Source organism: Chrysochloris asiatica, unplaced genomic scaffold (assembly GCF_000296735.1).
Source record: "Chrysochloris asiatica unplaced genomic scaffold, ChrAsi1.0 scaffold00045, whole genome shotgun sequence".
NCBI classification, from domain to species: Eukaryota; Metazoa; Chordata; class Mammalia; order Afrosoricida; family Chrysochloridae; genus Chrysochloris; species Chrysochloris asiatica.
Window position 1 is genome coordinate 15,916,947 of NW_006408563.1, and position 72,089 is coordinate 15,989,035.

At 39.0% G+C, this 72,089-nt stretch overlaps 1 protein-coding gene across 1 annotated transcript; it reads left to right on the forward strand.

Annotated features, from left to right (window-relative positions):
- Positions 1 to 3,250: 3,250 nt before the first annotated feature.
- On the forward strand, positions 3,251 to 57,495 carry GTF3C3 (general transcription factor IIIC, polypeptide 3, 102kDa). The gene is made up of 18 exons (XM_006862014.1): positions 3,251 to 3,402; positions 4,819 to 4,927; positions 13,899 to 14,086; positions 15,374 to 15,497; positions 20,268 to 20,459; positions 20,951 to 21,116; positions 27,909 to 28,056; positions 28,738 to 28,810; positions 32,532 to 32,635; positions 35,696 to 35,867; positions 40,031 to 40,233; positions 40,561 to 40,662; positions 43,279 to 43,414; positions 46,145 to 46,382; positions 46,868 to 47,058; positions 52,654 to 52,778; positions 55,410 to 55,562; positions 57,266 to 57,495. The coding sequence occupies exons 1-18, from the start codon at positions 3,301 to 3,303 to the stop codon at positions 57,386 to 57,388; spliced, it is 2,649 nt and encodes an 882-aa protein (XP_006862076.1). The 5' UTR covers positions 3,251 to 3,300; the 3' UTR covers positions 57,389 to 57,495.
- The last annotated feature ends 14,594 nt before the right edge of the window (positions 57,496 to 72,089 follow it).

Sequence of the window (72,089 nt, forward strand, 5' to 3'; positions counted from 1 at the left end):
TTCTGGGCCTTTGAAAAGGGAGGCCATCCACATGGGCAGTTTAGATGGGGCTTCAAATAGTCTCAGAGCTAGGCGTGTACATTCTGCTGGAAAATTCCCCACAATTTGCAGGTAGATGTTGATGGCAGATCTACACTCCACACTTAACTGGTTTCTTAATGGTGCTGTTATTGGCAATTGGATGCAAACAAGTCTTCATTGTATATAACTAGTATACCTGGTCTCTAAACACTGTGTATTAATTAGTAGCTCTCCCATACTACACTATCATTTTTGACAGCCCAAACTCCTCTACAGACATTTCCAAAAGCCCATATGGAGACATGATTTTGCTTTGGACTAAGAACCATTGCTAGGAAACCAGCAGATGTATAATGTTACCTCCAATGGAAATAAATGTACTGCAAGTATTCTAAGTTCTCAAGGGATTCATGATACTTCTGGTACATGGGTCCTTGGCAGCCTGTCCTACCCTTGTTCAGTGAACACCTCCTTTTCCAGGACATGTCCTGCCTAGAGTGGTCAAGAACTCTTAAGGCTACGAGGTTTTGCCCTACTTGCAAGGTATCATGCTGACCAACACTGTAACTTAGGAGTCTGAGACAATAGATGTTATTACTCAAGGAGCATCTGGAAGCCTCTTCTTCACATTCCAATGGATTCCTTTATCTCCAAGTACCACAAAGATCATGCAGAAGTGATTCCAAGTTTATTCTGTATGTGCAGTGGGTCTTTGTCACAATTGAGGAACCTCAAATTTAGGGAACTGCCCCTGCCTCCCACCACTGCCTCCATAAGTGAACTACTATCAAGTGCCCAACCTTTGCCCTTTATTTGCTTGTTGTTAAGTGCTGTCAAGTTGGTTCCTACTCATAGCCACCCTGTATAGAGTTTCCAAGGAGCAGCTGGTGGGTTTGAACAACCTTGCGGTTGGCAGTCCAACGCTTATCCTATAGTGCTACACAAGGACCCCAACCTTTGTCCTAGAAGCATTATCTTCATTATGCCTGTCAGAAAACAAATCTACGATTTAGCTGAGGGAGATAGTTTCTCTTTCGAAGTTATTTGCTTTACAAACATTCTTGAAAAGGTAGTCCAGAATGAAAGTGAAAAGCCAGAGGTCCATAGAAAAAGTATTTTCCAACAAAGGTCATACCCTATACTTGTTTATCACCCACCAGAAGGGGAAAGGATGGAGTCCTGTCCTTCTTCATACTTTTAAAGTCTAGTGGCATGGCACGTGTTCTATGTTCTGCTTCCTTCAAACCTTCCACTTTGGTTCTCAAAAATCAGTGAGCAATTCTAAAAAATAGAATATTGGTCTCTTTTTCTTTTTACATTACTGTTAAAACACTTCAACTTTATTTCCAGATAATGTGGATGCCTCTGACTCATCAAGGGACAAATCACTCAAGGAAGTAGAGAAAAGAAGAACAGAAAGATTAAACTTTCAAAATTGTTTGCTACATTCTGACCTCGAAAAGAACATTCATGCCATCAAATTGTTCCATAGCAGAAAATCCACTCTCTCCTCCCTGCCCCACCCGCTGTTCTCCATAATTGAATAGAAATCTCCAGAATTGGTGTTTTCACATTCTGAGCAGTCAACAATTAAACAAGTGAGTTTAGGCAAGTCCCTTTTAGGAATCTTAGGAGAGCATTCTCCTTATCTCTGCCCTGTGGAATCACATTGGACTGTTAACCACAAGGTTGGCAGTTCAAACTCACCAGTTACTTGGAAGCCTTTTACTGGGTTGTTATGAATCAGAACTGACTCCACGGTGTTTAACAACAACAAAGGATGATCGTATAGAGACATAGATAGCCAAGTGATAGTCTTCCTGTAATCTGTCTCTAACTTTAGCTGTATATTTAGCTAATATTCCCTGTACCTCAACTCCTTTGCCCATTCCAAAAGCACTTTTAAATCCACGTAATTCACTTGTAAAATTTTAGCATTTTACAAATTACTAGGCTAAAAAAATTATTAGGTTACAGAATAGAGGGTAACAAAGGCATGTCATGCAGTGCAACCTTTAAATTGTTTAGTCTAATGTAGCTAGAAGAGGAAACGCAGAGGAATAATTATAACACAATGTAAAACAATCACAGCATCATGTGAGGAGAAAAAAATCATACCATTGAGGAGAGGCAGTACATTATAATAATTTCAAGCATGAGATTTGGAGTCAGATAGATCAGGGTTCAAATTCTGGCTTCAAATCTTTGATTATTAGATATGACTTTGGCATTAGGAATGACAGCATACACTTCTACGAATTGTTTTGAAACGCATATGCAATGTGCAGAAGGCAGTACCTGGTTTATAGGAAATGGGTAACAACGTACGGAAACCATATCAACTATGGTTATAAAGCTTGACTGTTGGAAAAGAATAGCTGAGTGGCAGGTTGAGGGTTGAATGTGAGGGTGGTTGTTGTTGGTAAGTGCTTTCAAGTCGGTTCCGACTCGTAGCGAGAGGAGCAGCTGGTGAGATTGAACCTTATGATTCAAACCGACCTGGCGGTCCAGGTCCAGCGCATTTAGTCACAGCGCCACACCAGGACTCCACTGAGAGGACAGATAAATTATTTACAAACTGGGAATGAGCCTAGGAAAGGAAGGGCTTGGGGATTTATGGAAGAAGAGAAAACTCACCTTACCATTGATTGAAGAGAATGGGATTTAGAGCCTTAATTGTGGAAAGGCTTCAGTTTTTTTTGAGGCAGAAGAAGCCTGGCACAAGACATGGAAGAGAAAATGATTAGTTTAAGAACTAATCACTACCGCATGTTGCTGTTAAACGCTATCGAATCAGTTCTGGTTCATCGCGACCCTCTGGATATAAGGGTTTCTGAAGAGCGGCTGGTGGGTGTAAGCAGTGTTTACTAGAGCGCTACAGCAGGACGCCGCATAGATCAAAGTAACTTAAAGAACAAACATTCAAAAAGGGTAATAGCTTGTGAATGAGAATGAAACAAACATTTTAATGGGGACTTGAAGGAAATTAACTAGATTAAGGCACAATCTCTTTAAAATAAATAACTGCCAAATAATTTAAAACACAGGCGAGGAGATCCCTGCGGGTCCTTTGTACTGAAGTTCCGGCGGGAAAGTCCCGCTAGCGCCAGTGTAAAAGAGGTTCGGGCCGGTGCGCTTGCGGAACCAGAGCACGGTGGTTGCGGCGCAGTCAGGACGGTGTTCTCGAAGGACGCCGGTCCCAGTGAAGGATAGTCTGGCCTATGATGTTCTTCCGGTTTTCTGAGCCGTTTCCTGGTACTGTTACCTGACGCGGTAGACATGTCGGGGTTCAGTCCGGAGCTTATCGAGTACCTGGAAGGGAAAATTTCCTTCGAGGAGTTCGAAGGACGAAGAGAAGAGAGAAAAACACGCGAGAAGAAAGTAAGGACATGCTAGACTTGAATGCTCCTTCTGACTTTGAAATACACTAATGTGACTCAGATGATCCATTTGCTGCGATAGGGCAGGCGGGGAACTCGAATTTCCATTGTCTGGATATAAATTCTTCTTTTGCCAAATAGGAAACTTTATTTGACGATAGTTTAGCGTTGGAAGGTTGAACAGCAACTAACAACATGTTAAATGACGAGTGAGGGAGATAAAGAGTGGCGTTTGGAGCAAGAGTATCTATCTGTTGTTTATAGCCACTGAGTCCCTTTGTGAGTTTGAATGGGCAAGTCGCTTCACTTCTTTGTTGTTGTTGTTAAGTGCCGTCGAGTCGGTTCCGACCCATAGCGACCCTAAACAAGGGTTTCCGAGGCTGTAAATCTTTACGGGAGTAGAAAGCCTCATCTTTCTCCCGCGGAGCGGCTGGTAGCTTCGAACTGTGGACCTTGCGGTTCGCAGCCCAATTCGTAGCCACTACGCTACCAGAGCTCTATTTCTAAATTAAGGAGAGTTGAGCTCTTCATTTTTAGAAATTTTCCAGTGGTAGATGTAACCTATAGCAACCAAAAGGGTGAACTTTATTGTCTGCTAACAAAAACATTCATACATTTCTTCATAAGTATTTAAAACACGTGAAAAATATTTGAACTTTCTATATCTTCTGAATTATTTGAAATTCAAGGGAAAATAAAAGTAGCACATTTTTTAATCTTCTGGCAGACATCTTTCCTAATCAATGCAACTGATAGGGCCCATCTCTTTTTAATTCAAGGGACTGACATACATTGTGCACAGTTATTTTTACAAATGACTTATTCAGCCTAAAAGATGAAGCCTAAGTATTTTGAAATGCTTTGAGTGTTACATTTTAGATTCCACATATGTGTACAAAGCTTTTGTGTATGTGTGTGTGTGTATATATATATACACACATATATATATGTATAGAGTCGTGGTGTGGCGCAGTGGTTTAATACACCAGACTGCAAAGCCGTTTGAACTGCAAGGTCGGTGGTTCAAGCTCACCACCTGCTCCTTGGAAACCCTATATAGGGTCGCTATGGGTCAGAACCGACTCGATGGCACTTAACAACAATAACATATGTACATATATACACACATGTATATGTATACATATAAGGAGCTCTGGTAGCATAGTGGTTATGAATTGGGATGTAAACTGCAAGGTCAGCAGTTTGAAACTACCAGCTGTTCCACGGGAAAAAGATGAGGTGTTCTGCTCCTATAAAGATTTACAGCCTCGGACACCCAGTGAAGGTTCACTATGAGTCGGAACTGACTCATAGCGACCCTGTACAGAGAAAGAAATAAAATGAAGCAAATGTTGTATTCTTAAATGGGAGGGCAAAATTCTCATTAGTTTCTGGAATCATTCATTTTCAATCACAGAGTCTTCAGGAAAAAAGAAAGTTAGCTGAAGAAAATGCAAATGACTTTGAAGTTCCATCATCATCAGGAATTGACTCTTCCAAATCTCAAAATAAAGATAGCAATGAAGGTATGTTACGAACATTTGTTAAGGTACCTAAGTAAAGTAATTTAATGAAAACATTTTTTTTAATTACACATGCTTGTTTTAGGGAGAAAAAGTCCCCATATATAAATATACTTTGTTGTTAGGTGCCATCGAGTTGGTATCAACTCATAGCGACCCTGTGCACAACAGAACGAAACACTGCCCGGTCCTGCACCAACCTCACAATCGTTGGTACATTTGAGCCTATCGCTACTGCCTCTGTGCCAGTCCATCTCATTGGGGGTCTTCCATTTTTTCTCCGACCCTCCGTTTTCCCAAACATGATATTCTTCTTCAGGGGCTGGTCCCTCCTGACAATATGTCTGAAGTATAAGGGACAAAGTCTGGCCATCCTGGCTTTCAGGGCGCTTTCTGACTGTGCATCTTCCTACACAGATTAGTTTGTTATTTTGGCAGTCCATGGTACTTTTAATATTCTCCTCCAACACCATAGCTCAAATGCATCAATTCTTTTACAGTCTTATTCACTGTTCAACTTTCACATGTATATAAGGTTATTGAAAATACCATGGTTTGGGTCAGGTGTACCTTAGACCTCAAACTATTATGTTTGCTCTTGAACACTTTAAAGAGATCTTGTACAGCAGATTTGCATAATGTAATACATCATTTGATTTTTTTTGACGGCTAATTTCATGAGTGTTGATGGTTGATCCGCGCAAAATGAAGTCTTTGGCAACTTTAATCTTTTCTCCATTTATATGGATATTATTTATTGGTCTAGTGGTGAGGATTTTTGTTTTCTTTACGTGGAGGTGCAACCCATATCGAAGGCTGTGGTCTTTGATCTTCATCAGTAAGTATTTTAAGTCATCTTAGATTTGAGCAAGCAAGGTTGTATCATTTGCATATCACAGGTTGCTAATGAGTCTTCCTCCAACCCTGATGCCACATATTTCTTCATATAATCCAGCTCCTCGGATTATTTTTTCAATATACAGATTGGATAAGTGTGGTGGAAGAATACAACCCTGGCACATACCTTTCTTAATTTTAAACCATTCGTTGTTTCCTTGTTCTTTTCTAACAACTATTTCTTGGTCTATAGGTTTCTCATGAGCACAGCTAAATGTTCTGGAATACACAGTCTCTGCAGTGTCCATTGCTTGTCATTATCCACACAACCGAAAGCCTTTGTGTGATCAATATAGCATAGAAAAACAGCTTTCTGGTATTCTCTACTTTCATCCAAGATTGATCTGATGTCAGTAATGACATCCTTTTTTCCATGTCCTCTTCTGAATCCAGCTAGAACCTCTGGAAATTCTGTCAATGTATAGTTGTGGCCATTTTTTAATCACCGCTAGCAAAATTTTGCTTGCAAGTGATATTAATGATATCTGCATTCCATTGGGTCACCTCTGTTTGGAATGGGCACAAATATAGATCTGTTCCAATCACTTTGCCAGATAGTTGCCTTCCAAATTTCTTGGCATGATGAGTGAGTGCCTCCAGTGCTGCATCAGTTTTTTTAAAGATTTCAGTTTGTATTCCATCAATTCCTGGAGCTTTGTTCTTTGCCAGTGCCTTCAATGCACCTTGGACTTCTTTCTTCAGTATCATTGGCTCTTGATCTTATGCTCCGTCTTCAAATGGTGGAACATTGACCATCTCTTTCTGGTACAGTAACTATGTGTATTCCTTCAATCTTCTTTTGATGCTTTCTGCATCATTTGGTAGTTTGCCCATTGTTGTTGTTGTTGTTAGGTGCCATCGAGTCTTTACCGTCCCATAGCGGCCTTATGCACAGCAGAATGAAAGACTGCCCAATCCTGGGCCAACCTCACTACTGTTGCCACACTTGAGTCCATCGATGCTGCCACTTGGCCAGTCCATCTCGTTGGGGTCTTCCTCTTTTTCTCTAACCCTCCACCATCTAAAAATCCAACTGGAGAAGGATTTTGCCCATAGAGTCCTTCAATATTTCAAATTGAGGCTTGGATTTTTTTCTTCAATTCCCTCAGCTTGAGTACTGCCGAGTGTGTTCTTCCTTTTGGTTTTCTAACTCCAGGACTTTGTACATTTCGTTATAATATTTGACTTTGTTGTCTTGAGTTGCCTTGTGAAATTTTCTATTCAGTCCTCTTACCTCCTCATTTCTTCTGTTTGCTTTAGCCTTTCTATGCTGGAGAGCAAGTTTCAGAGTCTCTTCTGACATCCATTTTGATCTTTTCCTTTGTTCTTGTATTTTTAATGGTCTCTTGCTGTCTTCCTGTATGATGTTCTTGATGTATCCCACAGCTCTTCTGGTTTTCGGTCTTTAATGTATCAAATCTCTTCTTCAGATGATCTCTAATTTCAGCTGGGATATGTTCAAGGTCATACATTGACTCTGTGGACTTGTTTTAGTTTTCTTCAGCTTCAGCATGAGCTTGTTATATGAGCAATTAATGGTCTGTTCCACAGTCTGCCTCAGGCCTTGTTTTAGCTGATGATATGGAACTTTTCCATCGTCTCTTTCCACAGATGTAGTCAATTAGATTTCTGTGTATTTCCTCAGGTGAGGTCCATGTGTTTAATCATCTTTTATGTTGTTTGAAAAAGGTATTTGCCATGAAGTCACTGGTCTTGCAGAATTCTATCATGTGATCTGCAGCATAATATGTATCACCAAGGCTATATTTTCCAACTACTGATCTTTCCTTTTTGTTTCCAACCTTTGCTGTTCAGCTCTTTTATCTCATCGTTTCTTCGTTTGCTTTAGCTTCTCTATGTTAAGAAGGAAATTTCTGTCTCTTACATGCATTTTGAACTTTTCTTTCTTGTATTTTTTAATGATTTTTTTGGTTTCTTCTTCTATAATGTTCTTGATGTCTTACCACAATTCCTCTGGTCTTTGGTCATTAGCGTATACTGCATCAAATATGTCTTTGACTTGTTTTCTAAATTCAGGTGAGATATTCTCAAGGTCGTCTTTTGTCTCTTGTGGATTTATTTGAGTTATTTTCGGCTTTAGCCTGAACTTGCATATAAGCAGTTCATGCTCTGCTCCGCAGTCAATGCCTGGCCTTGCTGTGGCTGATGATAATTGAGCTTATCCTTTGTCTCTTCCCACAGATGTGCTCAGTTTTATTTCTGTGTATTCCATCTTGTGAGGTCCACGTGTATGTTGTTAAGGATGCTGAGTTGGTTCTGACTCATTTCAATCCTGTATAGGGTTTCTGAGTAGGTTGATAGATTGGAACTATGACCTTATGGTTAGCAATCCAGTACTTATGCTTCAGCACCACACGCGTACTCCTTTGCCTTCTGTGTTGAAAATGTATTTGCAGCGAGTAAGTTATTGTTCTTGCAAAAATCTGTCATGCAGCCTTCAACATCATTTCTTTTACCAAGGTCATGTTTCCCATCTATGGATCCTTCTTTGTTTTCAGTTTTCACTTTCCAATCACCAGTAGTTATCATTGCATCTTGATTGCATGTTTGATCAATTTCAGACTGAAGAATTTTGTAGAATTCTTAAATTTCATCATCTTTACCTTAGTTGTTGGTGTGTAAATTTGTTCAATATTTTTATTAACTGGTCTTCTTGTAAACATGTGGCTATTCTTATCACAGACGACATCGTACTTAAAAGATAGCTCTTTCTAAGATACCTTTCTAATGATCACAGTGCTGATAACAATTTATTGTATCCGTTTATCTGTGTCAAATTCAAAGGATTTTTTTTATTAGGTCTGATACAGAGCTAAACTAAACTTTGTAGTCCTAGGGCATAAAAGTAGAGGTGGTTGATTCTTTTCCTGTAAACAAATAGACCTAGACGCACAGAGAGCATACATTCTTTCTGTAGGTAGAGAATAAATAAGGTGTATTCTTGCTGTCCTGGACCACGTTAGGAAGAAAGGTACATGATCCTTAGCTGAAAAAGAGAGAAAATTGAGGTTAAAAATCCTTATCCTGCCAGCCAAGTGAGGTCAGTAGGCTGATGCTCTAACAATCTATGGGTCCTTCTTTGTCTACCCAGAAGTGGAGCAACTCTTTCATCATCAGGTTTCTGAGGTGCCCCTCTGAGTACCTCTGGTCCTGCTCCTTGGAGCAGCCCCTGGAGGTGGTTATCAGGCCCTCCCTAAAAAAGGGGTCGGTTGGGTCCAGTTGTGACTCATCACCAGTGGCCAGTCACATAAATACTATGTAGTCTCTGCGCAAGTAATTTGTCGGTTCTTTTAAGATGCAGAGTCACCAGTTTCCCAAAATGGAATTATTCCAGAACTCCATCTAGGCCGTTGGTGAACGGAAGAAAGGATCAGTTGTGAACAGGCTTTTGACAAAGTCAACTAATTCGGATATATAGCCACTTAGATCATTGTCTTTAGTCTCCTGGACATTGCTGAAAACAACAACAACAACAAAAACTTATGCCAAAAATTGATTCCATCTCATGGGATCGCATGTTATTCCACATGTTATAGAGTAGAACTGAATGTTAGAGGTTTTCTTGATTTTAATATTTATAGAAGCAGACCACCATTCCTTTGTTCTATGAATTCACTGGATGGAGTTGAGTGCCAGCCTTTCCGTACTCACCAGTTTCCTACAGGTTGATTTTGACTTACAGTGACCCTATAGGACTGAGATAAGGAGCTCTGGTAGCATGGTGGTTACGAATCGGGCTGCGAACCTCAAGGTCAGCAGTTCGAAACTACCAGCTGTTCCACGGGAGAAAGATGAGGCTTTCTGCTCCCGTAAAGATTTACAGCCTCAGAAACCCTGTACAGGGTCTCTGAGTCAGCACCGACTCCACGGCACATCACCATGACCACAGTAGGTCTGAGATGAACTGCCCCATAGGGTTTCCAAGTCTGTAATCGTTATGCAAGCTGACTGCCACGTCTATTTACTGTAGAGCATGCTAGTGGACTTGAACTCTAATCTTTCCTTAGCAACTGAGTGCTTAACCATTGTGCCCCTAGCGTACCTTTTGTTCAGTTAGTATTTAACGTACACTTATGCTCCACTAAAGGGATCTTTGTTGCTGAATGTTGTTAAGTACCATTGAGTTTGTTCTAACGCACCCTGTATAGTGTTTCTGAGGAGCAGCTTGTGGGTTTGAACCTCTGACCTTGTGGTTAGTAGTCCTGTGCTTATCTTACAGCAGAATACCAGGACTCCTCCTTGTTGCTGAATATAACTGCTCAATTCATGCTCTTCTAGAGCCCCTTTCTCAGACATGTTTTCAGATAGAGACTTCTTTCAGCTTTTCTCTGTTATTGCTGACAAATAAAAATGTAACTAATTTTTGTATATTGTATCCAACATGGTTTTTAATTCTGACTTGTATATTGATTCTTTTGAATTTTCAACCACATAATCATGTCATCTGTGAATGGGAACACATATTTCGTCCTTGCTATCTTTATGACTTTTATTTCTTTTACCTTATTTCCTTGACTGGGCTCTACAGTAGAATGGTGAATGGAAGTGGTGATACTAGGCACCATTGTTTCAATCCTGGTAACTCAGTAATTTGTCAGTACATAATCCTGGTGTGGCACAGTTCATTCAACTTTTTGAATGGCTGTATTTTCGTCTTTCAGGATGTGAGGGCAGTCTACTTAGAACAGCTCTTGAACATTATGACACATGCTATTCTACTTGCCAGTGTCTCACGCAAATCATATGCTCTCTTTGGATATTTTTGTTCCTTTTTCTGATTGCTCCCTTAGCAGATGATTGTTGAGAGATTTTTCTTTCAGTTCAGTAATTTGGCTTTTTAAAGGTTCAGTTATGTTTCTTTGCAGTTTCAGTGTATTTTCTATTTCTGAAGTCTTAGCATTAATCTTCTGCCTGCTAATTGCTGATTTTGTATGTTTCCCATTTTTCCATAGTTTTGTCAGTTTGTTCTTTGATGTTTTCCTTGATTTCATCTGTAGCTTTCTCTATCTTTTCCTTAATCCATTGACATTGTCTAATTAGCATTCTTTTAAATTCACTATCAGGTAGTTGCAATACTATTTATGGTGTTAATATTTTCTCTCTGTTACTTGTTTGAGGCACTCTGTCTTGTTTCTTTGTGTAAAATGAAATTGTCTATTTTCTCTGAGACATTGTGATGTCATATTTATATTTAGTTGATTCTCAGGCACTCACCACCTGTCTCCTGATGGATGTGGTAGAGACCGAAAGTGTGTAGTTCTCTGTTCACTGTGTAATATAGTTCAGGGAGCATTCATGTGCCTCCAGAATCAGGGACACTGTGCCTAGCGCCCGATTCCAGGCAGACCAGAGGCTGTGCTGAAGAGGGTGACACTGGCTGCTGGGTTGGTGAGTGCAGGGACTGGTCCTCTGTACTAGGAGAGCACAGGAACAAGGGAGAACTGCACCCTCTTGTCGCTAAGCTCCAACCTTGCCCTGTACCCTCAGGCTGTATTATCAGCCTCTCACTCACCAGCCAGCCCTCCTACAAGCCTCCAGGTTTTCTTCTCTCTCAGTGCTCCTGCTGTTCAGCTTTCTCTTCCAGTTGGCACTCAAGTCCACTTCTCTGTTCCGTCCTCTGATGGTCAGGGTTCCAGGATGACCACCTGTATCTGTTTCACTCGTTCTTCCATGTCTTGGAGAGGTTTCACTCAGTGAATCAGACTGCCTTGATATTATTTTGAATGTTCAGAATTCTTGAGTATGGTCCTAGTGACTTTATAATAATGATAATTAACTTGTGAAGGAGCTCTGGTAGCGTAGTGGTTACGAGTCGGGCTGCTAACCTCAAGGTCAGCAGTTCAAAACTACCAGCCATTCCACAGGAGAAAGATGAGGCTTTTTGCTCCCATAAAGATCTACAGCCTCAGAAACCCTGTGCAGTCATTATGAGTCAGAACTGACTCCACAGCACACTACCACCACCATTTACTTGTTACTCAGAACATGTGAAATTTTTTTTTTTTTTTTTTTTTTTGTATTGTTTTCCTTAAATATACTGATGAAGATATTTTGGGGGGGGGGCGGGGTTGAAGGTGTTTGACTTAAGTGAATAAGTTTATTTTTTTGAAAATGTTACAGAAGTTGACCATGTTGTCAGGTGACTCATAGCAACCCTGTGCAATACGCAACAAAACACTGCTCAGTCCTGCACCATCCTCAAAACTGTTGTTATACTTGAGCCCATTGCTGCTGCCTCTGTGCCAATCCACCTTGTTGAGGATCTTCATTTTTTTTACAGAACCTCCCCTTTACCAAACATGATATCCTTCACCAGGAATAGGTCCCTGCTGGTGATATGTCCAAAGTATGAGAGACAAAGGGTCACCATACTAGCTTCTAAGGAATACTATGGCTGTACTTTTTCCAACACAGATTTATTTGTTCTTCTGACAGTCTATGGTACTTTCAGTATTCTCTAACACAGTAGCTCAAATGCATCAGTTGTTCTACTGTCCAGCTTTCACATGCATAGGAAACTGATGCAATACCATGGCTTGGATGAGGCACATCTTAATCCTCAAACTGCCATCTTTGCTCTTGAACACGTTAAAGAGGTCTTGGGCAGCAGATTTGCTTGTGTAATATGTCATTTATTTCTTGCCTGCTGCTTCCATGAGAGTTGATTGTGCATGTAAGCAAAATGAAGTCTTTGACTACTTTAATCTTTTCTCCATTTATCATGATGTTATTTATTGGTCCAATTGTGAGGATTTTTGTTTCGTTTACATTGAGGCGCAATCTCTACTGAAAACTAGTCTTTGATATTCTTTAATAAATATTTTAAGTTCTCTTTATTTACTTCTAGCAAGGAAAGTTGTATCATCTGCATATCACAGATTATTAAAGTCTTCCTCTAGTCCAGCTGCCATAAGAAATGAAGCTTTAGCACTTATTTTCCACATATAACAAAATTTGTTGATTTCAGTGTTATCCTAAGACTCAGATGAAATATGTCATTTTGTCCTGTAAGAATAATGATAACATTTTAATAATCTTCTTATTAGGTCTGCTTCGACTCCTGTTGACCCCATGTGATAGAGTAGAGCTACTCCATGAGGTTTTCTATGCTGTAATCTTTATAGGAGCAGGTCACCGGGGGTTTCTCTTGTGGAGCCAATGATTAAACTCCAACTGCCAACCTTTTGGTTTGTAGCTGAACAGTTAACCATTGCTTCATCAGCACTCCTTTCATACTAATTGTGACACTTACTGAGTGGTGACTATATGCTGGGCGTTCTTCTGAACACACACATACACACACACACACACACACACACACACACACACACTGAATTTATCCTCAAAGCAACCTTATAAGGAAAGCATTATCATTAACCCTGTGAGAAATTCTCAAGATGGTCCAGCTTCAGGAATAAAGTGTTCATGAGATTGCTAGATCAGCCAGACAGAGTTGTTAATTCACATGCAGGGATATGTAAACAGGATGAATTGGGGCAAGGGAAGAAAGAAACCTGTTCTAGGACTAGGAACTTTAAATAAGAATACAATCGTTAAGACCATTGCTGCCCATCCTGGCTGTAAAATCAATAAAGAAAACCTCACTCTCACTAAAATGAGTACAGATTGGGATTACTTGAGCATTGTAGACAATGTTTCTCACACAGCCCTGCTTTGAATGAGGAAACCAGTGTACAGAAAGCTGAAATAATTTGCCCAAGGTTACACATCTAGCAATGGATGGAGATGAAGTATGCACCCAGGCTGCCTGGCTCTAGAGCCCTCATGCTACACTAATATAAGTAATTTTACAGTTCTGTCTGATTCTGTGTCAGCAGCGTTTATTCAATTCTTGTGTCAGCCATTTCTATACATGACTCTGTGATAGTCTTCTTTCAGTTGATGAGGTGTGTACTTTTAAATATGCTGTTGCTGTGGGAGGAATTTATATTCCAGATAAATGGTAGATGTATAACTTTGAGTGCTGCTTTTGTCTTTTGAACGTTGTATGATTTTTTTTTTTTATTTTTCACAACTTCTTTGTCTCTTTCTTTAGGAGAAACATCAGATGGAGTCAGTAAGTCAGTTCACAAGGTCTTTGCTTCCATGCTTGGAGAGAATGAAGATGATGAAGAGGAAGAGGATGAAGAGGAAGATGAGGAAGAAACATCTGAACAGCCCACTGCAGGCGATGTGTTTGTATTGGAGATGGTTCTCAATCGAGAAAATAAGAAAATGATGAAGGTAAATTATTTCTTATTTTGGTTATTATAAACATGATATTAAAAATTGGCCTAGTAATTGAAAAAGAAATCTTTACATTATAATAGGGAAAAATTCAAACTATAAAAGGAAATACTGTGAAACAACCACTGTCAATGGTTTCTTATGTTTCCTTTTAGAGACTTTTTATGTAAAAGTGTAATTCTTGCTTATGTCAGAATGTATTTTAGATTTATTATTAAAACATGGATCAAGTTTATCTGAATGTACAAATTTTAAGGAAAGAGGATCTTTGGCAGATTGTATCACATTAAGTGTCCTAGCACTTAAATCCATTTTGCAGTATGCACTTCTGTGTTTGATACTATTTTAATTATCAATACACCTGCTGCTGCTACTGAGTCAGTTTCATTATAGAAACCCTGTGTAGGGCTTCAGAGGCTATAAATCTTTATGGGAGCAGAAAACTTCTTGTTTCTTCCATAGAGTGACTGCCAAATTCCAAATGTTGATCTTGTGATTAGCAACTCAGTACATTGCCACTGTGCTTCCAGGGACCCTTATTGATATATCAAACCCTCACTTACTGGCTATCTTGTTATTCAACATTTCACTTGTTTGACAGTTGTGAGAAAAATCTGCTCTCAGATTATTTTGCTCATTATACCTAGCTGTAATGCTAAGGTGTGATGGATAGCTTAAGTGTTGGTTTGACTGGATTGTGATTTGCAGTGGTATAGCAGTTAAATTAGCACATATGAGGAAGATTCAAAAAGGTCGTAAAAAAATTTCATTATTTTTTAATTCCATTTTTCCATGAAGAGTTTGAAGCCCCCTTGTCATTTTGCAGTTGTGTAACAATGTTGTCAGTTGTCAGTCCCTTTTGTGATCTGATGTGGCCATCCATTTTCACATAATGCCAATTTCTGTGTCAACAAGTGAGGAGTGGGTATGTTGCCTAACCAGGTTAATTTTTGCTTTTTAAATATATTTTGTTATGCTTTGACCTTTTTACTGTAGGAAGTTGTTGTTGTTTTTAAACTGCTGAGTTACTCCTCTAGAGATCATTAGAGTAATTTCTGTTCTTTCATACAATTGAGTTTTAAAAATTTTCCTGAAATATAGACTTAAATGTTAGTGAGTCAGTTAGAATTGTAACCATTTAGTCTTCAGTTCTGAATTCAGAATATTGAAAAACTCTAAAGGAAAATTTCTATTTCGTAATGTTCTATGTTTGCTAATGTAGTTGAAATGAAAATCTAAAAATTAATTGTGTTTTAATCTAAATGTAATTTTTCTTCCACACAGGAGAAAAGACCTCGGAGTAAACTTCCCAGAGCCCTGAGAGGTCTCATGGGTGAAGCCAACATTCGTTTTGCTAGAGGAGAGCGGGAAGAAGCGATATTGATGTGCATGGAAATCATAAGACAAGGTGTGTTCTGTGAGAACTTTATAGATAGCAACTTAATAGTCTGACTGTTAAACAAATGGAATACTTCACTGTACTGTTTGGAAAGTCTATTGAGGATCTTAAAGTGATTGTGATGTCACAGTGACTTAACCACTTTTCACTTGAATGGGTGTCATTACCCAACCAAGAAAATGAAAGTCAGAATATGATTTAATGAAACATTGATATTTATTGAACTAGTATGAGTCCTGGATAAGCACTCCATCTCAAGGTCGGTTTCATTTAGAAGGTTGGTGGCTCAAACTTACCAGTTATTCCTTGGAAACCCTATACAGGGTTGCTGTGAGTCGGAATCAACTCGACAGCACTTAACAACAACAATTGAACTACTTACTAAAAGCTTTTAGGATTTTTGCTTTGTTTTTAATGTGTTTCATTTGAGGAGTTTTAGAATTTTGTCTTTCATATGTGCGAACTTTAAAACTACTTGAAGAGCATTCTTTTTTTCTTTCATTTCTCAGATCGGGCAATAATAGATTACTTTAACCTTTAAACCATGGTATTCTCTTGGTAAAAGATATTATTTAAACTTGTCATCATTTCTCTCTGTTAAGCTACAAGCTTTGGGATACTTAAAGAGCAGCTTCAGATTGTCTGTGTAACATTCGACTAATCCCATACTATGTTGCTTTTCCAGATGTATTGCCTAATGAGTCTTGAAGCTTGTTGGCTTCAAGAGTCATAATGTAGTTTACTTTGAATTTATTGCTGTTGTTTGGGGCCCTTACGTTGGTTCTCATAGCGACCTTATGCACAACGGAACGAAACACTGCCCAGTCCTGTGCCATCCTCACAGTGGTTCTTAGGCTTGACCCCATTGCTGCTGCCACTTTGCCAATCCATCTCTTTGGGGGCTGGTTTAGGACTTTCTTCTTATTCTTATTCATTGTTCAACTTTTACGGGCATATGAGGCTATTGAAATGCCATTGTTTGGGTCAGGCCTTATTTTAGTCTTCAGACTGACCTCTTTGGTCTTTAACACTTGAAAGAACTCTTTTGCAGCATATTTATACGTCCTTTGATTTCTTGACTGCTGCTTTGCTGAGAATTGTTTGTGGATCCAAGCAAAATGAAGTCTTTGACAACTTCAGTCTTTACCCCATTTATCATGATGTTTTTCATTGGTTCAGTTGTGAGGATTTTTGTTTTCTTTACATTGAGGTACAATCCATACTGAAGGAATAATATAATAGTTAAGGATATGTATGTATGTATGTATGTGTATAATTTAATAAAATATTAGTTAATAAAAGAAATAACCAAACTTTTTCCTTCATTGTAATGCATTCCTTTTGAGTACATATACAATTTTCATTGACGTTTGAGTCCTAGTAATCTTGAATTTGGAGTTCTTTTGTTGCGCTGTAGGATGGCAGTTCTGACTGGCTGGCACTTAACTTCAACAACAATCTTGAATTTTGTTTCAGAAGCATTTTTTGTTTCAGAAATGAAAATGAACTTAAGTAGTTGTAATCTATAAGCATGGCATTACATCATTTTAAGCCTCTTCTGGAGGCCTGCTGTGGTGCTGCAGCCTAATGTGCTGCACAGCAAGATCAGTTTGAATCTCAAGGTTGGCGGTTCAAACTCATCAGTCACTTTTTGGAAACCCTAAACAGGGCCGTTGTGAGTCAGAACCAACTCGACGGCACTTAACAACAACAAGAAGGCTCTTTTGGGAACCTCATTACTACCAGGAAAGAAGAACACGGAGTGAAACACATCCTTTGGACTCAGGGTCCTTGTTCTTTTCAAAGCTTGAAGACCCAGGGAAAGATTGATGCCAAGACACCCGACAAATTGAATAGTCATATTCATTATTAGAAAAGAAGATTCCAAGATCTATCCAGATGGCCAACATTGTTAATAATAGGATAATATCTACATGCTAACAAGAAAGAGCAATTCAGAATATTCAAGTTTACCCACTAACCCACTAATGCCAGAGATCATGAAATTGAAATTTTTTACCAACTTCTGTGCAGTTTGAAGTTGATCAAACAAACATGCAGTAAAGATGCATTGGAATACAGAAGTTGGAAACGAAGAAAGAGTGATAGCTGGAAAATACAGCATTGTTGATAGACATGCTGGAGATCACATGGTTTCAATTTTATGAATCATGACAAGCTGTGGACAACATTGCAGAGAATGGGTATTCTGAGCACTTAATTGTGCTCATGAGAAACCTGTGCATAGACCAAGAAATAATTGTTCGAACAGAACAGGGGGCGCTGAGTGGTTTAAAATCAGGAAAGGTATGTGTCAATGTTGTATTGTTTCACTATACTTACTCAACCTGTATGCTGAACAAATATTCTGAGAAGCTGGATTATATGAAGAAAAACGTGGTATCATGATTGGAAAATGACTCATTATCAACCTGCAATACGCAGATGATGCAGTCTAGTTTGTTGGAAATGAAGAGGACTCAAACTATTTACTGATGAATTCAGTGACTACAGCCCTCAGGATAGATTGCACCTCAAGATAAAACAAAAATCCTCACAACTGGACCAATAAATAACATCATGATAAATGAAGAAAAGATTGAAATTGTCAAAAGACTTCATTTTTCTTGGATTCAGCATTCCTGGAAACTGCACAAGACTGCTCTAAAGTGCTCAAGAGTAAAGATGTTAGTGTGAGGACTAAGGTTCACCTTACCTAAGCCATAGTATTTTCAGTAGCCTTATATGCATGTTAAATTGAACAATGAGTAAGGAAGACTGTGGAAAAATTGATGCATTTGAGTTTTATTGTCAGAGAAGAATATTAAAAGTACCATGGACAGGTAGATAAACTAATCTGTATTGGAAGACGTATAGTCAGAATGCTCCTTAGAAGCCAGAATGGTGAGACTTCATCTCATACTCATACATATCAGAAGGGATAAATTCCTGGGGAAGAAGAACATCATGCTTAGTAAAGTGGAAGGTCAGTGAGAAGGAGGAAGATGCCCAGCGAGATTTATTGGCACAGTGGCAGCAGCAATGGGCTCAAGCGTAGCAACAATTGTGAGGCTGGCACAGGACCAGGCAGTGTTTTCTGTTGTGCATAGGTCGCAATCAGTCAGAACCAACTTGATGGCACCTAACAACAACAACTTTAGCAACCTGATGAGAATCCTGGTATGGTGGTGCAAGATAATGTGCTGGACCACAAGGTCAGTTTGAGCCACAAGGTCAGCAGGTCAAACCCAGTAGCCACTCCTTGGAAACCCTTTATAGGGACACTATGAATTGGAACCAACTTGATCCCACTTAACAACAATATGCTGATTACAACCTTCCTTGTTGGAAGTGAAGGGAACTTGAAGTGAAGATCAAAGAATACAACCTTTAATATGGATTGCTCTGCAACGTAAAGAAAATAGAAATCCTCACAAATGGACCAATAAACAACATGATAAACGGAGAAAAGATTAAAGTGGTCAAGGGTTTCATTTTAATTGAATTTACAATCCACACCCATGGAAATAGCAGTAAAGAAATCATATGATGTATTGGGCAAATCTGCAAAAGACCCCTTTTAATGTGTTCAGAAGCAAAGATGTCACTTTGAGGACTAAAAAGTGCCTGACCCAAGCCATGGTATTTTCAGTCTCCTCATGTGTTATGTGAAATCTGGATAGTGAATAAGGAAGACTGTGGGAGAATTGATGCCTCTGAATTATGGGTTTAACAAAGAATGTTGAATATACAAGGATGAGCCCAAAATTATCCATGCTGGGGCTGTAGAATTTATTTTAATCTACTTTTAGAAAAGACAAATACATCATTTTTTAGCATAATCTGTTTTTGAGATTGCCTAGGAATTATGGTGGTGGTGGTTATGTACCATGGAGTCAGTTCCGACTCATAGTGACCCTGTATAGTTTCCGAGGCTGTGAATCTTTACAGGAACAGAAAGCCTCATCTTTCTCCTGCAGAACAGCTGGTAGTTCCAAACTGCTGACCTTGAGGTTCACAGCCCGATTCGTAACCATTATGCTACCAGAATGCCTTTTAGGAACTATAGAGATGAATAAATATATAAGGATGGGTTGTGAGGATAATTACAAGCTAATTGAGCGAGTAACAGTGGATTATGTGGAAAATCATTTGCAAATCAGCTATGGCTCTGCCTATGAAATAATCCACTACAGATTTGGATTTCAAAAAGTTTGTGCCAAGGAAGAGCATAAACAGAAGCGTTTGGATATCTGCAAACAAAATTTGAACCGATATTCAAGGTGTAGCCAAAGGTTCTTAGAAGCAAGGATTGTGAAACTTTGTCTATACACTTTGTACATGTCATCATCAAGAGAGACCAGACCCTGGCGAGACATCATACTTGGTTAAGTAGAGCGTTAGTGAAATCCTCAACAAGATGGATTGACACAGTGGCTGCAACAGTGAGCTCAAACATAACAACTATTGCGAGACTGGATCAGGACCAAGCAGTGTTTTGTTCTGTTTTACATAGAGTCAGTGTAAGTTGAAACCAATTCAATGGCATGGCACTTAGTAAACCTGTTTTCTAAGGCAATAGAATTTGTGTAGTTTGTTTGTTTTTAATGAATTTTTGTTACCCAGCAGAACATCAGAGCGTATACCGTTTCAGTAATTCCCATATGTATAATGATTTGACTGTGTTTAAGTGGTGCAACCATTTGCACCCCCCTTTTCTAAATTTTCTCTCTCCCATTAACGTAATCTCTGCATTAAAAAATTTTTAATTCATTATAGCTCCTCTGGCTTATGAGCCATTCTCTACTCTTGCCATGATATATGAGGACCAAGGTGACATGGAAAAATCCTTGCAGTTTGAATTGATTGCTGCACATTTAAATCCCAGTGACACAGAAGAATGGGTTAGACTGGCAGAAATGTCTCTGGAACAAGATAATATTAAGCAGGCTATTTTTTGCTACTCAAAAGGTAATTATATTTTTGAATTTTAAAAAATATAAAATGTTATAAAACAGACCTGTTGATTACTGAACTTACTATACTGAGTATAATGTTGGGTGGAATATGCATTCCTTAAGTCTGTTATGTCAGAGTTAATATTGGTGCTGCTCTGTCGTCATGTTTATAAACAGCTTTATTATGTTCTGAGTTAATGCAACAGAGAAGTTGGTAGGTAGTACCTTTGATTTCCTACCACTGAGATCATTGTTGATTCTAAATATTCTTCAGAAGTAAGTCAGACAAGAGTCCAAATGAAAAGGCTAACAGAGATTCTGGATCTGTTTGGTTTCAAGTCAAACTTAGTATAGAACTCTTTTGAAGGTAGATTTCTTACAGTTAATCCCTTGTTTCCATTGGAGAATTAATTTAAAAATAAATGTTTTCTGAAAAGATGCTTGATCACACACACACAACCTCTTTTGTGTTGAATGCTAACTTAGATTTCTTTTGATTTTCAGCCCTTAAATATGAACCTACTAATGTTCGTTATCTATGGGAGCGATCGAGCCTTTATGAGCAGATGGGAGATCATAAAATGGCAATGGATGGTTACAGGCGTATCTTAAACTATTTGTCTCCATCTGATGGAGAACGTTTTATGCAGTTGGCTCGAGATATGGCAAAGTAAGTTGGGAGTGAAATGTGTGTGTGTGTATATATACATATATATATGTATATATACATATATATACATATATATATGTATATATACACACACACACACACACATGCTTTTTTTTTTCTTAAGTGTTTTATTGTGAATTATGTGATAGTTTACATGGGAGAACATTAGTTTTAAATTCATTCTATCGTATATCGTCTCATTGCCATGGTTACAATCCCCTCCATGCAATCCTTCCCCCGTACCCTCCAGGTCTTCAGCACACAGTCACTCTCCCTCTCTGGATCTAAAGTCTCTAGCTGCTCCATCGCTCCACATCATCATCTCTGGCTCCATTTCAGGCATCACTGTACACACATATGCTTTTATTAGTCTTTTTTTTTTTAATCAAAGAATATGTTTAAAATAGAATATACTTTCATTCAAGTTAAGAAAGATAGAAAATCACTTGTCTGCCTTATGTTATTTAAATTGTGCCTGAATGCAGAGCTGATTTTTCAGTTCTCCCCTTTCCGAAGTCTGTTTGTGAGATTGCTTAGGAAACTATATTGTTGTTGTTAAGTGCTGTCGAGTTGGTTCCTACCCATAATGACCCTGAACAGGGTTTCCGAGGCTGTATATCTTTACGGGAGCAGAAAGCCTCATCTTTTTCCCGCGGAGCAGGTGGTAGTTTCGAACTGCTGACCTTGCAGTTCACAGCCCGATTCGTATAGATGAGTAAATATATAAGGATGAGATGTAAGGGTGGATAATGGTTTAAATATATTTGCATTCACCATCATTCATTCCTCTGTCATACTGTGGTTGCTTGTGTGTTGCTGTGATGCTGGAAGGTATGCCATTGGTATTTTCAATACCGATAGAGTCACCCATGGTGGACAGGTTTCAGTGGAGCTTCCAGAGTAAGACAGACTAGGAAGAAGAACAGGTGGATCACTTCTGTATGCTTAGCCACTGAAAACCATATGAATAACAGTTGAACATTATCAGAAACAGTTCTGGAAAATGAGCTCCTCAAGTTGGAAGGCATGCAAAATACAACTGAGGAAGAGTTGACCTTAATGATGGAGATGGAGTAAAAATTCTCTGTTGGGACACTACTCAAAACAAGGAGAAACAGCTGCAAACATCTACTAATAATTGGAATGTGGCATGTACAAAGTGTGAATCTAGGAAAATTGGAAGTTGTCAAATGTGAAATGAAATGCATAAAGATTGATATCTGAGGCATTAGTGAACCGAAATAAACAGGGATTGGCCATTTTGAATCAGACTATCATGCATTACTATGCCTGTTCATTATTAGAAAGAGCATTTTAAGGTCTATCTTGAAATACAATGTGATAGGATAGTATTCATATAAGTACAAGGAAGGTCAGTTCATACCACTATTATTGTTACACTTCAGCCAGTAAAGCCATCATGGTGAAATTCTCCTCGGAAACCCTATACAGAGTTGCTATGAGTCGGAACTGACTTGATAGTACTTAACAACAACCAACTTCTTAAGTCTGAAATTGATCAAGCATGCCATCAGTCAAGATGAATTGATAATAACTGTGGTGATTTGAATGCATAACTTGGAAACAAAGGATCAGTTGCTGTAAAATATGGCCTTCGTGATAGAAATGATACCAGAGATTGCATGATAGAATTTTGCAAGACTTACTCATTGAAATACCTTTTTTCAATATCATGAAAGGACCTCACCAGATGGACTACATAGTAATCAAATTACCTACTGTGGGAAGAGATGATGGTGAAACTCATTATCAGCCAAAACAAGTCCTGGGGCAGACTAGGGAACAGACCATCAGCTGCTCAGACTCATGTTTAGGCTGAGGCTGAAGAAAATCCATGAGAGCCAAAATAGACTTTTAAGGTATCTCATCTGAATTTAGAGATCATCTCAGGAACAGATAAGACATATTAAACACCAAAGACCTGAGGAATTTGGGGATGACATCAAGAACGTCATACATGAAGAAAATGAAAGGTCATTAAAAAAAAAAACAACTGGAAAGAGCAGCTTCAGAAAACGAAGAATTGTAATGTGCATATACCTGTAGGTGGAAAACCAAAAAGGAAGAACACACTCAGCATTTCTCACGCAGAAAGAACTAAAGAAGAAAATTGAAGCCTCGGGTTACTATACTAAAGGATTCTATTGACAAAATGGGAGCTCAGTGGCTCTGTAGGATTGTAGGATAAGTACCAGACTTGGAAACACTAAGTTGGCGATTTGAGCCACGATTGCTCTACAGAAAGAAGATGAGACTCTCTGCTCCCTCCAAGGTTTTCTTCCTTGGAAACCTCGTGGGGGCCATGGGCACTTAACGACAACAACAACATGGGCAAAGTATTGAATGAAAGGAAGCATCAAAAGAAGATGAAAGGCAGCCCATCAGGGAAACCCCCCTTCTAGGACCAAAACTCAAAGGGAACCCATGAAAAGTATAATATGCTTGCTGGTGATCACCTGGGTCATTTGTGAGTGGAAGTGGGGGAAATGCAGCAGTGAAGACATAGGCTGAGTTTGACCATGATCCATTGGCACTTGAGATGAGAGAGAGCAGAGGAAGGGCTGGTTGATCTGAAGTTTAGGAAGATGTGTGAACTCCTGAGCCCATGAGCACTGACCTAACCCCTAAGGGCTAGGGCCGAAAGTGAAGCTGCCAGCTAGTCTGACATGCAGGGAGGTGTTTATGAACCCCCAAACTTTCAGCTAGTAACCATTTGACCTAGCTTGGATAGCTAGTTAACCAGAACCTGAACCAAGGAAGATAAAAATGTTTGATACTGAGAACAAGTATAAATTGCTACGATTAGATGGACTGGACTTTTGCTTATGAATGCAGTGACTCACAATTCCAACTGGAATGGAAGGATTCTTCATATCAGGAACAATATGTTTCCTTAGGATACTGGGTTGATAGGTACAAGAAATTTAGACATTCACTATCAAAAATTGGGGCATAAAGTGCTAGCATACAAGCTTTCATGAGTGTGCTTAGTTACAGAATGAGGGGGAAACGAGACATAGAGAACAGAATGGATAAGAAAATAGGATCCTTCAATATGCTGTCTATCAGAGACATATCAAAAAGATAGAGAGAGCCTAAATACCCATCAGCAGAATGGCTAAACAAACTCTGGTACATATACCCAATGAAATACTGCAAAATGCTGAAGTATACTGATTATCTATGAAACCTTACAACATGGTTGGATCTAGAGGACATGCTGAGTGAAATTAGTCAAACACAAAAGGACAAGTATTTGAGATCAGTGTTGTAAAATGTTTTTTAAAAAAACGTTTTCTTGATAAAGGAAACAATCAATGATGGTTACAGGGGCAAGGGAAGAGTATTCACAGGCTAGAGAGCAGACATATGTTAACATGAGTGACAATGCAGGCAATATACTACAAGAGGGAGGTTAGCAGAGGAAATATGAAGGTATCCGGAGACACAGGGAGGAATGCAATAGATAAGTGAATCGAGGTAAATACTGTTAACTCTTGGTACATGGAGGGGATTGCAACAGTAATGAAGCAAAGTGTATTATTTGTTGAATGTAAAACTGATGATTTGGTCTGTAAACCTTCACTCAATTCACAATAAAAAGTTGAGGGTGGGCAGGGAGAGGTGGAAGGAATATAAAGAGTCATTGTACCAAAAACAATTGGCTGGTGTTTCTGCCATTTCAAGAGGTACCATATGATAAGAACCAATGTTAATGAGGGAATAGGTCCAGACTTCACTGAAGGCACTGGTGAAAAACAAGGCTCCACAAATTGATAGTATACGAATTCAAATGTTCCAGCAAACTAATGGAATGTTGGAGACACTCACTAGTTTATTCCTAGAAATTTGGAAGATAGCCACCTGGCCAACCGACTGGAAGAGATCCATATTTGTCCTCATTCCAAAGAAAGGCAACCCAACGGAATGTGAAAACCATCTAATAGTATATCAATCATTACTTGCAAGTAAAATTTTGCTGAAGATAATTTAAGAAAACACAAACATGGCTCTGCCAGATAGTCAAGAGGAATTCAGAAGAGTACAATGTCAAGTGGATCTTGGCTGAAAGCAGAGAATACCAGAAAGAGGTTTACTTGTGCTTTATTGACTATGCAAAGGTCTTTGACTGTGTGGATCGTGGATCGTGACAAACTATGAATAAAATTGTGAAGAATGTGTATTCTGTAACACTTCATTTTGCTCATTAGGAACCTTTACATGGAGCAAGAGACAGTCGTTCCTGCAGAACTAAGGGATACTGAATGGTTTAAATCAGGCTTACATGGCTAGAAATCAGGAAAGATGTACATGTAGGTTGTATCCTTTCACCGTATTTATTCAGTCTCTATGTTGAGCAAATAAGCTGAGAAGCTGGATTGTATGAAGAAGAATGTGACGTCAGGCTTGGAGGAAGACTCATTAACAACCTCCGATATACAGTTGACAAAACCTTTCTTACTGGAAGCTAAGAGGACTTGAAATACTGATGAAAATCAGACTACAGCCTTCAGTAGGGATTGCACCTCAATGTAAAGAAAACAAAAATCCTCACAACTGAACTAATGACATCATGATAAATGGAAAAAGGATTAAACAAAGGAAAGATTGAAGTTGTCAAAGACTTAATTTTGCTTAACTCCTCAATTAACATGTAAACAACTTCTTAAAAATGTTAAAGACCAAAGATGTCAGTTTGAGGAGTAATGTGTGCCTGACCCAAGTCATAGTATTTTCTGTCACCTCATAGACATGTGAAAGTTGGACAGTGAATAAGGACAACTGGAGAAGAACTGATGCTTTTGAATTTTGGTGTTTCAGAAGAATATTGAAAGTAACTTGGACTGCCAGAAGAATAAACAAATCTATGTTGGAAGAAGTATAGCCAGAATGCTTCTTAGATACGACAATGGCGAGATGTCTCTCATACTTTGCACATGTTGTTGGGAGGGACCATTCCCTGGAGAAGGACATCATTCTTGGTAGAGAGTCAGTAGAAAAGAAGAAGACCCCCAATGGAATGGATTGACGTGATGGCAGTAACACTGTGCTCAAACATAACAATTGTGAGGATGGTATAGGACCAGGCAGTGTTTCATTCTCTTGTGCATGGGGTCACTGTATATAATAACTGACTGAATAACAATAAGAATTATATTTAGATCACAGCAATAATTGTATTCAGATGGGAATATTCCAAAATTGTGGGACATACTGAAGATTTATTTGTAGGAGAATGACAATAGCTTGAACAAAGTACCCTTCAGTGTTAGATGGGATGGGTTTTAGTTGTTTGTCCTTATGTGTACTAGCCATCCATCCCTGATAAAGCAGGAAGGCAGAAGGTGTGGACACAGGTACATAGGTAGATGTGGTGAGAGTATGTGGGGTGTCTCCTGATTTGATTCTTTTTTTTTTTGGTAAAGGATGAAAATGGAAGTTTTGGAGGGTTGAATGCCAAACCTAAAGTGAAATCTGCCATTGAGTTAATTCCCACTTATGTTGTTGTTAAGTGTCGTTGAGTCGGTTCTAACTGATAGTGACCCTGTATTGGGTTTCCGAGAAGCAGCTGGTGGATTTGAACTGCTGACCTTGTGGTTCAAACTGACCTTGTGGTCCAGTGCATTAATCCATAGCATTATACCAGGGCTCCCGCTTAGAGTGTGCCTATATGGAGCTTCTGATACTGCAAATTTTATGGAAACAGACAACTTCATCTTTTCCCCAAGGAGTGGCTGCTGGTTTTGAATTGCTGACCTGCTGTTAGCAGTCCAACAACTAAATTGCAATACCACCAGAGCTAGTAGGCTTGATTAGAGAGGAGAAAACATGAATTAGTAGTGTAGGACCTTGCTACCTCACAGACTCATATCATTCATATAATCTAAGAGCTTATCAGAAACACAGGCTCTGAGCCTTACTGAATCAGAATTTGTCTATTTTTTGTAACTCCCGTTAATTTGTATACATATTAAAATTTGAGAACCACTGAATTAGGCAATTAGATTAGATAATAAGATTGCTAATCAGCACCATGGAGGCTAAAAAAAAAGTAGTGTAATTTAGAGTGAGAACAGTTAATATGGTTGGGTATTTTTCTCTACCTGTGGTCAGCTGAGAAGCCCTGGTGGTACCTAGGGGGTTAGCTGTTGAATTGCTAGCCACTCTAAGGGAGAACAATGAGGTAGTCTGTTCCCGGAAAGATTTACGGCCTCAGAAACCCTGCGTAAGAGTCAGTATGAGTTGGAGCCAACTCAGTGGCAGTGGGTTTGGATTTTTTGGGTTATGATGTACTTAGCAGGTGGTGGTAAAGAATAGTTACAATTGAACTTAACCAGAGTTGAGATTTGTCAGATGAGTTTGGTAAGGGAGCAAAGGTCAAGAGAATCAAGTGTCTGCGGGAGTGATTATAATGTTGGATCGTGCAGAAAGAAGTTGTGAGGGTCAGTAAAAAAGTGGTAGGATCAGTGTTTGTAAATCATGTTGAAGTAGAAGAGTTGTTGGTATTGCGTTACAGAAGGAATGAGGTGAGGTAGAAGTGTAGGGAGGGGCTAGTGTTCGGAGAATGAGAGGCTTAAAATTATGACCTTATTATACTGACATTGTACATTTTTCTCTGTATCAGATCAAATTTGGGTATAAAGAAAGCTATTTCTCTCAAATTTTAGGAAAACGAAAATCACAGTTAATTATTAGAGGGCCTAAGGAAAGAAATGAGTTTTATAATCTGAATTTAATAACTATTCTTTCATTTGGTGCTTTGACTTTTAGGAGTTACTATGAAGCCAATGATGTTACTTCAGCTATTAATATTATCGAAGAAGCTTTCTCAAAACACCAAGGCCTAGTGTCCATGGAAGATGTTAACATTGCAGCTGAACTCTTCATTTCTAACAAACAGTATGACAGAGCTTTGGAGGTAGGGACATTTGCATGTTTCTGTTAGATATTGAGTGCATTTCTGTGTTCTAGACATAGGTAGACAGATACTTAGTTATATACATTCAATTATATGCTGACATGTACATGTAATATGTATATAGAGAGACAGTCTTAAACTAATAGTTTTCTAGGTTCCATGTAAAATACAAAATGTAGTTATATGTGATAAAAGATACTGGTATTGTCACAGGTGCCAAGTATGTCTATGAGGGAGCTTCAGAAAGATCGTGGAAAAATAGAATAAAAAGATAGGAATTTTCTACAAACATTTTGAAACACACTTTATACTTCAGGGTAGCAGTTTAATTGCTCTGAGGCCATTTTCTTAAACTGCTGAAAAGGAAAAGTTGATTGGTTTGCTACTCGGAATACCTTTTTAGGTAACCCTAATAAACAAAATAGTTTCTTATTTGAAAAAGATATACTATTCCTTTTTACTGTTGTTGTTAAGTGCCATCAAGGTGGTACCGACTCATAGAGCCTCTCTGTAGCATTTCCAAGGAGGGTGGGTTTGAACCATGAGCCTTGAGACTAGCAGTCCAGTGGTTATCCTGAAGCTCCACTTTATATGTTGCAGGGGTTATGTGAATTAACTATAAATCTTTGTATTGTAAAAAGGATTTTCATAATGTTATTTCCTTTTTCCTCATTGTTTCAGATAATTACAGATTTTTCTGGAATTACTCTGGAAAAAAGAATTACAGAAGAAGGCATCATAGAAGACAATAAAGGTTGTAGTTTTTTTTTTGCATAGGAAAGTATATAATCCTCTGTTGCTCATAAGTATTTTGAATTGATAATGTTCATGCAGTACATTTTCCTAAGCAGCATTTTTATTTCTCAGATTTTATTATATATTTTTTATCAGTATTGGATCACAAGTAATTTTCTTTAAAATATTTTACTCTCTTAATATTTTAATACACCCATTTGAATATGGCATTTCTCATTGACTTAGGGCCGGTTTAAGTGTTACATGAAAAAGAATGCATTACTGAACACATTATCAATACTCTAGATTCAAAGCAATTTATTGTTAAAAGCAAAAACAATTTTAATTCAAATTTAAGCACACACATAAAAGTTAAAGACTAGTATGACTACCCCACATTGTTTGAAAACTCAAATTGTGAAAGTAGAGTCTCTTTAGAAAGTCCTGTCTGACTGTTAGCTTTCAGGGTCTGTTTCTTTCTCTTATCCTGGCTCTTCCCTGTGTTCCATTCCCATTAGTCTGTTCTATGAAAATACTGACATATAGGACCCTATCTGAGGCTATAACAAAACTAGTCTCATGTGTAGTCAGTCAGGGCAGACATCCTCTGTGCTTATGTAGTACCTTCCACACATTCCCATGAGGTTATGGGAATTAATCCTGAGAACTGTCTTTTTAAAAATAACTCTCTCCTTGGCCTGCCCTGATGTCTAAAAATTCCATCATTATATAATCCTTGGGGTTAAAGTATGATTACTCAAAAATAAAGAATGCTTTTATTTAAAAGATCCATCCAAATGGTAAATAGTAATTAATTTACACAAATCAACTTCTGTTAATTCACAAGGTAGGGTACAGAACAGAAAATGTTGGAGCGGAAAGTTTTTGAGGAAGTCAAAGTGCAGTTCTGTAAAACTGTCTTGTAAAGTGCTGTGCTAGATATGTGCTGAGTCCACAGTGTGACATTTCCTGTGAAGAAGGGAAGGGAGGAGGGGCTTAAAAGAAATGTGTGTAATTATAGGAGGAGTCATGTAACAGTTTCTGTAGTAAAACCAGTGTTATGGAAAAATAGATGCAGACAATATGCTAAGGTTCTGAGAAAGTTTATAGAAGAACAATTTAAGCAGATCTCAGGCATTCCAGACTTCGATCATAGAGTCACAGAGCACTGCCTACTCTGGCAGGATCAGTGGGGATACTTTGGTTGGAGATCCTTAGTGAGCAGGTGGTATAAAGTCAGTAGACTGGATTTGGGCTGGCATCTGAAAGACTCTGCCAGTTTTAACAATGAAATATGCAAAGACTTGGAGGTAGAAAACCAAAAGGAAAGAACATGCTCAGAATTTCTCAAGCTGACAGAACTGAAGGGAAAATACAAGCCTTGAGTTGCAATATTGAAGGATTCTATGGGCAAAATGGAGTCCTGGGTAGTGCTGTGGATTAATGCACGGAGCTGCAAAGTCGATTTGAACTGCAAGGTCAGCGGTTCAAACTCACCAGCCGCTCCTCAGAAACCTTGTGCAGGGTCACTATGGGTTGGAACCGACTCCACAGCACTCAACAATAACAACAACATGGGTAAAATATTGAATGATATAGAAAACATTGAAAGAAGATGGAAGGAATACAGAGTCACTGTACCAAAAAGAAATGGATGATGTTCAACCATTTCAAGAAATACATGATCAAGAGCCAATGGTACTGAAGGAAGAAGTCCATCCTGCACTGAAGGCATTGGCAAAGAATAAGGCTTTTCTTTGATGGACTACATATTGAACTATTTCAACAAACTGATGTAGCACTGGAGGTACTTACTCATTTAGGCTAAGAAATTTGGAAGACAGCTACCTGGCCAGTTGATTGTAAGGGATCCATATTTGTGCCCATTCTGTTCTAAAGAGAGATGACCTAACGGAATGCGGAAATCATTGGACAATATCATTAATATCACATGCAAGTAAAATTTTGCTAAAGAAAATTTTCAAATGGCTGCAACAGTACATTGATAGGGAACTTTTGGAGGTTCAGGCCAGATTTAGACGAGGATATTGAATGAGGTATATCATTGCTGCGTTGAGGTGGATCTTTACTGAAAGGTGAGAATAAAGGAACTGACTGATGGCACTTAGCAACAACAATATTTCATTGATTCCCTTTTTTTTATTCATTGTAATCTTACCTTTCATTCTGAAAGTTAAAATACAGTGGTATAATTTACTAAACATAAAACCAAATGATTCTGGAGGGCGTGGAGGGAGGTGGAAAAAAGACAACAAAATCAAATGGTAAGAGTTTGAGAAGATTGACCCCATATGTAGTAAGCTAGAATTCCAGTTGTTTGTAAAGTTAAAAGGACGTATTCAGATGTGTGGCTGGCTGTAAACTGTGTGCAGAAGGAATATACTGGACCTGTAGGTTTGAGTCAGTTTGATCCCTGCCCTAAGGAGGTTTATGATTTAGTGTCAGTTCATTTACATAGTAGTACTCTTGATTCCTGGTGTGGCACTTAGGATCAGAACTTCCCTGTTGACCTCAAGGTGGTGGCTCAGACTCACCAGTCACTCCTTGGAAATTATACAGGATCGGTATGAGTCTGAACCGATTTAACAGCACTTAACAACAACATCTCTCTCATTGAGCAGGTTAAATATCAAGGCTAGATTCCTGATATCAATTATTGTCCTGGAGTTCTGTGATTAAAAATAGTATCTTACTTAAACTTGTCTAAAATTATCCACAACTTGGTCATTTTAGGCAGCATTATAATTTATATGATACATCCTATGTTATAAAACAGATTAAATTATTTGACTTTGAGTTTAAAATTTTATTGTACCACTTAAGACACATCTCTGATGTCTCTATGCTTCAAGTTTCTCTGAAATGGAATCATACAAGTTTATATGGAATTTATTAAACTTTACATAATAAGTTATAAATGTGGATTAAATATTAATTTCCTATGGCTTTAAAAATTGTTTTATAGTAATGAAGCTTTAAAAAAACAACAACAACGTTAATATTTCAACTTTTCTTGCTACTTTGGGTATAAAGATAAAAAGAGGTGTTTGAATTCAGGAAGCAAAAAAGAGATAATTCATACATACCCACTAGCATTTTTATCTCTTAAATTCTTTCCTTTTTATGGAAGTTGTGGGAGATTAAGTAGGTTTGGATAAGTATATAAGGTATTAAGAAAAGAGTAGGAAGGAAAATTATTACCAAAAGACAGGCTAAAGGGCATGTTAAAACCTAGTAATAGGGTTGGGCCAGCTCGGAAGGATTATTGAATTGTTTGGTTTATGTGAAGTTAATGAGATCTTGGAGTCCTGGTGTGGTGCTGTGGGTTAATGTGCTGGACTGCCAAAGTCAGTTTGAACTGCAGGGTCAGTGGTTCAAGCTCAAATCTGCTCCTCAGAAGTTGTTGCTTAGTGCCTTTGTGTCAGTTTCAACTCATTGCAACCGTATAAAAGGTTTCTGAGGAGTGGCTGGTGGATTTGAATCTCCAGCCTTGCAGTTCAAAGTGACCTTGTGGTCCACTGCTTATCCTACAGCGCCACACCTAGCACATTGTTGTTGTTAAGTGCCATTGAGTTGGTTTTGACCCATAGGAGCAGCTAGTGAGCTTTAACCACTGACCTTGCAGTTCAGATTGACAGTCCAGCGGCGTTAGCCCACAGCACCACACCAGGACTCCACACGTGGCACATAGAACAACTTTTTGTCTGTTTGTTCCATAGCTGATGGGAGCGTTTCCTGTACTATTCCTGATGGTGTGCCAATAGATATCACAGTGAAATTGATGGTCTGCCTAGTACATCTCAATATCCTGGAACCGCTTAATGTAAGTAACATTAAGATCAGTGCTTGAGATACGTCAGATAAAGTAGATGTACAGAAATTGTAACTTGACCCTAGATTTTCACATTTCGTAAAACAATCAGGGAGATAATGATGAGCATAAAATGATTTTAGTATAAATGCCTCTTTAAAGTTAAATGTGTTTATGTATCTTGATTTGTTTTTATTTTAAAATCAGAAAAAAACAGAGGTCAGAATGTGAGATTGACAATTGGTGAAAAACCTGACTGCTGTTCTTTTTTGCTAAGTCTTGGTGTCGTGCTGTGGGTTAATACGTTGGACTGCAAGGTCCATTAGAACCTCAAGGTAGGTGGTTCAGGCTCACCGGTTGTTCCTCAGAAACCCTATACAGAGTCGCTATGGGTCAGAACCAACTCAGTGACACTAACAACAACAACAAACTCTCTTTGGCAGACTTTAGACCAAGAATGTAATGTAGTGAAAGTTTATTGAGCATCCAGTTTTTAGACCTTAGGATAAGATATTGTATAAAATATACAAATCCCTGCCCTTGTGGATGTTTCATTCTAATGAGATTAGATAAATAATAAATAAATACGTGAACTCTGTAGTTGAACCCTGAGCTACGTGGGGAACAGTTAGGAGTGCCCACCTTCTGTGTAGTCCAAAATCTTGAGTATTACTTATAAGGGGTCTTGAACAGTGTCATGGAAAAATGGAATTAAAAGACAGTAGAATTTTCCCACGAACCCTTAAGCTGCCTTGTACATTTGATCCATGAGCAGTATGGGTCTGAACTGTGTGGGCCCACTTACACAGAGAGATTTGTTTTCCTGTTGCTATTGAAGTGCGCTCAAGTGCTGCAAGTGTCTGCTTAAAATTGCTGTGTGCTGCTAATCCTCTCCATGGGAGCAGTTTGTCTTTCTACTCATGGGGACGGAAGGGTACAGGACTAGCAGTTCCTTGAGAAGATTGTGTCACAGCGTTTTCAAGTGGATACTTGAGCTCACCGCAATAGCACAGGAAAAAATCCCTATATATAAGTGGGCTGGTGCAGTTCAAACCCAAATTATTTAACTGTGTATGATGGTTCTGACTCATGGCGACCCTGTATAGGGTTTCCTAGGCTGTATATATTTGTGAGCAAAAAAAATCTCAGCTTTATCTAGCAGAGTGGCTGGTGAACTTGAACTCCCAGCTCTATGGTTGGCAGTCCAGTACTTATGATCTGGAGCCACTGTGCTCCCTTCTGTGTATGAGAAGGGGGTGATAAGTGCTGTGGAGATAGGTAACAAAGAGGACTAGGAGTGTTGGGAATGGGGAGATTGGGTTTTAAACAGGTTAACCAAGAAAGTCCTCTCTGAAAAATAACATAAATAACAGCCTGAAGGAAGTGAGGGAGTGAGCCATGCAGGTATGTGAGGGTACAGCTTTACTAAAAGAACACAGGGTATATATGCTGTGCTGAGGCAGGGGTATGCCTGGTTTTTTAGAGGAAGAACATGGCAGATCAGTGTCGTCTTAGTTTCTGCAGTGTCTGTTTTATAACAGGCATCAGAAGTCATGTGTCCAGTGAGTGCATAATAAAGAATGAGTTCTTTTTAATCCTACCACCAGCCACTGCTGTTGAGTTGATTTGATTCTAATTCAGAGCAACCCTGTAGGACAGAGTATAATTGCCCGTAAGATTTCCAAGACTGTAAACCTTTATGGGAGTCGACAGCCTGTCTTTCTCCTGTGGAGCAGCTAGTGGATTTGAACTGCTAGCCTTTGGTTAGCATATCCAATGCTTAACCAACTGTGCTGACAGGCCTCCTTTCTTTTTAATTAAGAAACAAATTTTAAATTATTTAAAGTTATTTATTTTTTATTTTTTTAATGTTTTATTGTGAGTTATGTGATAGTTTACATGGGAGAACATTAGTTTTACATTCATTCTATCGTATATCATTTCATTGCCATGGTTACAGTCCCCTCCATGCATCATCAACCAACCAAAGTGTATACCCTGCAAGCCTGCCCCCCACACCCTTCACCCCGGTCTTCAGCACACAGTCCCTCTCCCTGTCTGGATCTAAAGTCCCTAGCTGCTTCATCTTTCCACGTCATCATCTCTGCCTCCATCTCAGGCATCAACTGCTTCTCTGGGTAGGGTCCCGCACTCTGCTCTTCTCCGTTAATGGTCCTAGGGACCTCTGCTCCTAGACTGGAAAGTTAATCACTCCCTTCCTTGCTATAAAACATCTACCTTTACATTTCCAATCCTCACAATCAGTCCTGATAACAATTATTCACTATTGTATCACAAGAGACCCATCTGCATTTCATTTCATCAGCCCCGCCTAGACAGATTGGATACTACTCACTAGAGATTCTGCCTTCCTCCTGGCCCTATGGCTCTAGGTTCCCTCTTGAAAGCTTGTAAGCCAGTCACTTCTTGCCTTTGTAGCCTCCCCCGTTGGGTAGCCAGTGTCCAAGTTGCCCATCCCTGTCTACCCTGTGTGGAGAGGGTGGGAATGATTCTTGCTATAAGGATTTGTTCCCTCTTTTGAGCTACTGCATCCATAGGTATAGGTCAAGTTCATCAAATTGTATCAGATTACTCTTTTTTTCCTCTTCTTTCTTCTTCTGGTTGAGCTCTGATCATATCCAGTCATTGAAGCCAGGTCAAGTGGATATTAACTGCAAATGTGGGTGTTCTTGTGCATATGCCCTCTCTTTTTATCAGCTGAACGCTTCACTCTCCGCATTGTAGGGCTTAACTCACCTTAAAGTTATTTTTATGGAACTTTTTTCCTTTAAACTTGCTTCATATAACTGATATATAAATATATATGTTATAAAGTGAAATATATTATTTATATCTGAATATGTTGTTAAGTACTGTCGAGTCGGTTCTGACCCATAGCAACCTTGTGTGTGGCTTCCAAGGAACATCTGGTGAGGTTGAACCGCCAACCTTGCAGTTCAAACAACTTTACAGTCTGGTACATTAATCCACAGCACCATACCAGCACTCCATATATGAGTATAAATGTGCCTTTTTACAATGAATGTTTAACTTTAGGATTTTATTTAATAGCCTCTCCTGACAACACTAGTGGAACAGAATCCTGAAGATATGGGAGACCTCTATCTTGATGTGGCGGAAGCTTTTCTGGATGTTGGTGAATACAATTCTGCACTCCCCCTCCTCAGCGCGTTAGTCTGCTCTGAACGATACAACCTTGCAGTAGTTTGGCTTCGGCATGCAGGTAATCTTTTTTGTTGTTGTTGAGGAGAGATCAGTTTTAATGATTAGGCAAGAACTTTTATTAATGTGGTGGATAGTGCCATCGTATCAGTTCCCACTCACAGTACAGGGTTTCCGAGGCTATAAACCTTCACAGTAGCAGAAAGCCTCATCTTTTTCCTGCACAGGAGCTGGTGGACTTAAACCACTGACATTGTGGTTCACAGTCTCGTACGTATCCTATAGAGCCACCATGCTCCTATCAATATGGTAATAACTACATAAAATGTTAATATTTTAGTAAAAATGTTTTGGGGTTTGAGGCAGTTTTTTGTAAGTGTTTTAAGTTGAATTGGTATGCCACTAAGTGACTGCTCCCTCATTAACAGTGGGGAAACAATTATCATCAGAATGTTGTTGTTGTTATTGTTTAGTGCTGTCAAGTCAGTTCTGACCCATAGCAACCCTGTATAGGGTTTCCAAGGAGTGTCTGGTTAGCTTGAACCGCCAACCTTGTGGTTCAAATGGACCTTGCAGTCAGTGCATTTACCCACAGCGCCACACCAGGCCTCCCATCAGAAAGTTGTTGTTAGGTGCCATCGAGTCGGTACTGACTCACAACAGATGACGCATAGCAGAACGAAACACTGCCTGGTCCTGGGCCAACCGCACAGTTGTTGCCACGCTTGAGCCCATTGATGGTGCACCTCTGCCAATCCATCTCACCTGGGGTCTTCCTCTTTTTCTTTGACACTCCACTTAACCAAACATAATTTCCTTCTCCAGTGAGTGGTCCCTCCTGACAATATGTCTGAAGTATGAGAGACAAAGTTTATCCATCCTGACCTCCAAGGAGCACTCTGGCTGCACTTCTTCCAACACAGATCTGTTGGTTCTTTTGGCAGCCCATGGCACTTTCATTATTCTCCTTCAACACCATAACTCAAAAGCATCAATTCTTCTACGGTCTTCCTTATTCACTGTCCAGCTTTCGCATGCATATGAGGTTATTGAAAACACCATGACTTGGGTCAGGCGCACCTTAGTCTTAAAGCTGACATCTTTGCTCTTCAACCTTTAAAAAGGTCTTGTGCAGCAGATTTGCCTAATGGAACTGACTTGATTTCTTGACTGCTGCTTCCATGAGTGTTGATAGTTGATCCAAGAAGAATAAAGTCCTTGAATGAATCTTTTCTCCATTGATAAGAATGTTGTTTATTGGTCCAGTGGTGATGATTTTTGTTTTCTTTACATTGAGATGTAATCCATACCAAAGGCTGTGGTCTTTGATCTTCATCAGTAAGTATTTACAGTCCTCTTCACTTTTCAGCAGCAAGGTTGTATCCTCTGCATCTCGCAGGTTGTTAATGAGTCTTCCTCCAATCCTGACTACCTGTTTTTCTTCGTATAACCCAGCTTCTTGGATGATTTGCTCAGCATACAGGTTAAATAAGTATGGTAAAAGAATATAGCCTTGTGTCACACCTTTCTTAATATTAAACCATTCAGTCAGTAGAGGGCTATAATGCCCCTCAAATGCCTGTCTTTTACTTGTGGCAGTTTAGCCACAGGCTCTGATTTCTAGTATTGGCATACCTCACTTTATTGTGCTTGGCTTTGTTGCACCTCACAGATGCTGTGTATTTAATAAGTCAAAGCTTGGTGACAATCCTACATCCAGTCTTGTTGGTGCCAAATTTCCAGTAATGTGTGCTCACTTTGTGTCTCTGTCATATTTTTGTAATTCTCACAGTATTTTAAACTTTTTCATAGTACTTTTGCACACTTAGTAGAGTACAGTATAATGTAAACATAACTTTCATATGAGCTGGGACCTGCTTTATTTTTGTATATGCTTTATTGCATGTTCTGGAACCTAGCCTGTAATATCTGAAGTGTGCCTACAATAGATGTGTCAGACTTGAGTGAAATCTAGTATTTGAAACATTTTTACAGATTTATGTTTAATATATTGTTTTAAGAAAAGATATTTATTGTGTTTTTCAATGCTCTTTAAACCATGGGTAGACTCAAAATGGAGTCCTGGTGTGGTGGTGTTGGTTAAGCATTCAACTGCTGACTACAAGGTCAGCAGTTCAAACCTACCAGTCACTCCTTGCAAACCCTATATAGAGTTGTTAAGAGGAGGAACTGACTTGACAACACTTAACAACAACAATGTTCAAAATTGGATTTTATTAATTATTGTATCTCAGGGTATCTTAAGTTAAGGACACAGTAATTAAAATAAATCATTTGGAGTGGAAACAGTAGCTTAAGAAACACAATTGAATCTTTAGATAAATATATGAAAGCAAAAAATATTCAAGTAGGGTTTCATATTGAGTCAGTATAAAAAACATTTTAAGATTTGTGTATTCTTTGTTTTAAAAAGCTACATGAGGACTAAAAGTGAGACCTGTTGTAGACATGAGCAAGAGTGTTGGTATTTTCCAAGCTATGATAATAAAGCTGTACCTGTACTACCTGCAGCTGATTCTTGGAAGTCCTTTTCCATTGTGATCATGATACAAATAAATCCTGTTCTCACTATGAACCCCTGAAGCCTGAAATCACTGGAAAGTAAAACTACAGGGTAATCTAAAAATCATTAAGGAATTTGGAATCAGTATATCTGAAAAATCATTTGCAGAATTTAATGCTTATAACAAACTAACAAAATTTAAAAAGGACAAACTGCAAGAAATGTTATTGTGATGATCCATCACATTAGTCTTCTTCCCTTATTTATCAAAAATTAACATGAAGGTAATATTTAGAAGAGATTTAAAATGTGAGAAAATAATTGGAGGCAAAATTACCACTTTAGGAGAAAATTGCAGTGAAAAAGAAAACAGGAACGGGCCTAATTAGGGGTATAGCTGTTAGAGCCAAAAATAAGAAATGCTTACAAGGACTCCTTTTCAGGTCTAAATTCTATGACTTTTTGATTACTTGGACATAAGGTTTGAAAGATAGGGCCTAATAACCTTATTTCTGAGACCTTATCATAAGTGCACAAATAAGTGGGTTATAGAAAGTAGTTGTATGTTGGGATCACAAAGTTCAGGGTCCTAACTAGTTAGAAACAAACAGAGTGAAGTGGACAAGTGAGAGGAGCGGTACTTGGTGAGAGCCAGAGAGCCCTGTCCAGGGTGCTGCTCTTCCAAATACACATCTTTCAAAATACTCCACTACTCTGGATTTTATAAAAATCCTTATTTTTAAAATGTTGGCCATTCATAAATAGTTTTAAAAAACACCCTGACTTAGCACAACACACCTGTGGGCTGAATTGCTCTGTCAGTTTGTGAACTCTGGCTTATATATTGTGGTTTTGTTTATTATAGCAATCAGGAACATCCTAATGCCAAGTAATATGATTAAATTAAAAGTCAATTTGATTTCTCATTTTGTAGCCATTGAAGATGGCACCGAAGTTGGGGGTAATGTTTATAGTGTTAGTGAATAAAGTAGATCCCAAAACTGAATGTATACAATGATTACGTCCTTGTAGCAACTAGATTTCGATAGAGAGATGGATAGAGCCATAAATCATTGGTATTGTTGTTAAGTGCCGTCGACTCAGTTTTGACTCACAATGACCCTGTATACCGTTTCTGAGGAGCGACTGGTGAGTTTGAACTGCCTACCTTGAAGTTCAAACCGATCTTGTAGTCCAGTGCTTATCCCACAGTGCCACACAAGGGCTCCATCATTCAGTGTTCTTGTTGTTGTTAAGTGTCGTCGAGTAGCTTCCGATCCATAGTGACCTTGTATAGGGTTTCCTAGGAGCAGCTGCTGAGCTTGAACCACTGACCTTGCAGTTCAGACTGACTTTTCAGACCAGCTCATTAACTCACAGGGATTATTGTTTTTAAAGTATTTGAAATATGGATAAGCACTGGACTGTGTTACGTCAGTTGCAAGGCAGTTCAAACTCCACAGCAGCTCTGTTGAAGAAAGAGGAGGCTTTATGCTCCTATAAAGAAGTACAGCCTCAGAAACTAGGAGTCACACTCAACTCAGTGGCACTGGAGTTTAGAAATATGCATGCATTGTTTCCCCTAGTTATTATCCTATGATGTTGGTGCAATACAACTTTAAAAATAGAGAAATAACTATTTTGACCAGTTTACAAAATAGTAATTCATGTTTATGTTTCTCATTTTAACACCGATATAGAATGTTTAAAGGCTTTAGGCTATATGGAGCGTGCTGCCGAAAGCTACGGCAAAGTGGTAGATCTGGCTCCCCTCCACCTGGATGCACGGATTTCACTTTCCACCCTTCAACAGCAGCTGGGCCGTCCTGAGAAAGCACTAGAAGCTCTGGAACCCATGTATGACCCAGATACTTTGGCACAGGATGCAAACGCTGCACAGCAGGTAGACTATATAAGAGAGAAGAATGTTTTTCTTACTAGATTATAGTTTAGACTTTCTCTTCAGTTATGGATGTCTCTATAGCTTGTAATCAAAAGTTTGACTGTATTATATTGTGTTTTTTTAAAAGTGATTTTGAGCCTTACGTTTCAGCTACTTATTAGATATTACAAATTATAATTTCTAAAGTGCTGGCTCTTAATTATTTTTAAATATTATAAAGCAAATGCTTAAAGAGTTAGGTTTCTAAAGCAATACTTATATGTATAAAGAAGTTCTTATGGCAAAGGAATCTTTGGCATACTCACTATTATGTGCTTATTTCTTTAGGAACTGAAGTTACTGCTTCACCGTTCTACTCTGTTGTTTTCTCAAGGCAAAATGTATGGTTACGTGGATACCTTACTTACCATGTTAGCAATGCTTTTAAAGGTGGGTGATGACCTTTCCGTGTATTAGCCTGCTAACCGTTTAAATGTTGACAATTAAGCATAAGTTATGCTTATTTTAAGGAGCTCTGGTAGCGTAGTGATTACGAATCGGGCTGCCAACCTCAACGTCAGCAGTTCGAAACTACCACTGGTTCCGCAGGATAAAGATGAAGCATTCTGCTCCCGTAAAGATTTACAGCCTTGGAAACCCTGTGCAGGGTCACTATGAGTCAGAACTGACTCCACGGTACTTAACAACAACAACAACAACAACAACATAGTATTTGGCTGGAAGGTGACTTCAGGGAGAGGCAGTGGCTTCAGTTTTAGGTTAAAAGGGAATCTTAGAGTTAGGGTCTTGTGTCTTACTAAGTCTAATCATTTTTATTAATTTGAGTTTTGTTCTATAATTTTTACCCTTTCTAATAAGGGCTTTCTACTGTGATCCTATTCAGAAGAAACAATAAATTTCAAGCATGTGGTTATTTGTTCTGGCAGCCACAGACTAATACAGCTTCTCTGGTGGTATAGTGCTTATGAGTCGGGCTGCTAACCTCAAGTCAGGAGTTAGAAACAACCAGCTGTTCCATGAGAGAAAGATGAGGCTTTCTGCTCCCTTAAAAGATTTACAGCCTCGGAAACCCTGTGTAGGGTCACTTTGAGTTGGAACCGGCTCCACGGTACTTAACAGCAACAACAACATACCTATTTTAAAGCCGTGTGTTTTGTTTAATTTACTCTCATGCAGACAGTTAGTGTGGGTTTCTGATTCTGTATGCTTAGGTTTTTGTGATCCAGAGACAATCTGGAAAGAGTGCTGTTTTGGCATTTTATGGGGGTAATTCTGCTTCTAAGGAGCCCTGGGTCATTGTGAGCTTATGTGCACATTGGTGAGGGTGCTACAGGAAATCTCAGTCTTTTAACCAAAATTCTGAGAAACCGAATGTACCATTTCACCCATGCCATCTGAATTTTTGTGTGCACACTTTAGGTGGAATCATCAGATCCTAACAAAAATTTCCAGTGGTAATAGGCCTATTATGAAACACATGATACTCGTTGGTAAGAGGGGAATGCCACTTCCAAAGGTCAGATTGGACCTCAACTATGAGTCACTATGTTCAGTCACTGTTGTTAAGTGCCATTGTATAGATATTGACACGCAGTTGTCAAGAATTCTTTAGAAAATTAGTGACCACCATTGAGGGAAGTCTTTTGGGACTAGATCCAAGAGAGATGTATAGTATTTCTAAGATGGAGTAATCTAGCTGAAACTGCTCGAAAATTCCATAACTACGTGTGCATGTGTGACTGGTGTAACAAGTCTTTCTAAAGCAAAAGCATTTATGAAAATGAAATTTTTATCTCTGTGTGGTATTATTAAATTAGATAATATTCTTTCAAAGAACTCTGTTGTGATTTTATGACAGCTGTGTTCTTAGGAATTTAATTAATTGTTTTGATATCATAAAGAAAAAATAAAGTCGTGCTTTAACCTGTGAAACTCATCAAGCTTTTAAAAGTGAAAGTCTGATGAAAACTAAAGACTTAGAAGTTTGTGATATATATTGAAAGGTCTACATGAAACGATAAACTTGACAATTCTTGTTAGGTGTTATCAAGTTGGTTCTGATTCAGTGACCGTACACACAGCAGAACAAAACTGCCCTGTCCTGAGCCATCCTCACGATTTTTGTTACGTTTCATCCAATTGCTACTGCCATTGTGTCAATCCATCTCATGAGGGTTTTTCTTCTTTTTCACTTGCCCTCCACTTTACCAACATATCTGAAATATGAGGTGAAGTCTCGCCATCCTTGCTTTTAAGAAGCAGCTTTGTTTGTTCTTTTGGCAGTCCATGCTACTTTTAATAGTTCAACACCATCCAGTCTGCTTTCATATGTAGGTGTGGTAATTGAAAACACCAGGGCTTGGGTTAGGTACACCTTATTCCTCACACTGACATCTTTGCTCTTGAACACTTCGGAGAGGTCTTTTGCAGCAGATTATTTAAATACAGTACATCATTTGATTTCTTGGTTTCTCAGCTCCATGAGTGTTGAGCAGAATGAAAATTTTAACAACTTCCATCTTTTCTCCATTCATTATGGCATTACTTACTGGTCCAGATGTGAGGACTTTTTGTTTTTTTACATTGAAGGCTATAAACTTGACAGTAGATTCAGTGAAATAAAGTCTTTGCTAGTACATATTTAGAAAGGCTGAATTGTAGTATTATCAGTCATTGGCCCTGTAGGCAGTGCTATGTGCCAAAATTGTCCACCCTGCAAGTGTTTTCCAGGCTTGTTTGTTTGTTCCAGTCCTTTCTGAGTGTGGCTTCTTTGTGGGGAGGTGGCTTTGTGTGTCTATTGAATTGATTTGTTTTTATCTTAAGGAATTTTGCATCATAGTACTCATCTTTGTAAGGTATAAATTTCCTTTTCCTTACTAAGGTGAGAAGCATGACCCAGTGGTAAGAAGAAAATAAGGCAATTGATTCTTCTTCCTAAGGGAGCTTTTAAGCATGCTTGTGGTGCTTTAGGCCATAGTTTTTTGTTGTTGTTTTTTGAAAGTATGATATGATTTTTGAAAATCTGAAATTGTCTTCTTAATTCAGGTAGCAATGAATAGAGCTCAAGTCTGTTTGATATCCAGCTCTAAATCTGGAGAGAGGCACCTCTACCTTATTAAAGTTTCAAGAGACAAAATATCAGACAACAATGACCAAGAGACTGCAAATTGTGACACAAAAGGTAATTATTTTCATTGCTTTATTATACAACGCTTGGCTGAGTTGAAAAAGATCATAAAGTAACAACAGACAATAATCTTTTTGAAAATATTAAATTTTCTTAAAATACGTCATGTACAATGAAAATCATTTGGTATTACTTTAAAAAAGAAAAAGCTACATACAAAATATTTTTTTTTTTTTTTTTAAAAAAAGGAAAACATTTGCTTGGCTTTTACTGTGAAAAGTTTTGACTTTTTAAGAAATGACTCCCTGTTTTAAGAATTTGTGGCAATTAGATGATGGTATAGATTACTTGTCCAATCACTTCAATTATATATATTCTATTCTCTGTTAAATCCATTTTTATAAATATAGCGATAGTCATGGGTGCTCAAAAATAAAGTTGCTTTGACCTAGTCTCAAGTAATAAAAGACATCTAATTTTAGTTGGAAAAGCATCAGGTATTTTTAGGTGAGGTTCTTACTCAGAGAGGCTACTTTGGAAAAAAGCCTAGCCTATGAATTGGAGGTGTTGATCTGGTAGAAAATAATTCCACTGTTAATTAATTCATTGGACAGACATTTAGTAAGTCAGTTCCACAGCTATGGCAGTGTGCTCTGATGAAGGGTTTTCAAATCCAGAAATGACAACTAGCTATAGTTACAATAAAGGGCACAAGATGCACAGGATAGGGAGACGGGATGGAGGGAGAGCCAAAAAAAGGGGGGTGACTGTGTCACAGGCCTGGGAGTTAGAGTGGAGGGAAGGTGAAGCTGCTCAAATTCTATCTGTAAATGCCTCAGAGCTCCTACTTCTCCTGTCCATTGATTTTGTGCTTGGCACTTATCCCAACAGTTTCTACCTTTGCAGTTTGTATTTTGGCCTAAGTTTCCTTCAGTTATGTTTTTTTTTTTCATATCTGAGCCTACCTATTTTCTCTTTTAGTAAATCCTCATTTCAGGTCCATTATTGATTTTTCTTGATTTTCACAAGGTATTTGTTGTGTTGTTGATTAATTTCATCATGCTGGGACTCACATTACCCCATGTTGCAGAATAGTATCTACCATATCTGCAGCTTTGTGCTCTGTTAGTGTCCCTTAGCATTCATTTTACCTTAAAAATTCTCTCATGCTACTCAATTCTATTTAGAGCTGTTACATTTAAGAATAGTATAATACATTGGGTGGTGGTGGTGGTGGCTGTGTGCCGTGAAGTCGGTGCCAACTCACAGCGACCCTATGTAGGGTTTCTGAGGCTGTACATCTTTACAGGAGCAGAAAGCCTCATGTTTCTCCCATGGAACAGCTGGTAGTTTCAAACTGCTGACATTGATGTTAGCAGCCCAACTTATAATCACTACACTACCAGAGCTCCTTAACACAGTGGGTAGAGTAATTCTGTAATTTAACCATTCTTTATGATTGCTTGGTATGTGTTTGTTTTCAGTAATTTTCTTTTATAGATAATATTGCAGTATAATTAGTGCATATAGATTTATCCACATTTTACATTATTCAGGATGAATACCCAGAAGGAGAATTCCTGGGCCACAGAGAGTAGAATATTTATGTCTTGTGATCATTCTCAAGAGGTCATAATGAGCAGGAGCCACCTGGGTGGCAGTGGGTTTGGTTTGGCTTGGTTTATACAACAGAGAAGGAACCTTGGAGGTGCAGTAGTTATAATACTTGACCGCTAGCTGAAGGCTTGGCAGCTTGAAACCAGCGGCCACTCCAGAGGGGAAGATGTGGCAGTCGGCTTCCGTAAAGATTACAGTCCTGGAAACTGTAGGCAGTTCTGTTCTGTGACGTGCAGTCACTCTTTGTACGGTCACTATGAATCAAAATTGACTTGACAGCAGTGAGTTTGGTTTGGTTTGATTTATACAAAGGAGGATTCTTAACAGAGAATAAGAAAGAGGATAGCTGAAATTTTGAAGCAGAGAAAAAGAAAGCAACATTAGAAAAAGAGCAAGAATAGCCTGAATCTCAAAGTGAATTGAGATCATTTTGCTGAGCAGACGTTTGAGTTCCTTGTATGTGCAGAATCCTGTGTTTGACCAGTCATGGGAAATACATTCATTTTATCCTTGTTGTTAAGCGCCATCAAGGTGGTTTCAACTCATAGTGACCCTGTGTAGGGTTTCTGAGGAGCAACTGGTGAGTTTGAACTGCCGACCTTGTGGTTCAGTGCTTATTCTACAGCGTCACACCAGGACTCCAGTTTTACCCTTGCTGTTGTGGTTAAGTGCCATTGAGTTGATTCTAACTCATAGCAGACTTGTATAGGTTTCCAAGGAGCGACTGGTGAGTTTAAACTACTATCCTTGTGGTTCAAATCAACCTTTCAGCCCAGTGCTTATCCTACAGTGCCTCACCAGGACCCTAGAAGAGTATATATTCTAACTAGTGCTGAGAAACACAAATTGAGTTAACTTTATAGTGAACTTAGTCAATTCTGCTAGACTAGGAAAATCTGGCTGTTTTGGAAGGAAGAGAACAAATCAGAAGTGAGAAGTTAGTAGGATTGCAGATTGTTAAGGCAGGCAGAGCAGAGCTGCTAGTGTTGAACGAGTGCAAAGAAGCAACCAACCCATCACATCATTTTAGAATAGTGTTGGCAAGAATTCAGCTCCTTAAGACCATGGTTATAAAGTTTCCATTAAAGTTGATCCTGTGTAGTTTTTCTTCTGATATTGCTGTTTGTATAAATAACAATAACCTATTTTTCACTTGCCTCCTTTTAGCAATTTTTGCTGTACTCACAAGTGTCTTAACAAAAGATGACTGGTGGAGCCTTCTGTTGAAGGCGATATATTCCTTATGTGACTTATCCCGACATGAAGAGGCAGAGTTACTTGTGGATTCTTCGTTGGAATATTATTCATTTTATGATGACAGGCAGAAGCGTAAGGAACTAGAATACTTTGGTCTCTCTGCTGCAATTTTGGATAAAAATTTCAGAAAGGCATACAACTATATCAGGTGGTTACCAATAATTTATTCTAATTAGATTCTTGTACTTTCCTTTAGTGTCAGAAATTAAGTTGTTTTAGTTTTACCTCTCACACCTTATTTCTCATCTAAAATTCATATTTTATGATACTTTAGTTCAAGCATTATTGTATAGGTTGATCAATGTCTTTAACACATCATTATTAATTATTATTCAGTACTTTTTATGCTGAATCTGAAGTGGAAAGAGAAGAAAAGCTGAAACTTAAACCACTTAATCCTGTATTTTGGTTTGAAAGTTTTGTTGGGAAGCCTTTTTTTTTACAGCATTTTCTGGGGGGAAAAAAATCTTCCCATGGTACAAGAGGTTTAACTGAAATAGAATGAAACTGTCTGCTTTTCCCATTGTAGGATGCTGTGTTTCAGTGTTGGTACTGAATGAGTTTTATTTGTAGACATTGGGAAGATTTTGTTTTTGCATTATTTTCCTATTTATCTATTTTCTGTAATTTTAGGATAATGGTAATGGACAATGTCAACAGACCTCACCTCTGGAACATTTTCAATCAAGTTACCATGCACTCCCAAGATGTACGGCATCATCGCTTCTGTCTCCGTTTAATGTTGAAAAACCCAGAAAATCATGCCCTTTGTGTTTTAAATGGGCACAATGCATTCGTATCTGGGAGTTTTAAACATGCACTTGGTAAGTTAGTCCTGGCACATGGCTGAAGCTGTTAGTGGTGGGTAAGAGGCTAGACTCTGGAGTGAAACAGCCTGGGTTTTAAATAGTAGCTGCACCATGGCAGGCTATTCGGTCTCTCTCTGTCTCCATTTCTCTATCTTTAAAGTTGTTTTGTTGTTGTTAAGTGCTGTCGAGTTGGTTCCAACTTATAGTGTGCCTGTATAGGGTTTCCAAGGAACAGCTGGTGGGTTTGAACTGTCGACTTTGTGGTTCAAACTGACCTTGCTATCCAGTGCATATTCTACAGTGCCACACCATTCCTTTAGCTGTCTCAGGCTCAAGGTTAACTTGCTTACTAATTCTGATTAAACTCTGGGAAAGTTCACTTATCTTTTCTAATAGGAACTTTCTTAGTACATATCAGAAGTGAGCAAACAGAAAAATATTTAATAAAATGTTTAGACTTCAGCTTGATCACTTATCAGCTGTTATGTAAAGGGTAGTGACTAAAACACATACAGCTGAAAACGCACTGCCCCCATCTACATCTTATATTTCACAAATGAAGAAAGCAGAAATACCTGATGCATACATAGACACAAAACAAAATGAATTTATATTCATTTAAATGTCCGAAGAACACATTCTGCAAGCCAGCCTCCTGCCCTAATCACACAGCCGTACTCGTTGCCTGGGCCTAGAGTCTGAAGTTGCTCTGTCTCCATACCACCCCCTGTGCTGCTGTCTCTGCAGTTGTTGCTTTTCCAGTCAGGGATCCCACTAAGGATCTTGCTCTTCTTTAGTGATGGTTCTGGGATTGATTGTCCCTGATATGAAAGCTGCTTCTCTAACTCCTCTAACTACTCTATAATTACATTTTTGATAATCACAATCCTAAAGATTACTAAAATTTGAAATCATAAAATCCTATTGGCTTCATCCCCCACCCTCATTCACCATAGCCATCTGGAAAGAGGAAACTGCCAGTGTGGATTCCACTGTACCCCTTTCATTCTAAAACTAAGCACACCCCTGAGGCTGGTAAGCAAGCCCCTCATGCCTTTATAGCCCCCCATTTTTGATAGCCAATATCTAAATTGCACGTCCCTATCAACCCAGTGGAATCCTGGTGTGGCATTGTGGGAGAGTACACTAGACTAAAAGGTCGATTTGAATTGAAAAATCAAAGGGTGAAATTCACCAGCCCACTCCTTAGAAACTCTATACAGAGTCACGATGAGTCGGAATCAACTCAAAGGCACTTAACAACAACCAGCCTTGTACATCAAGGAGACAAGCATGCTTCTTGATCTGAAAAGTCGTCCATTCTGGTTGGAATTTTGAACAGCTGCATCCATAAGCAAAAGTCCAGTTGATCAAATTATAGCAATGGACACTTGTTCACAGTATCAAACATCATTATTTTCATTTGGTCAGGTTATTGTCAGCTCGGTCCTGGGTATCCAAACTAGGTCAAATGCGTACCAGCTGCAAGTTTGGGGGTTCACACACCTCACTGAACTTCAAAACAACTGGCTGCCTTCACACTCATCCCTAGCCCCCATGGGCTAGATCAATGCCCTTGGCTCAGGAATTCATATAACTCCCTGAATGTCAGACTAGCCAGTCTTCCCTCTTCTTTTACATGGCGAGCATATGGCTCCCTGGTTCCCTTTAACTGAAAACCCCCTTTCAGTCCTGTTATTGTTAAGTGCCTTTGAGTTGGTTTTAACTCATAGCTACCCTGTATAGGGTTTCTGAGGAGCAGCTGGTGAGCTTGAACTGCCATCCTTGCGGTTCAAACTGACTTTGCAGTCCAGTGTATTAACCCATAGTGCCACACCAGGACTCCCTTTCAGTCCTGTTGTTGTTGTTGTTAGGTACCATCGAGTTGGCACCGACCCATAGCGACCTTATGCACAGCAGAATGAAACACTGCCCAATCATGGGCCAACCTCACTACGGCTGCCACGCTTGAGTCCATCGATGCTGCCACTTGGCCAGTCCATCTCGTTGGGGGTCTTCGTCTTTTTCTCTGACCCTCCACCTTACTAAACTTGATATCCTTCTCCAGTGACTGGTCCCTCCTGACATTATGTCCAAATATGAGAAACGAAGTTTAGCCATCTTAGCCTCCAAGGAGCACTCTGGCTGCACTTCTTCCAAAATGGATCTGTTTGTTCTTTTGTCACTTTCAGTATTTTCCTCCAGCACCATAACTCAAAAGCATCAATTCTATGGTCTTCCTTATTCACTGTCCAGCTTTCACATGTATATGAGGTTATTGAAAATACCATAGCTTGTGTCAGGTGCACCTTAGTACTCAAGCTGACATCTTTGCTTTTCAACACTTTAAAAAGGTCTTGTGCAGGCTATTTGCCTAGTGTAATGCATCGTTTGATTTCTTGACTGTTGCTTCTTTGAGTGTTGATAGTTGATCCAAGAAGAATGAAGTCCTTGACAACTTCAAACTTTTCTCCGTTGATAAGAATGTTGTTTATTGGTCCAGTGGTAAGGATTTTTGTTTTCTGTACATTGAGATGTAACCCATACCAAAGGCTGTGCTCTTTGGTCTTCATCAGTAAATGTTTTAAGTCCTCTTCGCTTTCAGCAAGCAAGGTTGTGTTATCTGCATATCGCAGGTTGTTAATGAGTCTTCCTCCAATCCTGATGCCACGTTTTTTTCATATAACCCAGCTTTTCGGATTATTTGCTCAGCATACTGGTTGAATAAGTATGGTGAAAGAATACAACCTTGTCGCACACATTTCTTAATTTTAAAACATTCAGTGTTCCCGTGTTCTGTTCTAACAGCTACCTCTTGCTTTAGGTACAGATTCCTCATCAGCACAATTAAGTGTTCTGGAATACTCATACTTCGCAATGTTGTCCATAGCTTTTCATGATCCACACAATTGAAAGCCTTTGCATAGTCAATAAAGCACAGGTAAACATCTGTCTGATATTCTCTGCTTTCAGCCAAGATCTATCAGACATCGTCAGTGATATCCCTCATTCCACGGCCTCTTAATCCAGCTTGAACCTCTGAAAGTTCTCTGTCAATGTATACTTGCAGCGATTTTGTATTACCTTTAGTAAAACTTTACTCGCATGGGATACCAAAGAGATTGTCTGATGATATCCATATTCCATTGGGTTACCTCTCTTGGGAATGGGCACAAATATGGATCTCTTCCAATCTCTCTGATGTGCCTATTTTCCTTGCATTAATACTTCTGAAATGCACACCTTTCCACTTACTTCTCTGCTTTCTTTAATCATGATTCTCCTGTTCCCCAGCAGTCCTGGGTTGGTCTGCATGTCTTTTCAAATAGAGATGTCCCAACTCTGAAAGTTCTGGATGGGTCTCAGGATTCCACCTAAGGCCCCATACTCTACAAAGGCTTAATTGTTGTTGTTGTTATGTGCCATGGAGTCGATACTGACTCATAGCGACCCTGTACAGAGTTTCCAACGCTGTAAATCTTTACGGGAGCAGAAAGCCTCATCTTTCTGCCGCGGAAAGCTGGTAGTTTCAAATTGTTGACCTTGCGGTTTGCAGCCCAATTTGTAACCACTACACTACCAGAGCTCCAAGCCTATTTTTCTAGGGCAAATTCTAACTCCGCTTTTAGTAAACCCAGTCAAGTATAGGCTGAAGACTGGTTTACAAGCTCTCTGTAATCATAATTGCAATATTCTTATCACATATGTGTGTCTATTTTACAAGTAATGTTAAGTGCCATTGAGTCGGTTCCAACCCATAGCAACCCTGTAGGGGGGCTTCCAAGGAACGACTGGTGAGCTTGAACCACCAACCTTGCCATTCTAACTGACTTTGCAGTCTATCACATTAATCCACAGCACCACGAAGAAACTTATACCCCAAAGACAGTCATACATATAAACCAAGTTTAATCTTCTCCCTTGAACTAACCCTTTCATATGCATATGGCTTTGGGTGGGCCTCTGGCAGAGTAGATTCCAGCAGGCCCAGGCCCCTGATTAACTGTCCAGTTTAACTAGTATGACATTTACTGCAGGCAGCTGCAGAAGCTGACCCTCTCTCTCCCCTGAAATATTTAGTTCCACGCCCCTTGTTTCTCATATAAAACCTCAATTTCATAGGTCTGGAGCCATTGCACTGAATTCTGCTCACAGTGCCAACTGCTTAAACCAACCACATGTCTTTGGCTGGATTATTGAGATAAGCAAAACTAGTGAAGCGCGCGCGTGTGTGTGTGTGTGTGTGTGTGTATACACTGATTCATAGCGACCCTGTACAGGGTTTCTGAGGCTGTAAATACACACACACACACACACACACTCTCTCTCTCTCTCTCTCTCTCTCTCTCTCTCTCTCTCTCTCTCTCTCTGTCTGCTGACCTTGTGGTTAGCAATCCAGTACTTAGCTTACAGATCCATACTACCAGGACTCCAGCTTAATAGTAAGAAAATATAAAATAAACTTGCCTTGTTTATTTTCCTGTATTTAGGAGCTTTTACAGAGGTTAAGCACAAATCTAAAAGTCCACATGTCAGGTTACCATCTTTGCTGCTGTAAAACAGATCAGTGTGTTTCATACAAGAATGCTCCAGAAGCTGATTCCCTGATTGCTTTTAAAATAAAATAAACTTAAGATCATAATTTGCCATAAATTCAGTTTTGGAGGAACCTGTTTGTTGAATACCATTACTTTACCAGTACTTTTTGATAAATTGTTTATTTTGGAAGTATTACTCTTATGTGGACATACATATCTAGCTTTTCCAAAAAGAAAGTGACCATTAGTTACCTGTATTTAATCCTCATGGTCAGGATATATTCATGAGTAAGTTCTATTTATGTTGTTTGTTATACACTATTTTAAAAATCAGATGAATGTGTACCCTTAGTGACTTTTTCAGGTGATAGAACGTGTTAACCCTTTGTTGGCATGGAGTCGGTTCCGATCATAGAAAACTTGTATAGGGTTTCCAAGGAGTGGATTTCCAAGCTGGTGGATTTGAATCACCGACCTTGTGGTTAGCAGTCCGGAGCTTAACCAACAGTACCACTCTGTTGTTATTGTTACGTACCGTGGAGTTGTTGGTTCCAACTCATAGCGACCCTGTGCAGGGTTTCCAAGGCTGTAAATCTTTATGGGAGCAGAACGCCTCATCTTTCTCCCACGGAACCACTGGTAGTTTCAAACTGCTGACCTTGACGTTGGCAGACCGACTTGTAACTATGCTACCAGAGCTCCTTAACAGCACCACTCTGTTGTTGTTGTTGTTAAGTGCCATCGAGTCGGTTCCGACCCATAGCGACCCTGTACAGGGTGTCCGAGGGTGTAAATCTTTACGGGAGTAGAAAGCCTCATCTTTCTCCCGCGGAGCGGCTGGTAGTTTCGAACCGCTGGCCTTAAGGTTCGCAGCCCGATTCGTAACCACTACGCTACCAGAGCACCACTCTAGGGCTCCAAAATATACAAGGGGGCTTCTAAGAGTTGGTGGAAATACTGAATTGAAAGATAATGGGATTTTTCTGAAACCTCCTTGCATTTGAGTAAATGTTGAAGAAATAAATGTGTTTTTATCATGTCATGCCCCCTGTAATGACTGTTCATTTTTCAGGACAGTATGTTCAAGCCTTCCGCACCCATCCGCATGAGCCTCTCTATAGCCTCTGTATAGGCTTGACCTTTATTCACATGGCTTCTCAGAAGTATGTATTGAGGAGGCACGCTCTTGTTGTTCAGGTAATTGGGATTTCTTGCTACTTGATTTTTATGTGCCTTTAAAGTGAGTATACTTAATGCTCTTTTTATTCTGCTCCAGTACCTACTTACACATGTGTCAGAGGTCTCTAAGAGCCATCCATGTGTTCAGCACTCAAGGTACTCAGCATATGTTTGTACTCGTGGCTAAAATTTATTACGGAACTGTAGTACTGATCTTTCGCCAATTCAGAAAGGAAAAAGACACAGGCAGAGTCTGGGGGAAACCATATACAGATTTCCTTATACTTTGGAGCTCCTGAGGTCTCCAGCCAGTCTAGGTTCCAAATTTAAACCCTATTTTAAATTAGGTTATTTTCAGAATAATAATACTACAAACATATGGCAACATGTGATGAATTAGCTGCTTCCTCACAGCATTCAATTTTCTTGTTGAATCTTATAATAATTTGATTTTTTTTTCACTTTTTTATAAAAAGCTATTCTCCTCTTATCCTTGAGATCAAATCTCCTATCTCTTTTGTCCACTACTGTTGTCTTCAACACCTGGGGTAAATAAGACTTTATTGTTGTTGTGTGCCATTAACTCAGTTCTGACTCATATTGACCCTGTAGAGGGTCTCCAAGACCAGCTGGTGGGTTTAAACTGCCAGTCTTGCTATTAGTAGTCCAGTGCTTAACCTATAACACCACACCAGGACTCAGATAAAGATGTGTTGTATATTGTTGAGTCCGTTCCAACTTATAGCTACAATGTATGAGGTTTCTGAGCCTGTAAATACGGGAGCAGAGAGCTTTGTCTTTCTCTTGAGGAGGATTAGCTGGTGGATTCGCTGACCTTGTGGTTTATAGCAGCCCAGCCTGTAACCTCCTAGGCCACCGGACCTCCTGAGTAAGACTTAGCTTTTAGTAAGTGTTTGTTGAATGATGAATGAACACTGGTTAAGGTTAAGAAAAGGTTAATGTTTCAATCTTTTCTGATCTAGGAGGCGAAAACACCCTTTTTGTTTTCATTAATTTTATTATTTGTAAATGAGTTTGAACATCTTTTAATGTGTTGGGACCTTTTGTATCTTTTCGTATTATTTACAGTGTATATTTAAAGGTCTGTTCATGTACCTTTTTTTTTTTGGTAGGCATTTTTAATGTTTTGTCTTCATTTCTAAGACGTCTTTGTAAAATAGCATTAAAACGTAGACCAAATGATAAACAAATATTTAGATTGACACTGATCTTCTGACTTTTGTATTTTGGTTTTTCTCTGTACTATGTCCAAATTTTCTTGATTACCTCTAGTTAGAAGGATTTTTCTAACTATAATATAAAATAATTCTCTCATGTTTTCTTCCTTTTATGATGTAATTTTCTAATGTTCGTAGCTACATCCAGACAATACGTTAGATAGAGATAACTTTTTTAAAAATACCGGAAAGAAAACAATGGCTTGAATGGTGTAGCAGGGTCTAGTAAAGGTTTTGTTTTTGTTATTTAAGTAAAAAGATTAAAAGAAAGACTAAATTAAAATATTTTTGGAAATTAAGTCATAGGGGTTCATTTAAGTATTTTGTATATTTTTAAATTTCCATAATAACAAGTAAAAAGTAAGAACATTAAAAGAATAAATAATAATAATAAATTTTTTAAACCCTCCTGAATTTTTAAGTACTTGTACTATTTTGACTTCCCCTTCCTCCAAGTTTCTTCTTTTCATCAGTAGGTAACTTTGTTGCATTAACTAATGTAGAATTGTTCATAAAGTAAACAAGTTCACATTGAGCACCCACTGTGTACTGCAAGCTGAGGACATAGCATTGAGGATACAGGCAGAAGACTGATAAAGACAAGATTTATGTACTTCAAAGTGATTTGGAAGCTAAATTTCAAAAAAAAAAAAGTTTTTTTAAAATTTAAGTGGCAGGTTTCACTGGGGTGGTAAAGAGATCAGACAGCAGCTGATGGGTATGTGGGAGAGCTTTGTATTACTCTCTCTGCTTTTGTATAAGGTTAGCACTTTCCCAGCATTTCTTAAAAGTAGGTTTTATTGTAAATGATATGTTTTCTGAAATTACTTTAATGTCTTACATTTTTCTTTATGCTTCAGGACAAAATTAATTTTAATATTTTTATTTTGGCAATACTTAAAAAAACAACTAATTTCAAATGTGTTATTTTCTGTTTATCATACTATAAAAGTAAGATCTTTATGGTTCCTAATTTCTGTCTTTATGTAATATTATGTTGGCAGTATGCTCAGGTGCGTTTCCTCTAGGGTAATCTTTGCTAGCCTGTCATTATAAGTGCGCTGCTTTTATATTTTGCTCAAACTTCTAGACACAAATCTCAAACCAAAATGTTTACTTGCCTGTAATGACACAAAAGCCAGTATTTCTTGTGATTTTTATGGAATATGATGGGTTATTGGTAAGTGGTTGGAACACTTGCCTTTATTTTTTGTGATCATTTTTGTCCTTTGCTTAAAAAATATATTTTATAACATCAGAAGATTACTTAGCCACACTGTGATAATGGCACCACATTACAGTAATTTCTTCTTTGGGGGCAAGCCTGTGATGTTTTAAACATTTCTGTTCTGGTGTCTGGCGTATATTTGTTGACTGAATCAAATATTATCCTTTTACTTTTTTTTGGTAGGGCTTTTCCTTTCTCAATCGATACCTAAGCCTACGAGGGTCTTGCCAGGAATCATTGTACAATTTGGGCCGTGGCCTTCACCAGCTGGGGCTAATTCATCTTTCAATCCACTATTACCAGAAGGCTCTGGAACTCCCTCCGCTTGTGGTAGAGGTATTGTATGATTTACTTTGAAAACTGAAGCCGCTTCATTCCATTTGTAAATGACTGTGCTGTTGACCCTTGAACAACGCTGAGTTATGTGCTCCAACCCCATTTTCTCCAGTCAAAAGTCTGCATTTCATTTTTGTGTTCCTAAAACCTTTACTAATAGCATGCAGCCCAGAAGCCTTTTCATTTACGTAGTGAATTAACACATACTTGGCTTATTTATGTGTATTAACTGCCCACAGAAAAGCTGCATTTTTAATATGAGATAAAAATGCTTTTTGATTAATATCACACAACATTGTTGCTTTTCAAACCTTCATCTTAGTGAACCCATGCAGTTCATACCTATATTCAAGGATCAACTTGTGGTTCAGCCAGTGAAGTAATAAAATATAGCTTGTATGTTAAAATAGGTTTTTCTTACTCAGTCCTCTTTTGTAATTATCTTCAGCAACAAGTAGACCCATCACATCATCACATCTTGACCGTATAAATTGATCAGCAAAGATGTGAACAAGTACAATTTATGGGTGTAGCCATTTCTATTATCCTACAATATCTGAGTACTGAGCAGTATGGCCTTGTAATTTTCCAAGTTAAAGTGTGACAAGAATTTATTTATAAATATGAAAGTATTAAGCTAGAGTTTAGTTTCTTGTAGGATAAAGCATTATCAGTACTATAATAATCCATTCAATTCTTTAAGAAAGCTGGGATTTTCTTCCTAATCTCATAAAAGTATATATGCTATAGAACATTTGCCAGCTCAACTTTTTTTTTTTTAAATTTTGTGCCATTAATGATGCTCATCATATTGTGCAACTGTTAACATTATTTGCAAATTATTCCACCACCATTAATAGAATGGTGTCCCCAAAGTAAGTTTCTCACATAATCCCCACATTTGATTACAGCTGTTTTCCATTATCCTTGTTTATTTTTTAGTCTTTATACAAATGCATTTACACTTTTATAGTCACACTCTGAAAGGAGGTGCTTTTGTGTTTATTATTCAGTAAATGTTTTTACGTCTTGCTGCCTGAGTTGTACAGATATCATTTATTTATTTTTTTCTTTTAAATTGACCCCCAGATTTTGTATTGGGGAAAGTTAGAGATATGGATGAAATGTATTTTGTTAAATTCATTGCTTTATTTAAGGAGAAAAAATTTATAATAGTTTCACTGAGATACTCATGCCTGTGGTGCATGTCTTCCTAGACCTGTTTATTTATGTGCTTTTCTGTCATAAAGTGTAAGTATTCCTCCTGCTCTGACCTATTATGGTGTTAGCTGTTAATCTTTGTATTGATATTTCTTTTGGTATTTCCGGAAATCCAAACTTTAAAAAAAAATTTCTTACCCAAGATTACAGTTTAACATTTTTTTAATGGTTTAATTTCTTATACTTAATTTCGTAATTTATCTGGAGTTTATTCTGCTGTTAAGTGAGATTTTTTTCTTTAACTTGTTGCTTAGACATTTAAACAAATATTTGATGGTACAGCTATTTAAGGGTTAACTGAATCAGCATCATTAATAAAAATTTACCTTCTAGGTATATGCATAGCTTTAAAATACACTTTTTCTTTAGTTAAATTAACGGATTTTAAAGACTGACTTGTGAAACTATTTCTTTGTCATAAAATTTATACTAGTTGGCAATTTTAAATACAGAAATATTCATGTATTTTTTTTTCCTCATAGGGTTTAGAAGTTGACCAGTTAGACTTGCGAAGAGATATTGCGTACAACTTGTCTCTCATTTATCAGAGCAGTGGAAACATTAGAATGGCACAGAAACTTTTATACACCTATGTTTCTGTATAAAGAACCTTATCTGAGAGAGGAGCACTTGGTGGTTGCTATGTGTGGACCAGTATCTTCTGTCATAGTGATTGTTAACCCCTAATATGGAAATGAAAATCTCAGAATTATATGACAGTATATTTGCTTTTAAAATATGTGATAGCAACATTTTGGTGTTTATGTATGTTTAATCATTCGGTCATTTCCCTTTGCATTCCATAGTAAAAATTTCCCAATATATGAAGTGGGCAATGCTAGTCTTTGAGCTAGCTTGTAGGTGAGTATAACTTTTCCCCGTCACACTACTTACTCACCTGTGCATTTCATATTATAGATGAACCCTCTGCTGTCTGCTGGGCCCTGGGATGGGTGCTGGGCGTACAGCCACGACCACAATGGTCATGTCTCATTTCACGGTACTCACAGAGCACATTACTGACTCTGCAGCTCAGTACCGCTCAATACAGACTGGTCTGTAAATTAAGTCTTTGAAAGAAATTTTTGTTGTATTTCTACATTTATTGTAATTGTTGTTATTCATCCATCTCTTAGTGCCCTGCCATTTTTGTATGGAGCAGTTTTTCAGATACTGTAGAAAAAGAGATTACTTGCTAAAAGAAAGACAAACTGAGATGCTTTATGATCCCAAGAAAACTTTGTAACTGTTTAAATGGTTATGTAACAGCAAAGCAAATAATCGACTTAAATCATTTACTTTTCACCTGCATGTATCTCAGCTTCTTGGGCATTGAGGCCTGAGAGAGATTGGGCTTAATTCAGAACATCCTGCTCCAAGGCAAACAAAAAAGGTACCATATTTGTGGCTCCCAGCAAAAGAAGTAGCAAGAGAAGGTCATGTTCAGTTACCTGACATGGTTTCCACTTTAAGATCCCTAGGATTGTAGAGAGATGAGGGAAGTCATATACATGGAATAAAATATTGCTAGTAAAGTGTAAAAAAAAAAAAGTACCATTTACTTATCTAATAATACTGTGTGCTTGAATCTACGATGATAATACTTGTTACTTATATGATTGACTTAAAAACAGCTTTTTGGGGAAAATAAATGTGCATATATATTGTAAGACCACTCCAGATGTGGGAGGGAAACACATATGGGATTTAGGATTAGAGAAGTTCAGTGGGGGCTTTTTAGGACTATACATAACTGTAGTTGAGAAGCAGAATTGAGATGTAGTAAGTACATCGTGCTCTCTGTATGTATGTATGTGTGTGATTTTAATAAATTTTATTTTTATAACAGATTAATGGCTTCCGATTTTTATTTCATGCTGCTCACAAGTATTAAGTTGTATTTATTACTGGAATCCTATGTATGGAATTGAGTATGCTGTGTTTAGAGTTAACTCTTGAACTAATAAGCTCACTGGGCTCTGACATCATTAACTGCTGAACAGCCTCGAATGAAACAGTAAATCTTTCCAGCAGTCTTCTATTCTCAGGGGATAACATAACTTGGTTTAGCATTTCATAATCATTGCTACATTGCTGAGTTTTTGCTAGAGTATGCTGTATACTTCAGTTACATTATTATCAGATTCTCTCAGGCATTCTCAAACTAGGTGTTAGAATTATCATCTGTTTCTTACATATAGAGGCCTGGTCTGTCACTGTAGGATAAGTACTGGACTACTTCTGAGATACGTAACCTACTAGCTGGTCTTCAGAAAACCTATACAGGGTCACCATTTTGCAAAGTAGGTGTTACAGTTATCAGCTATTTCATGCATATGGAGTCTTGGTATGTCACTGTAGGGTAAATACTGGACTGCTAACCAGAAGGTTAGTGGTTCAAACTCACCAGCTGGTCCTTGGAAACCCTATATAGTAGGGTTGCTAAGAGTGGTTACCAACTTTATGGCACTTTATAGCAACAGCTTACATAGGATGATTAAACATCATGCTTAAGATCACTAGCTCCTTGCTCTTAGATGTTTTTTCAAATTTCAGAGTCAACATGACAATTGAGCATTGTATGTTTTAAAAAGAAAAGGAAACTGGCAAGTTTTTCTTTAAAAAAAAAAAAAAAAAATTTTTTTTCCCCTATCTTTCAGACCTTCAGCTTTTTAAAACCTCTTTAGAAAACATCATTTAGGGTATTGTTCTAAAAGCCCATGTTAACTCCTAAACCTACAACATTCACCCAAGCAATGGACAGCCACTGTATGCACTGAGATGTTTCTACTGGCCATTGTTGGTCACCCAGGGAATCTGCTCCTGATTTAAGTTGGGGAGCCAATTAGTTTCCCTTCTTTCTCCCTGTGAATTTTAGAACTGAGGAACAGCCTTCCTTAAACAGTGATTAATACTGTTAATACAAACAGAACAAGGTAAAACATGGAAAAGAGGGAGCTAACATCTAAGTTAAGTGAAGCTATGCTGAGGGAGTTATATCTTCAGGTCCAAAAATTCCCAGACCAAATGATGTTAAGTTTACAAAACTACAGGTTATAGTTTTAAGGCTTTCTAGAGAAGAAAGTGATCACATGAACTGAATTCTCACAAAGGTGGGTCCTGGAAACCACGAGAGCTTGATGCTGATCCTGATGAGTCTAGCCAATTTGTGTTTAAAAGGTAGTTCTTTAGGAGATTTGCACCTTGTTTTGGAAAGTTGGTTGCTAGACTGGTGTTTCAAGGGACTGCTGTAATTTCACTTTCAGCAAACTTACTTGAGGCGATCTGTTGTGATATGCCTATGGCTTGAATGCAGAAGTGGCTGGTTGATACTCAGCTAGAGTGGCCAAACTCAGAAAAATGCGTGTTGATGGATTGGCACCAACTGTAGAGAAACGACCAATGATAAGCTACCAGGTTCCTTCCTGTTAACTGAACTGCCAGTATTGTAGTTCAAACTGACATTGCAATCCAGTGCTTATCCTACAGCACCACACCAGGACTCCTAGAGGAGGTCAGGACTGCATGTGAGAAAACAAGTTAATGACTGCTTTGGGGATATGTAACCTACTAGCTGGTCTTCAGAAACCCTCTACAGGGTCACTATTGGTTTTATGTGCCACGCAATCGGAACCGACTCATAGTGACCCTGTACAGGTTTTTCCGAGGCTGTAAATCTTTACAGGAGCAGGAAGCCTCATCTTTCTCCCGCGGAACAGCTGGTAGTTTCGAGCTGCCAACCTTGCGGTTCACAGCCTAATTCGTAACCACTACGCGACCATAGCTCCTTATCCTAGTGACACAATGGTTGAGCACTCAGCTGCTAACTTAAAGGTCACTGCTTTGAACCTCCCAGCCACTCTGAGGGTGAGAAATGCGGCAGTCCACTTCTACAAAGATAATACTTTTGGAAACCCTCAATGGAGGTTCTCTGTCCTGTAGGGTCATTGTGAGGCGGAATCAATTTGGTGGCAATGAGTTTGGTTGGGTTTTTAGTTTTATTAATGAGGCAAGAATTTATTTCAGGCTTTAGAAGGGGCTAAAGTAAAGGGTTAAAATCTGCACTTCAGTTTAAAAAAAAAATTCGTAAAAATATAGATCCTTATGCACGTTATCAGTAGCTCAATGAAAATTCTTGGGGGGGGGTGGTTTAGCCAACAGCAATCCCAGTATGAATTAAAAGGACGTTTCTCAAATGCAGTGTAATGTTAGGCATCTTTAATAACAGGAGGGTAACTGCTGTTCACTGTGGTCAGACCCCACTGGATAGGACATTTATCCAGAAAATAGCAATTTAGAAAAGTTAGGGTTCTCAGAATAACTAACATATGAAGAGGACCCTGAAGGAAATCAAAATGCTTAACCTATAAAATAGAAAACTTGTAGGGGGACATGGTAGTTCTTTTCAAATCATCAAGGAATCATGTGGAGAGTAGTATTCTGGCTAATCCAGAATGAGCAGCATCTCTAACTTGTAGCCTTCGCGTGTGCTGTCCCGTCAGTTCTGATTTATAGTGAGCCTGTATACGGTTTCTGTACAGACACTCATCTGTCAGTTTGTTGTGCTGTGGCAGCTTGCGTGCTGTTACGATTCTGGAAGTTATACCACTGATATTTTAAATACCAGCAGTCACCTGTGGTGGACAGGTTTCAGCAGAACTTCCTTACTTATGAATAGCGGTGGAACGCTGTCAGATAGTGCCAGAAGATTAAAATATTATGACTAACACAAGTGTATGGTCAGATAAAGTGCCGAAAGATGAGCCTCTCAAGTTGGAAGACACTCAAAATAGGCATGGGGAAGAGCAGCCCCTGCCAAGTAGAGTTAGGCTTGATGTGAATGGAGGAAAGGTTTTGGGACTTTCGTTTTCTGATGGGATACAATTCAAAATGAGAAATGGCTGTAAACGGCCATTAATAATTATGACATGGAAAGTATGAATCTAGGAAAATCGGGAGTGAAAACTGAGATGGAGTGCAAAAGGATTAATATCCTAGGCATGAATGAACTGAATTGGACTGATATGCAATTTTGAACCTGACAATTACGGTTTGTTATGCCAGGGACCACAGATCAAGCGTAAAGGCATAGCATTCATCAAAAAGAACATTTCAAGTACAACCCTGCCTGTGATAGGGTACTATCCATACTCCTATAAGGAAGACCAGTTCGTACCACTACTCATTTACATTTATGCACTAACTACTAAAGCCAGTGAAGACGAAATTGAAGAATTCTACCAATGTCTTCAGTCTGAAATTGATTAAACATGCAATCAAGATGTGTTGATAATTACTGGTGATTGGAATGCGAAGGTTGGAAACAGAAAGTATCAGTAGTTGGAAAATATGGCCTAGGTGATAGAAATGATGCTGGAGATAAAATTTTACAGGAAGAATAACTTATTCATTGGAAGTATCTTTTATTCAACAACATAAAAAGTGACTTTGCATATGGACATCACCAGATGGAATACACAGAAATCAAATTGACTACATCTGTGGGAAGAGATGCTAGGAAAGCTCAAGATCATCAGCCAAAACAAGACCAGGAGTAGATTGTAGAACAGACAGGCCATCAATAGCCATTTTCAAGTTCAGGCTGAAGATGAAATCTAAAACAAGCCCAAGAGAGCCAGAATATGACCTTGGACATACCCCATCTGAACTTAGCGACTATCCTAAGAATAAATTTCATGCATTAGACATTACTGACCAAAGACCAGAAGAGCTGTGTGATAACATCAAGAACATACAGGAAGAAAGCAAAAGGTCATTAAAAAGAAAGGAAAGACCAAAATGGATGTCAGAAGAGACTCAAACTTGCTCTCCAAAGTAGAGATTAGTTAAGTGAATGGAAGAAATAACAAAGTAAAAGCTGAACAGAAAATTTCAGAGATCAGCTCGAGAAGACAAAATCAAGTATTATGAAATGTACAGAGACTTTGAGCTAGAAAACCAAAAGGGAAGAACACATTCAGCATTTCTCAAGCTGAAAGAACTGAAGAAAAAAATCAGGCCACAACTTGCAACACTGAAGAATTCTATGGGCAAAATAGCATTGAATGATGCAGAAAGCATCAAAAGAAAATGGAGTACAGAGTCACTGTACCAAAGAGAATTAATTGTCCAGTGATCAATGATTTCAAGAGCTATAATCAAGGAGTCCTGGTGTGGCGCTGTGGGTTAATGCGCCAAACTGCAAGGTTGGCAGTTCAAGCTCACCAGCCACTCCTAGGAAACCCTATACAGGGTCGCTATGGGTCAGAACTGACTCGATGGCACTTAACAACAACAATCAAGAACCAATGGTATTGAAAGAAGTCCAAGCTGCACTGGAGTCATTGGTGAAAAACAAGGCTCCAGGAATTGATGTACAGATAGAAATATTTCAATCAACTGATGCAGCACTGGAGGTACTCAAGAAATTTGTAAAACAGCCAACTGGGCAGCTGATTGGAAGGGATCCACATTTGTGCCTGTTACAGAGAGGTGACCCAATAGAATGCAGAAATTATCTAACAGTATTATGAATAACACATACAAGTAAAATTGTTTTGAAGATCATTTTAAAACTGCACACTGACAGGGAACTGCCAGAAGCTCAAGCGGAATTCAGATTAGGACGTGGAAGCAGGGATGTCATTGCTGATGTTAGATTGATCTTGGCTAAAAACAGAGGACACCTGTAAGATTACCTGTGCTTAATTGACTATGCAAAGGCTTTCAACTGTGTGGATATGACAAGCTAAGAATGGGTATTCTAGAACACTTACTTAGGCTTTGATAAACTTTACATAGACCAAGAGGCAGTTGTTTGACCTGAACAAGGGGATACTGAATGGTTTAAAATCAAGAAACTTTTGTGGCAGGGTTGTATTCTTTCACTATACTTCTCCAGTCTGTATAATGAGCAAATGCTCTTTAAGAGTCTATGAAGAAGAACATGACATTAGGATTGGAAGAAGATTCATTAACAACCTGTGATAAGAAGATGATACAACCTTACTTGTTGAAAGTCAAGAGGGTTTAAAATACTGATAAAGAACAAAGCCTTTACTAGGGATTGCACTTCAATGTAAAGGAAGTAAAAGTCCTCAGAACTGGATCAATAAATAACATCATGATAAACCCAGAAAAGATTGATGTCAAAGAATTCATTTTGCTTGAATCCACTGTCAATGCTCTTTGAAGCAGCAGTCAAGATATCAAACTACATTACTGCATTTAGGCAAATCTGCTGCACAAGACCTCTTCAAAGTGTTCAAGAATAAAGATGTCAGTTTGAGGCCTAAGGTACATCTGACCCAAGCCATGGTATTTTCAATAACCTCTATGTCTGTGAAAGGTAGACAGTGAATAAGGAAGACCAGAGAAAAATTGATGCAATTGAATTATGGTGTTGGAGAAGAATATTGAAAATACCATGGACTGTCAGAAGAAAAAACCAATCTGTTGAAAGCAGTGCAGCTGGAGTGCTCTTTAGAAGCCAAGATGGCCAGACTTCATCTCTCATACTTAGGACATATTTTCACAAAGGATCAATCCCTGGAGAAGGCCAGTATACTTGGTAAACTGGAAGGTCAGGGTAAAAGAGGAAGACCCCCAAGAAATGGATTGGCACCGTGGCAGCAGCAATGGGCTGAAGTATAACAATTGTGAGGCTTGGTCCAGGAGTGGGCAGTATTTTGTTTTCTTGTGCATAGGGGTCACTATGAGTTGCCATCAACTCAACAGCACCTAACAGGAATATATAAGGTAGAAGCAAGCTGATTGAAGTTCTTAACATGCTCAGGCATTAGAAGCACTAGGTACCTCCAGGGCAGGGTGGTAATGGTGGTGGTGGTGTATGCTTCTGACTCCTAGCAAGCCTGTATAGGGTTTCCAAGAGCTGCTGGTGGGTTTGAACAGCTATCTTAGCGGTACCATTCTGGTGGTTATCCTACAGCGCCACACCAGGGCTCTGGTAGCCCTGCGGAGTCGGGGACGAGGTGGGCTTAGAATGGATGCAATGATTGAATGGTAAGTTGTAGTGAGACCCTCTTAGTTGCCCTGTTCACCCCACACCTCTCTCGTGCAGAGCACACTGGTCGTCATTTTCCCGAGCTGGTGAAGCAGAGGCTCTCTGTATTCAGGAATATCAGCCAATGTTTGTTTAATAGTGAGCTGCCCGAACTCCTTTCTTGATTTAACTCCCAGAAAACTGTCAGTCAAGCTCAAATTCTCCAAGTGAGGGATTAGAGGATTCTTCTCTAAGGAAAACCCTGCCCAAGAAAGACGACCTCTAATTACCAGCAGTTGGGAGGTCCCCAGAGAAACAGCCTAGTCTTGGCCCAGGAAGTCTGCCAATGAACAAAGCCTACCCAGGCTCACTGAGCAGGGTCAGCTTGGGGACGATAGTCTGAATGATGATTAGACATTTGAGAAAATCATCTGAAATGAAACATCCATATACTCAAGTTAGAGGGTGAGAGGGGTGGGGGTGGGGACAGGGAGAGACTCACAATTTACCTTGTTTGCAGATTGAGTAAGCTATATTGGAGTGAGAATAAGCAAGACCCCCTGGCATTTTCATAGAGAGTCATGTGCTATTCAGAGAAGGGTGTTCAAGCAAGAGGTCACAGCAAGGAAAGCGTCAGTACAGATACCTCCAATCACCGGTTTGTAGCTGATAATGCAAGAAATAGAAAAATAACACATAGTTAATATTCCCAGATGAGAAGATAGTGTATGCGTGAAGTAAGAGAAGGATATTATAAAAAGGAATATTCAAAGAATAAAAGGGAGCTTTATGGTATTAAAAATGTAATGACAATTCATTCCGTGAAAAGGTTGGGGGAAACAGAAAACTTTAGATGAAAAAAACTAAGGGTTACAAGACAGTCTAAATTATAAGTTATTTGAGGTGGTTATTTTATGAACTCAATTTATATTTTAGAGCGTTTTGATAATAAATGATTCCAGTGGTGTGAACGATGATTTGTTTTACATGCACTAGACGCCTGACCTAGAAAATTAGGATTGTACTTCATAATTTTATTGTCATAATAGTTTTATGTCAGTTTTTTAGCTTATTTAAAAACCTAAACTTTTTTTTTCTTAATTTGGATAGAAAACTTTTCAGAATTCCCTTCCATGGTAGAGCAGTCCTATCCCCAAAGCTGTGGCCCAGCAGGAAGGGGAGGGCAGCTGGAGGCCTACTCATGTTTCAGCCGTGACCAAAATAATGTCCTGTGGTTTCATCAAAGTAACTATTTCGGTGGTGGTGGTGGGTGCTGTTGGTTCCAGTTAATAGTGACTCTCTATAGAGCTTCCGAGGCTGTAAATCTTGAAATGAGCAGAAACACTCGTCTTTCTCCCACTGAGAAAGTTCAATTTGTTAAATTTGAACTGCTGATCTTGCGGTTAGCAGCCCAGTGAATAAGCCACTAAGGTACCAGGGTTCCTTAAAGTAACCATATCCTGAGAGAAAGTCTAATCACAACCCTAAAAAGCATACCCCAAATTTACCCTGTTTACAGATTCAAGGTGAGTCAATGAAGATTAGAGTGAGAATTAACAAAGGCCCCTGGCATTTTCATAGACAGTCACGTGCTATTCAGAGAAGGGTGCTCAAGCAAGAGGTCACAGCAAGGAAAGTGTCAGTACAGATAACTCTGATCACGGGTTTGCAGCTGATAACACCAATCCTAAGGAACTAAGTCTGTTTCCTCTTTCTAAATCTAACTGCTGTTTGTCATCGAGTTAAGTGGTTCTGACTCATAGTGACCCTGTATAGGGCTTCCAAAGAATGGCTGGAGTGTTTGAACCGCCAATTTACTTTGCAATAACCAGCTTATCCTACAGCGCCAAGCCAGGGCTCTATGTTGTTGTTAGGTGGCATCGAGTTGGTACTGACACATAGTGACCCTATACATAATAGGGAGAAACACTGCCTGGTTCTGGACTAATGTCACAATTATTGCCACGCTTGAGCCCATTGAAGCTGCCACTTGGCCAATCCATCTCGCTGGGGTTCTTCCTCTTTTTCTCTGATCCCCCACCTTACCAAATATGATATCCTTCTCCAGTGACTGCTCCCTCCTGACAATATGTCTGAAGTATGAGAGACGAAGTTTGGCCATCCTGGTCTCCAAGAAGCACTCTGACTGCACTTCTTCCAACACAGATTCTTTTGGTTCTTTTCGCAGTCCATGGCACTTTCAATATTCTCTTCCAACACCATAACTCAAAAGCATCAATTATTCTATGGTCTTCCTTATTCACTGTCCAACTTTCGCATGAATATGAGGCTATTCAAAATACCATGGCTTGGGTCAGACATTCCTTAGTTCTCAAGCTGCCATCTTTGCTCTTCAACACTTTAAAATGGTCTTGTGTGGCAGTTTTGCCTAATGTAATACATCGTTTGATTTCTTGACAGCTGCTTCCATGAGTGTTGATGGTTGATTCAAGCAAAATGAAGTCTTTGACAACTTCAATCTTTTCTCCATTGATAAGAATGTTACTTATTTGTCCAGTGGTGAGGATTTTTGTTTTCTTTACATTGAGATGCAATCCATACCGAAGGCTGTGCTCTTTGATCAGGAAATGTTTCAAGTCCTCTTCACTTTCAGCAAGCAAGGTTGTATCATCTGCATATCGCAGGTTGTTAATGAGTCTTCCTCCAATCCTGATGCCACATTTTTCTTCATAGAACCCAGTTTCTTGGATTATTTGCTCAGCATACAGGTTAAATAAGTATGGTGATAGAATACAACCCTGTCACACACCTTTCTTAATTTTAAACCACTCAGTGTTTCCATGTTCTGTTCGAACAACTGCCTCTTGGTGTGTGTACAGGTTCCTCATGAGCACAATGAAGTGTTCCAGAATACTCATACTTCGCAGTGTTGTCCATAGCTTGTCATGATCCACACAATTGAAAGCCTTTGTGTAGTCAATGAAGCACAGATCAACATCTTTTTGGTATTCTCTGCTTTCAGCCAAGATCCATCTGACATCAGCAATGCTATCCCTCGTTCCATATCCTCTTCTGAATCCGGCTTGAATTTCTGAAAGTTTTCTGTCAATGTATACTTACAGTAAAGTATTACCTTTAGGAAAACTTTACTCGCATGTTCAAAGACAAAGTCAAATTCAAAGACACTGTCCGGTGATTTCTGAATTCCATTGGCTCACCTGTCTTTGGAATGGGCACAAATACAGATCTCTTCCAATCAGTTGGCCAGATAGGTGTCTTCCAAATTTCTTGTCATAGATGAGTGAAATGATGAGTAAGTACCTCCAGTGCTGCCTCACTTTGTTGAAAGATTTCAATTTGAATTCCATGAATTCCTGGTGCCTTGTTCTTGGCCAATTCTTTAATGCACCTTGGACTTCTTCCTTCAGTAGCATTGGTGCTTGATCATATGTCACCTCTTGAAATGGATGAACACCAACCATTTCCTTTTGGTACAGTAAACTGTGTATTCTTTCCATCTTCTTTTGATGCTTTCTTCATCATTCAATAATTTACCCAGGGAATCCTTCAGTAATGAAAGTTCAGGCTTGAATTTTTTTTTTTTTTTTTTCAGTTCCCTCAGCTTGAGAAATGCTGAGCATGTTCTTCCCTTTTGTTTTTCTAACTCCAGATCTTTGCACATTTCATTGTCAGTTTGTGGTACTGTGGTGGCTTTTGAGTTGCTATGATTCTGAAAGCTATGCCACCAGTATTTTAAATACCAGCAGGGTCACCCATGGTGGACAGGTTTCAGATGAGCTTCCAGACAAATACAGACTAGGAAGAAGGAGAGACAAACTACTTCTGAATCTTTAGTCACTGATCACCTTATGGATAGCAAAGAAATGCTGTCAGATACAGTGCTCGAAAATGAGCCCCTCAGGTTGGAAAGCACGCAAAATGCAACTGGGGAAGAGCTGCCTCTTCAAAGTACAGTTGACCGTGACGATGCGAATGGAGTAAAGCCCATAGGAGAAAAGCCTGCAGGACCTTCATCTGCTGATGGGACACAACTCAAAACGAAGAGAAACAGCTTTAAACATCCATTCCCCGGCTCAGTAAATTCCTCTATTCCTGAGAGATTTGACTGCAGTAAAATAAGGGTTTATTTTTAAAGGATAGGTCCAGATATCTCAGGTACTTGAAAGGAGTATTTTCCTAGTAGCTTGGTTTACAAAATTAGTTCTCGTATGGACAGAGACACTTGATAAATTCGCTTTGTGGGTGAGGCACGCATGATCCATATTTTCTCCATTTCAGCTGGACCAAAGGAAGAGTATGGTAATGAATTTGACCACTAGAGGGAGCACAAGATTCAGAATTTCCCAACTGTTGGAAGGCTTTAACCTGCACACAGGGAGTGATCCCTATTTCAGGGATTCAGGGGGCCAACAAATCGCAGAAACGCCTTGACCGTTTAGCACAGTTTGCCGAAAAACTGTATCTTTGTTTCTGTGCAGCACGACATGAAAAAGGTTGGAAAGCATTGTGTCATTTTGTTGTTGTTTTTTTTTAATTTCACAACATAGAACACTTTTATTACATCTTTTTCTGACGCGATAAATGTTACAAGCAAATATCCATAAGATGATGGTATGTTAAATCATGGCAACTTCTTACACGTTATGAAAACCCTTGAGGGAATGAGCTGCTGGGCCTGGGGGATGGGGGTGGGGCTCATGAACATAGTCTCTGGAAGCATATAGTCCGTTAGTATAAGAGCTCATAAACACAGGGGTCTACATTTTACTATGGTGAGTAGTGACTGGGTCTTAAAAGTCACCATCTAAGGCGAAACTGTTCTCTTCATGTGCAGAGGAAAGAAAAGTGATGAAAACTGATGATGCTTGGAGAAAATTAGTCCAATGAACTAATGGAACACATGAACATTAGTCTCCACAACCTGACCAGAAGAACTAGATGGTGCCCAGCTACCACTGCAACTGTTCTGAAAGGGATTACATTATAAAGTCCTGGATACAGTGGGAGAAATGTAGAAAACTCAGACTCATAAAGGAAACCAGCTTGCTGAACAGAAAGACTAGAGGAATCTAAGACTATGGCCCTTGGACACCCTTCAAGTCTGGAACTGAATTTACTCTGTGGCTCAATTTTCACTCAAGCAGTAGATAGGTAGAGAGGGAACAACACTAGAGAAGTATACACACCGTAGGATCCGCATCCATTCCAGATCAAAAGGCAGCATTTATCTTACCTTGATGACTCGCTGGTGAACAACTTGTTTTTTCTTGTAGTAGCCAATCTGATTGACATTTTTGTTTTTGATTTTTCCTGCTGGTCTTTCTTTCAAGAAGTATCATCTGTTTCTCTAGCTGTTCCAGACTGGTCTGCTTGTCCTTTCAAGTGGGAATTTCCTACTTCAGAAGATTCTGGATGGAGCTCAGAATTCCACCTAAGGTCTTTAAAAAGGCTCCTCAAGAAGCCTGATTCACTGGGCAAGTTCTAGAACCCCTTCTAGGCATTCCAATGGCTGAAGACAGGCTTACAAGCTTTCTGTAGTCATGCTTTCTGATATTCCTTTCTATCCCACTCACATGAACCCACAATTTTTGGACTTAGGTGGAAGAAGGTGTCACACACACATAAACATCGATGTGCCATTTGTATACCACACCCCTCCTGCATTCCCTAAGCCTCCTAGAAGGGGTGATGCCAGGATTTTAAGGACAAGGTAGTGAAGATGTTGTGTGCTGTTGAGTTCATTCCTTCTTATAGAGACCCTGGATAGAGTTTTGGAGAGTAGCTGGTGGGTTTGAACTGCCGGCTTTGTGGTTACCAGTCTAGCGCTTATCCTACCAGCACCACCCCAGGGCTCATTGAAGATGGCATAGGGCTCAGTAACATTTTGTTCTGTTACACATTCAGTTTCCATGAGTCATAGCTGGTTCAGTGGCAACTAACAAAAACCGCATCTAGGTATGAAAAGAAGATTAAGATAGAATTTGAGGGCTAGGAACAAGGCATGCCCTCTCTCTACATGTGGGAAGAACAATGGGCTCAAATAACTTAGCAAATGTGGTAGGGAGAAAAAACAGAGATCCATGAAATAGAAGTGTCCGTCCATTACAGTGTCTGTGATGATGAAAATGTTCTCTGTCTGCATTGTCTCATTCTGTGGGAAGTCTCTACATGTGGCTACTGAGATTGAAGATTTAATTTCAAATTTTATTTAATTTTGCACTTACATTACAATTACAAACTCAAAACAGGTTGTCATATTGGGCAGTACAGATTTAAAGAATCATATTAAAAAATTCGTAATTCATAGCATTCTGTCTGAGTCTTAAAGTTCTTGTGCATTTCCAAGTCCTTAAGCACTCAGAAGTAGGACAGCTAAACTTTGTCTATAATACTATGGACATGTTGTCAGGAGAGACCAGTCCTAGGAGAAGGACATTATGCTTGGTAAAGTGGAGGGTTATTGAAAAAGAGGAAGACCACCAACAAGATGGGCTGACACAGTGGCAGCAACAAAACAACTATTGTGAGGATGCACAGGACCAGGCAGGGTTTCATTTTGTTGTACGTGGGCTCGCTGTGAGTCAGAACCTACTTGATGGCACCTAACAACAACAACATGTGCACTGATGACGGTGTGGATGAATGACAAACAGCCTTAGATTGCTTAGCTGCTGCACCTGAACTGCTTAAGGCTGATGAAAACGTTAGGACTGGATGTTACCAGGTGAAAATGGTGAAGAAGAGACAGGAGAATGCTTACATTTGTCAATAGATTTTTATTTTTTTTCAGTTCAAGAGGAGGCTCTGGGGCATCACTGGAGACTCAGCTGTTTTCTAGTCACTGAGTATTTGGGGATATGAACTGGTTGGTGGTGCTCCTGTAGGCTACATTGAAATTATATTGGAAGGGCTTCAAGCATGAGAACAACTTCTGAGGACTAAAGACATGCTTTGAGTTGAGTGGGTGTTATAATTGGTTTTTCAGAGATAACCTTGAAAGCACCAGCTTTCCCTGCATTTGCCTCAAGAGTAAATGGGCAGGATGCAGACCTCTCAGAAAGGGAGTAACCATGGAAAGGGTGACGGCACTGCAAACACTAGCAGGAGGCTTCTGCTTACTTCCCTCAGCCCTGCATTTCACACACTGTTTTATATCAGGAGGATTTCAGACAAAGAAAACTGCAGCATTGGTTAATGGTTACTCATCTGACAGCAAGGCCGACTACGAGAGCGCTAGAGTGAAGTCGTCTCTCACAGATGCATGCAGGTCTTTCTGATCCAGAGAGGAGCCTTGTCCTTGTCTCCACCCAGGTAAGACACTA

Coding starts and splice junctions, on each gene's coding strand:
- GTF3C3 (XM_006862014.1), top strand. CDS start 3,301: ATGTCGGGGTTCAGTCCGGAGCTTATCGAGTACCTGGAAGGGAAAATT. Junction 40,234..40,560: donor ATGCAAACGCTGCACAGCAG/GTAGACTATATA, acceptor TTATTTCTTTAG/GAACTGAAGTTACTGCTTCA. Junction 46,383..46,867: donor AAGGCATACAACTATATCAG/GTGGTTACCAAT, acceptor CTGTAATTTTAG/GATAATGGTAATGGACAATG.